General features: G+C 37.8%; 1 protein-coding gene across 7 annotated transcripts; it reads left to right on the top strand.

Annotated features, from left to right (window-relative positions):
* The first annotated feature begins 19,983 nt into the window (after positions 1–19,983).
* LOC129889117 (target of rapamycin complex subunit LST8-1) lies at positions 19,984–31,794 on the top strand. 7 transcript variants are annotated; one of them, XM_055964284.1, is made up of 12 exons: positions 19,984–20,139; positions 20,234–20,277; positions 20,570–20,688; positions 21,689–21,790; positions 21,946–22,058; positions 22,154–22,223; positions 28,173–28,250; positions 28,641–28,757; positions 29,175–29,269; positions 29,439–29,518; positions 29,634–29,693; positions 31,182–31,794. In XM_055964284.1, exons 3-12 carry the CDS (start codon positions 20,581–20,583, stop codon positions 31,304–31,306), a joined length of 948 nt encoding a protein of 315 aa, XP_055820259.1. In that variant the 5' UTR covers positions 19,984–20,139; positions 20,234–20,277; positions 20,570–20,580; the 3' UTR covers positions 31,307–31,794. The 7 variants fall into 7 exon arrangements, with proteins under 7 accessions (XP_055820259.1, XP_055820257.1, XP_055820256.1 ...); XM_055964282.1 differs by having other exon boundaries at positions 20,563–20,688; XM_055964281.1 differs by having other exon boundaries at positions 20,541–20,688.
* The last annotated feature ends 40,295 nt before the right edge of the window (positions 31,795–72,089 follow it).

Below are 72,089 nucleotides of genomic sequence, written 5' to 3'. Positions count from 1 at the left end.
ATGATAGCTTATTTTAATTATTCCATTGAACCTCATAATATATCTAGAAATATGGAAATAATTTCAGAAAGAATATTTTGACATAGACCATCGAGACATCTGAAAGACATGCATTGTGATTATCGCTCAATTTCTCTTATATTACTTGGCATCGGAGTTATGCTATCGAGTCTTTGGAAATGTTTTATATTTTATATTGCATATAGTTTCTCACTACTCCACTCGTGAATGCTTCAATGCTTCCTTCACTGAGCCCGGGTCAGGTTTTGTTATCATGCATACTTCTCTACATTGTTTGTCGTGCCTCAATGTGAGGGGGCAAGTACAAACTGTACATGGGTTATGTGGAGTTATGATGTGTCATGTACATATATGATATGATATGATCTGATATGACCATTTGATATGATATGATCTGTTACAGAGATATTCCCTACTCTGGAGTTATAATGTGTTGTGGCGCCAGTGAAGGGGCGGCAACCATATTTTGTATTTGTTCACCGAGTCCCATAATGGGGCCAGATATGGCATATGTTTTTTTGCATACATTATCTATGGTTATGAAAAGCATTTTGATATTCTGGATATTTTGCTCATTTTTGCACCTTCTGTTCTGATAATGGCTTTACTTGTTACAGTCTGTGCTTTATATACTTAGTACATATATCGTACTACCCCCTTTCTTTGGGGGGGCTATGTTTCATGCCCGCAGGTACAGATGTTCATTTTGAAGATCTGTCAGCTTAGGATTTCCACTCAACTATGTTGGAAGTGCTCCACTATTCCGAAGCCTAACTTTTGGATGCTGGTCATTCGATGTATATATTCATTTATTCAGGTGTATGGCGGGGGCCCTGTCCTTCCATATGATACAGTTAATACTCCTAGAGGTCTATAGACATGTGTATGTGGGTTGTTATGAGTTTGTTAAGTTGTAAATGTTTTTATGATATAGCAGCCTTATCGGCTTGCATGCCCTTTCATGATATAATATGAATGAAAGAGGCTACATGTACATAAAAGTGTTATTACCCACTGGGGTTCTTGTGTATAGTTCTTATATTTGACAATTATGTATATGGGGGTCCAGGTCGGACCCCAGTTGCGGCCTACAGAGTTGGGTCGTGACAGTCCTATAGTTTGCTTTGCCGTCATATCTTTGGCCACTTTTCCACTTCACTTATTTTCATAAAGATCCTCATTATCCTCCACTGTATATCCTATTTGTATTCCACCTCACCATACAATATTGCTTAACCTCTTTCACGGTTCTTACTATGGTTTAATTACACTCGGTGAAATAAGCGTGCTTACCCTTTTTCCCTTCTTAGTCAATTTTATCCTTAATATCTGACAAGTTGTCTTATTGATACTTCATATCCATCACAATTCTCCTCCCCTTGTACTTTTGTCTTACTCACACTGTTACTTCTTTTAACCATAACTCATCACAATTTATCCCTGTGTATCAATTCAGCAATTAACTTATTTCTCGAGGTCATCCATACTCGTAAGTTAGTCCAATCTTATAATTACGGTAGACACGACCTTTCAAGACATATTACAACCCTATATCTCATTCTCTTTTTATTTTCAAAAAAATTTAGGCAGAGTTTCCTCTGTATTTCTTACTATCTCAAAACCTGCACGCAGAAAATATCAACAATGCCTCACAGGGCCAACATATATATTCATATCACAGCCACACAGGGCGCCCAATAACAATAACAGTATGAAATATTGTACTTACCTCGTATGTCCACTCGAACTACACATGTTAAACTTTCCTGTTTACATTTCCTTTCACTTTTCAGCTTTATATGTCAATTATATTTCAACACCTTACCGGACATATGTCTTTCGTGTCTTTGCTTACTGCGTGCTTTGTAACTTCCAATATTGTTAGTCCATTTCTTCCATAAGTATCATTTTTTTGATGCAGTCAGAGGTTAGTATAAGAAATCTCATTGCCTATGAGTGGGCACTACCGCACGATCTTAGATATGAAACAAAGTAACATCTTAAATGTCATGTAGCCTCCTACTTATAGATGTAGTGCACAACACACCAATAAACAAGACTCTACTAGAAATGGTCCATAGACACTCCATGGACAAACTGCTCTAATACCACTTCTATTACGAACCAACCCTGTAGGCCGCGATTGGGGTCCGACCTGGACCCTCGTATATGTAACTATCAAACATAGCCAAATTGAACTATGCATAATTTGATACTACACCCAAAAATCCCAATGGGTCAATACTTTTTCACATACATGTAGCCTCTTTCATTCGTACCATATCATGAAAAGGCACACGAGCCAACAAAGCTTCCATAACATAAAAATATTTACAACATGTCGTATAGGCACAACTCAGCTCCGATACAATGGAGCTTCTTCCAAATTGGATGAGCGGAATCCTAAGCTGTCAGATCCCCAAAATGTACGTCCGTACCTACGGGCATGAAATGCAGCCCCCCGAAGAAAGGGGGGTAAGTATGATATATGTACTAAGTATGTAAAGTACAAAATATCATAACTGAGATAATAGCTGAAATAGGGATGTAGGGGGCAAGTATAACATTTATCCATCTATCGTACCTACATCTTATAAAATAAAGGTATACAGACTATCATCACGTATTGTATTCAGCTCGTTCGGGGACTCGGTGTAACAACTACATCATTTTATCATCATAAGCACATATGTACCATTAGCGTGTGGAATGTATAGCCCGATCCATGTATATAGCAAATACATACCGAGGAATAACGGCCCGATCCACATATCATATAATAATATCGAGGAATGATGGCTCGATCTATATATCATATAGTAATGCCGAGGTACAATGGCCCAATCCGTATATCGTATAATAATGTTGAGGTATGACGTCTCAATCTGTATATTGTATAATAATGCCGAGGAATGATGGCCCGATCTGTATATCATATAATAATGTCGAGGAACGATGGCCCGATCCGAGGGACGTTTGGCCCAATCCTTATATAATATAATGCATATACGTGCACGTAAAACTTGACAACATATCAAACATCTCTCAACATATTATCATAAAGTATGTCCAAGAGCCTCTAGGTATAGGAGCTTACACATCCAATCATTATTCAGTATGTAGAAGGCTCGAGGGTAGTAGCTTAACTACTTTAAGACTTCTAGCATTCAGGAGTGAACACGAGTTATGAGTTATGTTCGGAACTTATGAATGGAACAGCCTCCAAACCCGCATCATATATCAATACTTATATTTAAGACATTCCAAAATAAAAGAGAGGTAGGCTTTACGTATATTACTTTTCATCATATAGGAGCCTCACAAGGTACTAACTCAGTTATCGCAGGAGTTCTAACCTCGGGAAGTGAATAAGATTTATGAACCATACTCGGGGTTCTATGAATGGAATTATCCCCATATTACATATACCATCCACTTATGGCTAAGACATGCCAAGAGAAAAGAAAAGTTAAGCCTTACATACCCTCTACTTTTCATCATCTAGGAGACAGTGAGAGACACTAACTCAATTACCATAGGAGCTCTCACTTCCAGAAGTAGGTAGGAGTCATGGATCATATTCGAAGCTTCATGATTAGATTTGTCCCCACATTTAATATGCACATCATGCTTAATACTAAGACACGCCAAAAGAAAGGAAGGATAGCTTTACATACTCATCACTTTCTAGCGTATGGAAGGCTTGAGGAGCCCTAGTTCACTTACTGTATGAGTTCTTTCATTAAGAAGTAAATGAAGACCATAAATTACGCTTGGCATTTATGATTATATTTACCCTCAAGCTCATATCATTCATTACTTAACTTGAAGACATGCCAAAAGAAAGGAGAGACACGCTTTACATACCTCTTACGGGTTACTCATAACCACATTCGCATCGTCGTCCTCTGAACCTATTTAACACGAAAATAATACTCATATTAATACCTTTAACTTTCCATCTTCTAAATCCATAACCAAGCACCCATAGGCATCAATTCCTTATTTTCCTTTCTCAACTAGTCTCAACTAGTCTATTAGTTAGTTAAGAAGTTAACAGAATTCGGGCAGTATCTCCTATATAACTCGCCCTATTCGAACTTCCAATTACATATTCAATTAGTAAAGCCAACCAACAACAATAATCATCAGCCAATACGCAATTATACCACTTCAACATTACACAAAATAAGTTCCAAACAGCCCGTTCAAAACTACGACTCCAAAATACGGTTTTCAATCTTTATTTCGTAAAATCTTCACCACACAAAATGGGGTGTCATGTGGCTGAAACCAGCAGAAATTATACCCATATTTATACATGTATCCATACCTTCAACACTACCAAACAATTCCAAATACGAAACTACAATAACAATGACACTAGTTACATTTTAAGCCACTAGAATACGTCAAAATAGTCCATATACGACCTGTACCTTCCTTCAGCCGTAACATCCATATTTTCACGTCTCCAACTCATGTTCACACACCCATAACATGATTAAACCTTTACCAAAACGTGTAAGAAGGGAATCAAGCCATACCTTAACAAACGGCTTCCCAAACTTGCTGAAAATTAACTTAGGAAACTCCTTGACGCGGCTGAACATTGGTGGCTGTTTGCAGCCCTACCTTGCTGCCCCAAGTATCAATTTTCATTGTTAAACACCCCAACTTAGTTGAGTAATACCTTATATAATTAATTCACGAAGAAAAATCGGAGGGCTTACCTTAAAGTAGCCATGGTCGACTCCCCTCTTTCTTGCTCCCTAGGTTTTCTCTTCTTTTTTTTCAATTTTGCTGATGTTTAAGGTGTACAGAGCATGTAACACCTATATATGCATCCTTAGGAGGTGCCATGTGGAATCCTCCTAGGGGTTACACGTGGCAGCCCCTAGGGCACCATTTTAATTATGCCTCCAATCCTTGGCTGCCACATGGCAGCATGAGGTCCACCCAAGCTGCTGCATCCCCTACTTGACCCTAAGTAGGTGCATAACCTACTTGTCCAAGTAGGTGCATCACCTACTTTCTTCGAGTAGGCGCGTCGTCTCCTTATTTCTCTTCTGTGGATTCGTAATCTCGTCTCACTCCAAGATCCTATGTATTACTTGCTACTTAAGCTCGACGTGTACTCAAGTAGCTTAGTTATGTAAGACATCCAAGTAGGTAGCTTACACAAGAAAGTCAAGGCCTCCAACTTCTTCCGGATTCTTATAACCCTATTTCCAATCTTCTCTATTATGGGGTATCTCATTCTCCTTTCCTTAGAGTTATTTGATACGTGGTAGAAAATCTAGATCACACGGCACTTTTCAAGAGACTTAAGATAGTGTCCCAAGGTGTGAAAGTATGGGGCATAACAGCATACTCCCTCACACTTATTTGACCTTGTTTGAGATTAATGAACTCCATTACTTTTGCTTCCCTTAGCTCTAATAAAAACAAATGATCAAGAAAAGCAAGATTGTAGACTTCCCAACCAATAGTACATTCATCAACTCTTTCTAACTTCCATTAGGTATACCAAACTTGGGCCATAGTCTTGATTTAGTAGGCCTCCAACTCTGCTTTCTCTTCTGAAGTCACCTTCATAATGCTCACTATCTTGTAGACCTCATCAATGAATTATTGAGGAAACTCTTCCATTTTTGAGCCATGGAATTCGAGATGATTCATTCTTGCAAAGTCCCTCTCTCTAGAAGCCAGAGCAGGAACATTAGAAGGAGCCACAACCCCTTAGTTAGCCATAACTTTAGATAGCATGGTAAAAGCGGTTTGAAACTCTGCATTCTTCACTTCGTCGGGCAAAAGACCATTACCTTGAGGAACCGGAGAAGCTTGGGATTCTTTAACATTGATACCCCTTGGAAAAGGTGGTCTCTTTGGAGGCATTTTTATGCAAATCGCAAAGGACAATCGTTAGGAAAAAGAAGTCTTAGAACATACTCTATCACCCGACATAGATCATGAAAGAAGTAAGGATTTCCTAAAATGTCTTATAGGCTCCTATTCATAGATGTGGCATGCTTCATATCCAGGAATAAAACTCTACTTGATGTGGCATGTTGGACATCCTAGGACATCTTAAACATTGTGCTCTAATACTAAGTTTTTCTCGATCTAACCTAGGGCCTAGTCGTAACATGGCGATTGAAACCCCAAAGGTCTTCAACCAAGCCTCTTGATATATCATAAAGCATGAATAAGGTAAAGTAAAGCCGAACATAGCACAACAAAGAGTCTAACATAAAGCATAAAAGAAAATATTATCTGACTATATAGACTCTACATGTTTTGTCCAACAAATGCCTCTACTAATGAAAATAGGCGGGGGCTAAGACATGTCCCTATCTCACCCTTAAATTGTAACATAACAAAGTTTTTTATGTAAGAAGCAATAAATCAAACTAGTACTCGATAGATGAGGACACACCACAACTCCGAAGATGAGAAAGCTCACTAGCCATGTGTGGAAATATGATCCTCAACCCTTTAATTATGAGACAATGTAGGCAAAAAATATGCATTAGTACATTTGAATGTACTAAGTATGTGGGTATGACATGCAACATAAATCATAAGTTTTGATGATCAAATAATGTTCATAAATTAAAAGATAAGTAAAGTCATGAGAAAACCAAAGTAATCAAAGACTTTAGGGGACATAATTGAAAAATAATAAAATAAAATAATGAGTATATATATATATGGGAGATAATCGTAATCAAAATTAAAACAATGTGAGCTATAACAAAGAATCTGATGATCCCTACATCGAGAAGTGGGGAGGCAGCTTCCAAGGTAAGCTCTGTCCAAATCATTTTCATCATTAAGAGCTATATGTGAATCCACTATCTACGCCATTATGTAACCAACGATGGCAACTTAGTTTAAGGGACTAGAAGTTTCTACTAAGGATTAGGTAGATCCCCTACTTCAAGTCCTCTCGGTGCTAAGTATATCAACTCACGGATTACATATCATAATCATCATCATAGCAAATAATCATACTTGCATAAGTTATAGCTTCTCATAGTCATACTTCATAACATATTCATACGAATAGTTATTAAGGATCTCAAGTCACCTATAAGGATTTTTTCACCTTTTTCAATAGAGTCTTGCGTCACCTTCTAGGTTCTCAAGTCAGTCTTTAACATAACTAGCATGAATATTATAATTTGATTATAATTAAAATCCATAATCATAGAACATACTTGAATTTAGAGTAGAACTCATATACATAATCAATTTGATTAGAAACCATAGAAAACTTTGAAATCATTGAATTTCATAATCATACTTCATGTAATTCCCCATAGAAAATAGCTTCATGCATGGGCATTCTTAATTTAACTTGAAATAATTCTATTGATATAAAATCATACTTATAATGATCCCTAACAGTTATTAAAAATGTAATTGAAACAGCCCAACATAATTCATCAAAATTGGAGTTTGAAAGTAATGAGATTTCGTGATATTTTTGAAGCAAACATTGGACTCCATGAGTGGAAGGGCCCATGAATGAATCCACACATACCTTGATTGAAATCAACTCAAAATTGAAGAATACCCTTAAAGAACTTGTAAGCCCTAGCTTAAATTTGACGAAGGAGCTTGAGAGAGTTTTTTTGTCTTGCCTTAGGGAAATTTTAAAGAATATATAGAATGTGAGGGGAATTTGAAGGATTAGTTATATATAGACTTTGAATTTGGTCATAAAAGTGTCTAGATACATTGAACTGAACCTTGGGAAAAGACACAATTACCATTCATGAAAAGCCAAATTTGATTCCTACGGATGGACTATATGAGTTGTAAGAAAGCTGATGAGTCATCAAGATGACTAGTCCTGCAGGTTAGAGAAAAGGTCCTGAATTTAAGTCTCTGAAGTTTTCGTACAAGTCGTATCTATGACTTATTTTTGAGTTGACGACTCATAATCTCCTTTCATCCTGCAGGACCTTAGAACCTGTATATTCGAGCTTATAAAGTTTTGCAATGAGTCATCCTTACAATTCTTTAATAGGATGATGACTCATCCTACTGAGTTGTAAGACTACTCCTAAGCATTGTCCTGAATAGGCTATTAGGCTCACTCTACGACTCACTCTTACGTGTCATAGAGTGACTCATAAACTTGAAGTTAATCCAAAAATAGAGAATTTCTCCTTAGTTCCAACTTTTCAACTTTTGGGTCTTACATCTAACTATTGGGGTCTTATAGTTATTCAATTCACATCTCAGTTTTGGAGGTCTTTCCAAAAGGGTCTTGGTAGTTTAGTTAAGCTTAGTATGACTTTTCACCCGCAAATAGATGATCAGGCCGAGCGTAGTATTAAAAAATTGGAAGATATGTTTAGAGCTTGTGTAATTGATTTTAAGGGTAATTAGTATGATCATTTGTCAGTGATCGAGTTTTCCTACAATAATAGCTACCATTCGAGTATTCAAAAGGCTCTATTTAAAGATTTATATGGTGGGAGGTGTAAGTTCCTTATTGGTTGGTTTGAAGTTGGAAAAATTGCTTTGATAGGGACTGAGTCAGTGCATGAGGCTATGGAGAAGGTTAGACTCATTAGAGATCGATTGAAGACCACTCAAATTCAACAAAAGTCCTATTCGAATGTAAGAAGAAGTGAACTTAATTTGAAGTTAATGATTGGTTTTATTTAAAAGCTTCAGCCATGAAGGGTGTGATGAGTTTATGAAAGAATGGGAGCTTAGTCCCCATTATGTAGGCCCATATCAAATATTGAAGAGGTTTATCAAGGTGGCATATAAGTTGGATTTACCTATGAAGTTGGCATCGGTGCATCCGGTGTTTCATGTGTGTTTGTTGAAGAAATTTGTTGGTGATCCTAGATAAATTGTGACATTAGATAGTAGAGGTGTGTAGGAGAGTTTATTCTATAAGGATAGTTGAGATTCTAGATCGGCAAGTTCAAAAGTTGAGAAACAAGAAAAGTTGCATTTGTTAAAGTGTTGTAGAGAAACCAAGGGGCTAAAGGTGCAACATGGGAGGCCGAAGTCGATATCATGTCATGATATCCTCATCTCTTTTCATTTCATACCTAGTTGAGGTATTAAGTTCTTTCATGGTCACTCCTTCGAAATCATGTGTATAAGTCATTCTCATATTTTCATATGCATGCATGTTAATGAAATTGATTTTTTGAATCATGTTTTAGATTAGGAATGAAAATTTCATATTTTATGATTTTTACTAAGTTATTGCATTCATGTTTCTCCTTTCAGGCTAGTTGAATCCTATTCGAGGATGAATGTTTCCAAGAGGGAGATATTGTAAGGCTCTAAAGTTAAAAAGTGAAAATTTGAAGGCCATGGATGTACTATAACTACCCAAACCTTTTAAAGTAACCACATTCCCTCTCATTCTCCTAGATTTCATCTAAGGCATCAAAGTTCTCTCCAAAGGTTTCTTCTCCAAGTCAAGGCTAGGGTTTCAAGTCAAGATCAATCACCATTGTTAGAAGCTTTCTTTTAAAGCCTTGATTATCCAGGTATGTGGTAATTCACCAATAGATTATGTTCATCCATTGGGTCCCAAAAGATATCAATTCTTTAAAATTTATTACATCAAATTCAATGAGGGTTCCATGTCAATTCTTCCTGGGTACTCTGTATATTGATTTAATTGATTTTATTACATTATATTATGCAAGAATTTACTAAGATACATGATTTCCAAAAACATGGACCCATGCATTATGTCTATGATTTCCTGTATGAACTATGAAATTATGATCATGAACTTTATGTATGATTTACGAATATTTTACGAAAGCTATGAATTATGTTTCAAGTAGTTTTTCAAGAATGTATCAGTGAATTGTGAAAGGTTTTCTCACAATATGAATGAAATCATAATTTAGATGCTTAGAAAGGTAAGTGTCTATATGAAGTATCTTATGAGTCATGGTTTAAAGGAGCTACTCTTATATGATTTCATGAATTTGGATTGGTATATGCTTGTTGCCTTTCCTAATGTTAATGATTTTATCTATTCCGTTGGGAATGACTAAGCACCGAAAGGGCTTGGGATGGAAGCTTGGTAAGGGAGCTTCTAGTAGCTACCTCTAGTCTCAAACTACATGCCCTCATAGATTATCTTAAATGACTTAGATAGTGTAACCACAAATAGCTCGTGGTTATAAAGACATGAAGTCTATCTTGGCAAGTAGCCTCTCCTTTTCGGGTGTAGGAATTATACTAGAAGCTATGTTTTAGCTCACATGGTTTTATTGTCGATTACAGTGCATATCCCATAAAATGACTATGTTTTGTTACAAGCTCTTAAATGATGTTTTATGATGCATTGACCTTATAGTATGATTTTATAATTTGCTTCACCCTTTTCAAGATATTTTGTTCATGCATCTCATGTTCATGTTTATTATGTTCCTTTACTCATGTTACGCATATTTCTCACACGCTTAGTACATTCCATGTGCTAACACATACTTTACCTATATTGTTTAATAATATAGGTCACAATACTTCTACTCATCCCCATGGCTAGATCGGGATCCTACTTAGAGTTAGTTGTTTTTGTGAGTCCTCATGATTCGAGGACAAACCCAATATGTCTTTCTTTTATATTCAGACTTATGTACCTCTTTATGTTTGGGTGAGCTAGGGTTTGTACTACGCCCCCATCTAGATTAGTAGAGGCATGTTCGGACGAAAGGCGTATGTTTCCGGATGTTATGTTTTGATTTCCCCTTTATTGAGATTTCCTATGTTTTAAGACTTTTCTGGATTTAAAGTTTATTTTCAATTTCTTGCTTTGAATGTCTTCTTATTTATGCTAAGAGGCTTGGTTAGAGTCCCTCATGATTCTAATCATTGTACCACGTCTAGGGTCTAGCTTGGGTAATGACAGAAGAGAACCATCCTTATTTCGAATAAAGAGAATTGGAGCACCCTATGAAGAGATACTTGGTCTTATAAAACCCTTATCCAACAAGTCCTTTAACTAATCCTTCAACTCCTTAAGTTCTGTCGGAGCCATTGTATAAGAAGGGATAGAAATATGTTAGGTATCAAAAAAAAGATCAATACGAAAGTGTATTACCCTTTTGTTAGGAATACCCAGAAGATCATAGGAAAACACTTCCAGAAACTCATTCACCACTGAAACTAATTCAAGAGTAGGGGCTTCGTAATTCATATGCATAACCCTACAAGATGATAGATGCAACCTTTAGAAATCATTTTTCGAGCTTTAAGGAAAGAGATAAATTGACCCTTAAACATGAAATTGCTACCCTTCCATTGTAGGACTGGCTAATTTAGAAACTAAAATGAAATACTCGGGTTCTACAATAGCTGATAACATGCATAAAGTCAATCCATACCAAGAATAACATCAAAATAGTTTATATCAACCTCTACAAGATCAACTGAGTTGATTTTATGAAAAACTGAGACTGGAAAATTTCTATAAACTCATTTAGCCGAGACTGAATCACCGATAAGAGTATAGATTGAAAAAAAGCTCTAACAAGATTTCAGGACTACATCAAATTTCATGGCAAGGTAAGGAGTAGCAAAATAAAGATTTGCTCCCGAATCTAGCAATGCATAAACATCAAACTAAAAGACTCATAACATACCAGTCCTCCAAATCATGTTGAATCAAAGCATAAAATCTGTTCTAACACTGACCACCTCCAGAACCTGATGTAGTACCATTCTGAGTCGGACAGTTGGAAATAGTAGTATAAGTCTGAGTTCAAAAAACTCCACCTTTATTAACACCTGAAGGATAATTTTTCAATCTATGACCCGTCTTTCCACAACCATAACAAGCATCAAAACTTACCAACAATCACCTCGATGGCTCTTCCCACACTTCTTAGATACGGGGATAGTGTGACTACTCGGAGCACTCCCTTGAGGCTTAGGGTTAGGAACATTATTCTTGTTGAACTTCAAAGCCAGATTCCTAGAAGAATGTTGACAAGAGAACGTTTTGCAAAACTAAGAACAACAACTATTATCGGACCTCACATGTGAAAAGTCACCACTATCGATCCTTGCCCTCTTTGACTCTCTAGCCTTTTCCACATCAATCTTCTCAGCATGTTTCATCAACCTTGAAATGTCCATATCCTTGTAAAAATAGTGGTTCTACATTCTTTGACCACCAAGTTTAAAACACCCAAAACAAACTTGCTCATACGAGCTCTAGAGTCGGCAACCATGCATATTTTGACAATTGTTTAAACTTCAAAGCATACTCTCTCATACTAATATTACTTTCTTAAGATTGATGAACTCTTGAATTTTGGCCTCCCTCGACTCAAGGGGAAAGAAATGGTCAAGAAATATATCTTTAAACTCCTTCCAATCTAAAGGGCCCATATTCCTAGCTCTTTTTTCCTTTCATTGACCAAATAAAATTTGGGCTATACCTTTTAATTGATATGCAGTTAATTACATCTTCTCCACCAGTGTCACCCCCATTTTGTCAACAATCTTGTGAATACCCTCTATGAACTCTTATGAATCCTCCTCTACCTTTGAACCGTGAAGCTCGAGAGGGTTCATCCTTGTGAAAACATGCACCCTAGTAGTCGTCGCACCCACATTTGGTTCACATGAGAAACCACCTCATGATTGGCTTATGCCTCCATAGCTTGGGCAAACACTTCGAAAGTCATTCTAAACTAGGCGTGGTAGAATTGTTTGTCAAGGGATCACTGGGACTTGTGCATCTTATTGCTCCGCATTCATATTCCCATTCATTTTCATGTAAACTCTTCGTAGAGGCATAATTCTGTAATTACAAAGAACAAGAGTTAGAAGAAAAACTTAGAAAATTCAACTCTATTGCACGATGTAAGAATTATGAAAGAAGTAAAGATTCCTAAATACCTCGTAGCCTCATATTCATAGATGTGTCATGTACACCCATGAATAAAACTCTACTTGAAGCGACATATAAGACACCTTAAGACTCCTGAACCTTATGCTTAAGTATCGAGTGATACAATCCCAACTACATCCTAGACGTGACATTGTAATTAGAATCCCGAGGGACTCCAATCTAACCTCTTAACATACATAGCATGACATAAATAACATTAAAAAAAATTAAAAAAACTAAATGCAGAAGATAGTCTCAAATATAGAAGTCTCAATATAAGAGAATTCAAAACATAGCATTTGAAATGAATGAAACATACTCTTCTAGTCTGAGAATGCCCCTACTAAATAGAAGAGGATATAGGATAAGCCCTAGCTCACCCAAATAATAAGAAAATGAAATAGTCTGAACACAAAGAAATAACATAGTGGGTTTGCCCTCGAATCATGAGGACTCACCAAAATAGGCAATCTCTAAGGGAACCCAAACTAGCCACGAGGATGGGTAGGAATGTCGTGACCTATATTATAAAACAATATAAGTAAAAGTATGCTTTAGTACATGAAATATAATAAGTATGTGAGAAATATGTATAATCATGAAATAAGGGACATAATAAGCATGAACATGAGGTGCATGACTAAAATATCTTGAAAAGCGTAAATTAAATCATAAAATCACGCTATATGGTCAATGTAATATCTCCGGCATTTGAAGTTGGAATATGATATATGAAGGTTAAGCATTTCAAAAATGGTCTCAGTGGATTTTAGGACACGTAATCGAAAGATTAAATTTTTGAGAAATGGCACAAAATAGTGAGGTGTGCGGCAAGTTCTCGTCGCCCACTTTCTCCCACTTAGTGCAAGTTTTCCCCAAATCAAAATCTGGCTAAAATCTCATTCGCTCAAAATTAGCCTATCCGGGAGCACATCCACGTCGCGAACTTGAGTGAGTTTTTTATCTGAATTCAGTTTTTAAGTAAGGAGACGTTAAACATTTTCCTAATTATTAGTTAATGAATATGGATATTTTTAGGACCAAATTCATCTCTATAAACTATCCTAATCCTGTAATTTCATTCACTCTTCTACAATTCACATATTTAGATATTTCTCTCTCAACAAAAGCTCTCAAGGACTCTATTGAAAACTTCCAAGAAATTCACTCAAGCTCTCTATCAAAACTCTCAAATTCTTTAAAATTCTTTGTTCTTCTCATTCAAGGTATGTGGGTAATTGATCCTATGGTACTTTTACTAATAGAACCCAACAAATCCTTTATCTTTTTAATCAATTAAAGTATATATTTTTATGGGTTTTATGATCTTCATTTCAATTGTATGAATTATGATTCTAATTATGATTATAAGTCTATTTTAATATAAATTGATGGTTATTGCATGGAATTAAAGAGTTTTACTATGAATTTTACTACATTGATCTCTAGGGTTTATAATATGAATTATGAGTATTTTTAATTAAGCATCCAATTGAGATTAATTTTATGAATTATGTATGGGATGATATAAAGTATATGATCATGCATGTTTTCAAGTCAATTTCATTATTTCCAAGGCAATTGATTATGTATTCATGTTTCTACTCTAATTTCAATTATAAGCTATGATCATGAATTTCAAGTATGTAAACAAGCTTTATGAATGAGGGTGACTTAAGACCCTAATGATGTTTTATGGAAAGGATTTCAAATGATGAAAAGGCCTACACCCACATTACATGAATCACATGTTAATAAGTTATTCCTATAAATATGTTTATGAAGTATGATTATGAAAGGCTTATGTATTATGGCAAGTATGATTTATGATTATGATATGATGTGTATTCCGTGAGATGTTGACTTAAAACCAAGAGGACTTTGAGGCGGGGTCTTGACCTAAGCCTTAATAGCAACCTCTATTCACTTAAACTACGTTGCCACCGTAGGTTTGCCAATATGGCCTAGCTAGTAGATCCACATACAGCACATGATAATGATAATATTAGATGGAGTCAAACTTTGTAAGTAGCCCCCCTTCTCAATGTGGGGATCATCGGATTCCATGTAATAGCTCGTATGGTCTCAATTAGGGTTATCTCCCACATATGTATGGTTCTTACAATGCTTTACAATATTACTCTTATACTTTGCATTTATATGATACTCTTATGATTTAAAGTGTTTTTACCTTCTTATGCTTACTTAAGATTTCACTACATCTTTTATCATGATATTTAAAATGGTCATTGCAAAACATGGTCTTATTATTCATTTCATTGACTACACACTTAGTACATTTAAACATACTAACATATACTTTATTGCCTACATTATATCACAAAATAGGGACAGATGCTCCATCTTATTCTTGTGGCTAGTCGGTGATCCATTGTGAAGATTATGTGGTGAGTCCTTATGCTTCAAGGGCAAGCCAAGACATTCTCTCTTTTATAGTCATTCCTAGACTTTTTTGATTTTTATGGACTATTCTAGTCATGTCATTACTTTTTTTGAGGATGAGCTAGAAACATGTCCTAATCCCAGCCTATCTAGTCATGTAGAGGCATGTTAGGGATATTATTTAAGGAGTTTATATTGTCATGATTCTCTCTAGATATGATATATTATTGAACTTTTATGAGCTTCCACTTATTGTTTACCTTTTGTATGCTTATGATATGCTAAGAGTCTTAGTTGGGGGTTCTTTGGGAATCCTAATTATTGTAATACGACTAGGCCCTAATTTGGGTTGTGACAAACTTGGTATCAGAGCCAGGTTTTGAAGTGTCCTAGGGAGTCCAACATGACGCGTCAAGTATAGTTTATTCATGGGTGTGAGGCATTCCACATTTATGAGTATGAGGCTATGAGGAATTTTAGGAAATCGTCACTTCTTTTATGATCTATGTCGTGCGATAGAGTATACTCTAAGTCTTTTCCCTCTAACGATTGTTCTTTGCAATTTTCATAAAATGCCTCCAAGAAGAGCTTTACTTCCAAGAGGGGTTAATGCTAATGAGGGATAAGCCCTCAAGCTCCTAATGATCCTCTAGCTGATCAGGTTACCCATGCTGAGTTCCATACTACTATCTCTATGCTAGCTCAAGCCATGACTACTCAAGTGAACCAAGGTATAGTGGCTCCTCCTAATATGTCTACGCCAGATTAAGGGTTAGGGATTTTATAAGGATGAATCCTCCTCAGTTTTATGGGTCTAAGGTTGATGAGGATCTCCAAGACTTTATTAATGAGGTGCATAAAATTGTTGCTATTATGGGGGTGTCAAATATGAGGATGTCTGCGAAGGAGAAAGTGGATTTGGCGGCCTACCAACTCAATGGTGTTGCTCAAGTATGGTACTATCAATGAAAGCTGAAAGGGTTAAAGAAGGTCCCATAGGTTGGGATAGTTTCAAAGTTGCTTTTCTTGACCGTTTCTTTCCACTTGAGTTGAGGGAGACAAAGTTGTTGGAGTTTATCAACCTCAACCAAGGTAATATGAGTGTGAGAGAATATATCCTTAAGTTTAAAAAATTGTTATCCTTCTTTGGTAGTCGACTCTCATGTCTGAATGAGTAAGTTTTTAAGTGTGTCCAACTTGGTGATAAAAGAGTGTCAAACCACTATGCTTATCAAATAGATGGATATTTCTATGCTCATGACATATGCCAAATAAATTGAAGGGGAAAAGCTTAAGAAGAGGAAGGTGAGGGAGTTCAAGAGAGCTCAATTTGAAGGAGGGTTTTCTCAATCAAATCTAGTGGTGGTAATGGTTGTTTTCGATACGGTCAAAGATTCCAAGGCCTAGGTTTTTCACAAACTTCTAGTCAAGGATATGATAAGGATAATGTGCTCAACCCCAAGGCCCAATGTGGTGGTATTAGTGGGTCTACTCTTACCAAGTGTCCCAAGTGTGGGAGAAACCATGGAGGTAAATATTTGTTTGGTATGGGTGCTTATTTTGGATGTGGTAAAATGGGTTACAAGATCTCTAAATTCTCTAACAAGGGGAGAAAAGGACGTCCTCAAGGGCAAGCTACTCAAGGTGGACAAGCTCAATAAAGTGGTGGCCAATGCCAAAATAGGTTCTATGCACTCCAAGCTAGGCAAGATGTTGAGGAGTCTTTGATGTGGTTACGGGTATGTTGCGGGTCTTTGACTTTGATGTTTATTATTTACTTGATTCAGGTTCCATATTATCTTTTGTTACTTCTTACCTTGTTATAAGATTTGATATAAGTCTCGAAATCTTGCTAGAGGCTTTTTCGGTTTATACTCCCATTGGTGATTCGGTTCTAGCCAAGAAAGTCTAGAGAAATTGCCCCATGTCGTTCTTGCATAAAATAATCCCTTGTGATCTTGTTTAACTTGACATAACTGATTTTGATGTTATTCTTCGTATGAATTGTCTACACGCTTCATATGCATCTATTGATTGTAAAACCCGTATGTTCAAATTCTAATTTCCTAATAAGCTGGTCCTTGACTGGAAGGGTAATGATTCGATGTTTAGGGTTTGATTCATATCATGCCTAAAATCCTAGAAAAAGATTTCTAAGAGGTGTATCTATCATCTAGTGCAGGTTAGGGATACAAATTTGAAGCTCCTTCTATTGAGTAGGTTCCCATTGTGAATGAATTCCCCGATGTGTTTCCTAATGGCTTGCCCAGTATTCCTCCCGAAAGGGAAATCGATTTTGGTATTAATTTCCTTCCCAAAACTCAACCCATATCTATTCTCCCATATCATATGGCCCCAACGGAACTTAAGGAGTTGAAGGAACAATTGAAGGATTTGTTAGATAAGGGTTTCATAAAGCCAAGTATTTCACCAAGGGGTTCTCCTATATTGTCTGTTAGAAAGAATGATAGGCACTTCGCATGTGTATAGACTACCAATAATTTAAATAAGGTCACCATAAAGAATAATTATCCCATTATAAGAATAGATGATTTATTTGATCAACTCCAAGGGGCAAGTCACTTCTCCAAAACTGATCTTTGATCTGGTTATCACCAATTGAGAGTGAGGGAGGGTGACATTCCCAAGACGGTGTTTTGAATAAGAATGACAATTTTGAGTTTTTGGTTATGTCATTTGGGTTGACTATCGCTCCCATTATTTTCATGAACTTGATGAATTGGATTTTCAAACCGTACCTAGATATGTTTTTGGTGGTTTTTATTGATGATATATTGATTTATTCCCGAAATGAAGAAGAGCATATGGGTCACTTGAGAATTGTGTTGCAAACCTTGAGGGACAAGCAATTATTTGCCAAGTTTAGTAAATGTGAATTTTTGTGAAAATTCATGGCATTGCTTGGTCACATTGTTTCCGATGATGGTATCATGGTTGATCCAAAGAAGACAAAGGAGGTAAAGAATTGGCCTAGACCGTTGTCTCCTTCAGATATTTGTAGCTTTTTGGGTTTGGCCAAATATTATAGAAGGTTTATGAAGGTTTTTCATCTATTTCATCGCCTTTGACTAAGTTGACCCAAAAGAAGGTAAAGATCCAATGGTCGGATAAGTGTGAAAGAAGTTTCTAAACATTGAAGCATCTACTTATGTCAGCTTCTATTTTGACATTGTCGGAAGGTTCAAATGGGTTTGTTGTATATTTTGATGCCTCACATGTTGGATTGGGTTGTGTTTTGATGACACATGTTAAGTTTATATCATATGCCTCTAGACAACTAAAGGTGCATGAACAAAACTATCCAACTCATGATCTCAAATTGGCACCAGTTGTTTTTGCATTGAAATTTGGCGTTACTATCTTTTTGGTGTGCATGTTGATATATTTACCAACCACAAAAGCTTACAATATGTGTTTAGCCAAAGGGCCTTGAACCTTAGGCAAAGAAGATGGCTTGAACTATTAAAGGACTATGATATGAGTATGTTGTACCATCCAGGTAAAGCAAATGTTGTTGTTGATGCTCTTAGTTGGTTATCCATGAATAGTACTTCTCATGTTGAAGATAACAAGAAGAAGTTAGTTAAAGACGTGCACCGATTGGACCGTTTGAAAGTAAGATTGAGTGACTCTAATGAGGGTGGTATTCTTGTTCAAAATGGTTCGGAATCATCATTGGTAGCGGATGTAAAGGAAAAGTACGACATGAATCCAACTTTAATTGAATTGAATAAATTGGTGGTTGATAAGATGATTGAGGTTTTCTCATAAGAGGGAGATGGAGTACATCATTACCAAGGTCGGCTATGTGTTCCTAATGTTGCTGGTCTAAGAGAAATAATATTGAGTGAAGCCCATAGCTCTAGATACTCTATACTTCAAGGATCCACCAAAATGTATAGAGATTTGAGGGAAGTGTATTGGTAGGATGGTAGGAAAAGGGACCTAGCAAATTTTGTGGATAAATGTCCAAATTGCCAACAAGTTAAGATTGAACATCAAAGGCGGGAGGTCTAGCCAAAGATATTAAAATTCCTACTTGGAAGTGGGAAGATGTGAACATGGACTTCATAATAGTTTGCCTCGTACCTAAAGGAAACATGATTTGATTTGGCTGGTGGTGAATAAAATGACCAAATCGGCCCACTTCCTACCACTTAAGACTTCTTATAGTGCCGAAGATTATGCCAAGATATACATTCGAGAATTGGTAAAGTTGCATGGTGTTCCTTTGTCCATCATTTCAGATCAAGGTACTCAATTTCGGCATAATCCAATCATATTGAATAATATATTTGAAATATTTGAAAAAAATTAAAAATAATATATTTAAAATATTTGATGAAAATTAAAGTGACAAAAATTTTTAAAAAATTAAAAATATTATTAAACCGGAATGATAGTAATATATATTAAATAATATATTTTTTAAAATATTATATTACATTAAAAAAGAATTACGAATATTAAAGATTTCATTAATGACACTATATGATTTATAATATGTTAATTACAAATATTGTATAATAGAAAATAGAAATATAATATAATAATAAAAAGTATTTAAAAAGTAAAATACAGAGTATGAATAGTAATTCTTGAAATTTGGATAACTATAATTCAACTCTCTGTATTTGGAGCATGGAGAGTAGAATAAAAGATAGTTAAATTGCTTATTCTCTATTTTAGTCTCTAGATATAAAAAATTTAGAGTAAAATTGAGCTGGATTGGAGATGGTGTAAAGAGATTTAGATTCTTACTCGTACTAATTGTTCGATGGGATTGAGAGGTAATGACAACTCTTTATGTAATTTTTTTTGAAGTTACACGATAGGAGTCATTCTTATATGGATAAATACGGCTTGTGCAATTCTCTCTCTTAGATTTTAGCTTTGCTAATTGATTGAGCTGCATCAGTGTTGGAGAGGTATGACATAGCTTTTCTCTAATTTAAATTTTTGAAAATTATTTCACAAGTTTGTGAAAGCAGGTTTGTAGTTTAGGGCGAGTGAAGGGAGCAAAAGCAGGTTATATATATTGGAGAATCTCGTCTCGTTAAAATAAAACGTAGGATTTGTGATGGAATTTATACTTGTGAAGATGTATAAATTGAATCCTTCATTCCCAAGTCCCAATTCATTTCACAAAACCCTAGTTCTCTATCACTCCATGATCTAATTTCATCCTAAGTTTTTTTGTGTGTGAATTTGAGTTGGAAGAGGGAATAGAGATGAGTCAACCATCGGTGGTGCTAGCAACGGCTAGCTATGATCACACTATAAAGTTTTGGGAGGCCAAGAGTGCCCGCTGCTATCGAACTATCCAATACCCAGAATCAGTAAGTTCCCTTAAATTCAATTCTTCATTCCCTTTGTCTCTATTGATCCTTGCACATTCAATTTGATTTTTTAGTTTTTAAACTCATGCTTAATGAATGTATAAGCTATGGATCATGTAAATTATCTGCTTTTCAGTTTATGCTTTCTTTTATCCTTTAATCTTTTATGTGTGTTCGGGTTAGTCAGTTTGTGTGTAACTAAACTTTTCCACCTACAACACATAAGCACAGATGCAGGTGAACCTGCTCAAAAAGGTTGGAGCAGATGGTCTCATATTGATGTAATATGCTCCTGTTCCCTTTCAGGAATACTTTTATTAATTGTCCCTCTATATTTAGTCCCATCTTTTCCAATCTTATAATCTCTAGTTGATACTTGTACGACATGAGATATGTTTGTATTAAGAGTTTTTTTAAAATTTTTTTTGTTTATTTATAACAGTAGTATTTGGAAGGTTTTATGTCTCAATTATGGTTGCTTCAGCAACAGTCTATCGGCACTGTTGTTGCTGCTGCCTCGATATTTCCTGCCAACCCTCGTTTAACCATATTTATATCATCTTTGGAGGTGGATGCCTTACATACATATGCTATATTTTGTTAAAGCAGATGTTTAGAACTTCTATCTTTCAGAGAGAAAATGAAATTAAGAAGAATAAACTTTTACATAAAGTGTTCCTACCAAACTGCATTCTCGCATATATGTGACTAATGTCATTACTGGATAAATTTGATGCCAAGACTGCAAATTCGGAAATGGACTTAAGCTTCACTTTTGAGTGGTGCTATGGTGTGCATTACGTTAAGTATTTGATCTTTCTTTCACCAAATAGTTGAGATGCTATCCATTTGTCCAAACAAACTATATTGGCAGGGAAGGTATGATAGACATTCAAACCATATGGAGAAATGTTTACATTTTAAATCAACTTATTTTTGTTGGAATAGTTATCTGATACGTCTTCCTTTACCATCTTTCCCTTTCTTGAACTGTATACAGCAAGTTAATCGTCTTGAAATTACTCCGGATAAACGCTTCCTGGCTGCTGCTGGAAATCCTCACATTCGATTATTCGACATCAACTCTAACAGTCCTCAGCCGGTAGGTCTTCAGGTTTTCCTTCTTTATTCATTTCTTTTCTTAATTCCGTTTCTTTTTTGTTACATGGTGTTTTCCTCTGTTGTGGCTTTGACATATTAGTTTGTGTTCATTTTGGTTCCCCAAGTTAAAGAAGTTTTTTTAATACTTTTTGGCAGCTGAGGAGCTTTGATTCACACACTAATAATGTGATGGCAGTAGGATTTCAATGTGATGGAAACTGGATGTATTCTGGATCTGAAGATGGCACTGTAAAGATTTGGGATTTGAGGTATTGTAGATATCAAAGTCGGATGTGTTACGATCTTTCCAACTTCTCATTTTTCCTTTAAGTCAGCTGTATCTTTGAATCTTTTGAATGAATAGGGCACCAGGTTGTCAGAGGGAATATGAAAGTCGGGCAGCTGTGAACACTGTAGTTTTGCACCCTAATCAGGTTTTATACTTTGATCTTTGAATTGTGTGAAGGTCAGTCAGTATATATTTAACTTCTTGGCTGAATTGTTGAACTCTCTGAGAACCTCATTAAGACCAGTGTTTTTAGTCACTTTTATCCTGTCTGTTTTTCTCAGCAAATTTTATGGCTTTGTTCAATTTCTTCATTGAATGAATATCCATATCAAATCTATGAGTTTTTAGCGGAACAAGGAAATATTTGAATGAGCTATTCAGACTGGGTTCCATCACAAAAGATGGAACTGTGCTAAAGAAGTAGAGATAGCATTGGCATCAAAGGGATGCTATTTTACATTTTTACTGCTACTTCATAGTTGTGTACCTCATATTCTGATAATTCAGTATAGAACAGGTCTCTCAGCTATGCTTCTGTTGATTATTTGGCAAATTTCAAGAAGTGTTATACTTTGGTATGTTTAAGTAAGAATATACTGTGTAGTTCTTAGAAACTTTATCAACAATCAATCAACTACATCTCAATCTAAACATAGTTGGGTCTGCTATATGGTCTTCAATATCTATTTCTCTCTAAAGGTCTAGTTCAAACCAATAGTAATCAATTTATCTTTATGAAAAATTAGAGTTCTCTAGAACTAGCTTCCTTCGAAATTTTCCCTTTTCCATATACAAATTTCTACTAACTACAAGTTTTATGAGCCTATTTGGCCAATCTTCTAAAAACTGCTGATTTTGAAAACCATTTTTGTCAAAATAACTTTTCAAGAAAGTACTTTTCGAGAGAAGCATTTGGTGTTTGGCAAATCTTTTCAGAAAGTATTTTTTAGTGTTAATTACGGAAAAGACAAGTATCAAGGTTCATTTTACATTCAGATGAGTGTTGTTTCTTATCCTCAAAACATCTCCTATTCCTTTCAAGCCAAATAGCCCACATGATGCAAACATGATCAGTCCTCCAGATCTGCTTCCGCTCATTTCCAACTCTCTGTCCAAGCAAGCACAGCAGCAAATGCTTCACTTCCTTGGGGATCACCCATTGCACTCCAAAGATGTTTTAAAACAGCATCCATAATCTGTCAGGACCATAAGGTCTCTTAGCAATAATAGAAAATTCATTATAAATCCACCAGGCATACATGCAAATTGGTTATCTGTTACCCTTGTAATGTGGGTTGATTTATACTTTTTTCGATTTCTGAATGTTTCATCGCATGACTCAGATTTTAACTATTAATTATTATAATACATTGTTTGAATTGCTTATTAGTAAGAAGCTTTTGGATGATACTTGCATTTAGTTCATTTGATTGTGTGATTTTGAGCATTCTAAGAGTTATCGGGATTTTGGATATTTTAGGTGTATAAATGTTGTGCTATTCGTAGAATGAGAAGGGGGGGGGGGCGACCTGGCTAGACGAGAGATCCATGGAACTTTGGAAGAACTCTGGCAGAGTGGGTTTAGAGTAGTTGACTTAGTTGTTTAATGTCATTTTTAAGAAGACAAAAATACCCAAAGAATGGAGGTGGAGCACAATGATTTTGTTGTGCAAGAACAAGAGTGAAATTCAAAATTGCAACCTAAGTTGCTCGGACTCGGATGCAGGTGTCCGATACGGGTGCGGATCTAGTGGTCGAATCTTCTATGATCTAAATTTTAAGATTCGGTGATACAGATCTATGTATGGATACGGATGCGGAGATTCTGCTTAAAATAATTCAAATATCTAAAAATAGAGTTATAAAACCTAAATTTTGTGATATTATATGGAGAACATGAGGAGAAATATTGATCATGAGGAGACACCTAAAAGGAGATAAAAGGAAAATGAGTGACAATAGAAATTCATATATACAAGGTATTTCATTTTCTTCATTTTCACCTTAGTTTTTGTTTTGACTAATAGAAATCATTTAATTTGTCTAGAATTTCTCCCTTGAATAGGTTAAAGTATCGAAAACTAGTTGACTAGATCGGTTATGGATCCCACACCCACACCCACGCCCATGCCCACGCCGTGTCGACACAGGTGCGGCACCAAAAGTGAAGAGTCCGAGCAACTTAGGCTGCAACAACTATATGGGAATCAAGTTGTTAATCCACACTATAAAAGTTTGGGAGAGTGGTGGAGATGAGGCTGAGGAGGGGTGTGTCTAATTCTGATAACTAGTTTGGTTTTATATCGGGGCGATCAACTATAGAAGTCATTCACCTTGTGAGGAGACTGGTGGAGCAGTATATGGAGTGGGAGAGGGACTTGCATATGGTGTTCATTAACCTAGAAAAGACGTAGGACAGTGTCTCCAAGGAGGTTCTATGGAGATGCTTGGAGGATAGAGGTGTATTAGTGACATACTTTAGGTCGATTAAAGCCATATACAATGGGCCAAGACTTAGATGAGGGCAGTAGGAGGTGAATCAAAGCAGTTCCCAGTTGTGATGGGGTTGCACCAAGATCAACTCTTAGTTCATTTCTATTTGCATTTGTGATGGATGAATTGATGCACCATATTTAAGATGAGGTGCCATGGTGTATGTTATTTGCAGATAACATAATACTGATTGGTGAGACTTGTGATATATTAAACACTAGGCTGAAGGTTTGGAGACAGACTCTAGAGTATAATGGATTCAGGTTTAACAAGGCCAAAATTGAATAATTGGAGTGCAAGTTTAGTGTGTTACGCCAAAGGTTGGCGTGGAAGTGAGTCTTGATTCACAGGTCGCTGCCAAGAGAGGATGTTTCAAGTATCTTGGTCTATTATCCAAGGAAACGAGGAGGTCAATGATGATGTCACAAACCATCTTGGTGCAGGCTGCGAGAAATGGAGGCTCGCCTACAGAGTTTCCTGTGTGATAAAAATGTATCACCAAAGCTTAAAGGTATGTTTAACAAAATGGTCGTTAGGTCGACTATGTTGTATAGGGTGAAGTGTTAGTCATTTAAGGACTCTTTTGTTCAGAAAATGGGAGTAGCAGAAATGAGGATGCTGTAATAGATATGCGGGCATATTAGGAGAGACAAGGTTGAGAAAGAAGATATTCGGGACAAGGTGCAAGTGGCTTCCGTGGTAGACAAAATGAGGGAAGCAAGACTGAGATGGTTCGGACATGTGAACATGAGAGATATAGATGCCCTAATAACAGGGTAACAACAAGGAAGAATATGCATCTCATTGGGACTGCTCATACTCTTCTCATTGAATCTCATTTTCACTGCATTCTTGGCCCGATGCAGTCCTCACATTCTGCTATTTAATTAATAGAATTCCCTCATCTTCCATCCAAAATATGATTTCCTATTCCATATTATTTCCTTATTCAGATCTCTACTCTATCCCCCTCGTGTCTTTGGGAGAACATGATTTGTTCATAACTTAGTAGGAAAAGTTGAATTATCCCCTCGTACTCTCAAATGAGTCTTTCTTGGTTACTCTCGAGTTCAAAAAGGATATTGTTGTTATTCACCTGATCTTCGTCGATACCTTATGTCAATCAATGTCACATTCTTTGAATCTCAACCTTGCTATACGTCTTTTAATCATTCTGATATCTCTGAGGTCTTACTCATATCTCAGGTTTTACCTATATAGACTTTTGAGGAATCTACGATTACTTCTACATCTTCAGCTGCAGTGCCACCACTCCTGACTTATCATCTTCGTTTGCATCCAGCGTTAGGCCCAAATGATTCATGTCATGTGTCGAATCCTGCTCCTACTAGACTTGCCTACTCCTAGTCAACTGATTGCTCTTCAAAAAGGTTTACAATCCACTTGTAATTCATTAACCCTTATTATATTTTCTTGAGTTATCACCGTCTATCATTACCCATTATTCCTTTGTATCATCTTTGTCCTTTATTTCCATCCGTAAGATTAAAGGTGAAACACTTTTTTCATCCAAGATAAAGGCAGGCTATGATTGACGAGATGTCTGCTTTACATACGAGTGGTACTTCGGAGGTTGTTTCCCCTCCTGCAGGTAAATCTACTGTTGGTTGTCGTTGGGTCGATGCAATCTAAGTTGTCCAGATGGTCAGGTTGATAGGCTTAAGGCTCCCCTTGTTGCCAAAGGGGAAAGGGGATTATAATGATACTCTCTCCTGTAGCAAAAGTAACATTTTTCCATCTTTTTTTACCTATGGATGCCATTCGCCATTGGCCTCTTCATTAGTTGGACATTAGGAATGCCTTAGAAGCACATTGATCTTGAGGAAGAAGTCTATATAGAGCAACCACTTGGTTTTGTTGCTTAGGAGAGTCTAGTAGCCTTGTATGTCAATTGCGCAGGTCACTCTATGGTCTGAAATAGTCTCCTCAAGCCTTGTTTGAAGTTCAGCACAATAATTCAGGAGTTTGGCATGACTCATAGTGGAGCTAATCACTCTTGTGTTTTTTATCAGCTTCTGCACCAAATCTGTGTTTATTTGGTGGTTTACGTTGACGATATCATTATCACCAACAATAGTCAAGTTGGTATCACTAATTTGGAACAACATCTCTTTCAGCATTTCTAGTCTAAGACCTTGGTAAATTGAAGTATTTTCTAGGTATTGAAGTTGCTCAATCTAGATCAGGTATTGTTATTTTTCAATGCAATTATGCCTTAGACATTCCTGAGGAAACAAGAATGATGGGATATAGACACATTGACATTTCTATGGATCCAAATGATAAACACCTTGCCAGGACATGGGAGCCACTAAGTGATCCTGGAAGGCGTAGATGATTGGTTGGAAAGTTGAATTATCTCACAGTGACTAGACCTGACATCTCTTTTCTTGTGAGTGTTGTAGATCAGTTTATGACTTCCCCTTGTGATAGTCATTGGGATGCAGTTGTTCGTATTCTAGGTATGTTAAGTTAGCTCCATGTAAAGGACTACTCTTCAAGAATTGAGGCCATGAGCATATCATTGGATATATAGATACTTATTGGGCAAGATCACCATTTGATAGACGTTCTACATTCGGATATTGTGTTTTAGTAGGAGGTAATTTGGTGTCCTGAAAGAGTAAGAAATAGAAGAGTGTGGTTGCTCGAACTAGTGCAGAAACAAAATATTGAGCAAGGGTTGTAGCAACTTGTGAGCTTGTTTGGAACAATCAATTGCCGAGAGAACTAAAATTTGAAGAAATCGGTCAAATGGAACTTGTGTGTGATAATCAAGCAGCACTTCATATCGCATCAAATTCAGTATTTCATGAGAGGACTAAGCACATTGAGATTGACGGTCACTTTGGTAGAGAAAGATAGTCTTAGGAGATATTGTTACAAAATTCGTGAAGTCGAGTGATTAAGTGGAAGATTTCTTCACCAAGTCCCTTGGCGGTCCTGATATCAATTACATCTGTAACAAGCTCTGTACATATGACTTATATGCACCTGCTTGAGGGGGAGTGTTAGAATATGAATAAGAACAAGAATAGTATATAAAAATCTTACTTGAAAAAAGATTATAATATAGTGTTTATAAATAGGGTCTCGGTGTGATAATGTAGATACACAATTTAATAATATTTTTCTCCTATATTTCTCACATATACTTATAACCCTCGTATATTTATGGGGTGATTTACAAGAATGGCCTTGCAAATGGCTAGTCTTAAACTTTTGATCCCTTTCGCCCCATAGGTAAAACTTCAAGTTCTAACAAGTTTTGACTTTTGATCTTGGAGATTTGCCCATGGGGAAAATAGGGTCAAAAGTTCAAGACCATCCACGTACATGATAATTGGGTTTAATTTCCTTATTTTTTTTGGCATTCTTTATTTCAGCAGACCTAATTCTTGTAAATCTCTATAGGAAAGTAAAAAAACTTTTCTTTCTTGACTTCTATATTTCCAATTTATGTGTGTATGCCTCACCAGAATATGCTTTTGATTGATCCATCCTCTCCTTTCAATGAGACGGGCTTGAGCTTTTCTGTTTGTTCTATTTCATAAATCTCATTCTTCTATATGTTTTGCAGACTGAGTTGATATCTGGAGACCAAAATGGCAATATACGTGTGTGGGATTTGAGAGCAAATTCATGTAGCTGTGAGTTGGTATGTAGTTTAGTTTTCATTAGTTCGTATAGTTTGTGGTCTTTTGGATTATGGTCACTTGGAATTGAAATGATGGTTGGAGGATTGATTCATGAGTGAATTTCAGGTTAATTCTGAGAGCTACACCATTAGCATTATAAGAGAAATGAATTCTTTTTTATTGATTCAATTATTTCAATTAGATGGTGAGCTTGTTAAACATAAACTGATCGTGCCTCATATATCTGTTGGTGTTGATTAGCAATTTCTTTCAAAAGGAAATGCTTTTTCTTTTAATAATGTAATACATAGGGCACAATAAAGGGTATTTAGTGGTCAATATCTCTTGGCGTGTGGATGTTTAGTGTGAAGTACACAAGTTGGTATTTATCAGTATATTTGAAAACTTAGGTACCGGAGGTGGATACAGCTGTTCGGTCTTTGACTATAATGTGGGATGGAAGCTTAATTGTTGCTGCCAACAATCGTGGAACGTGTTATGTTTGGCGTTTACTACGTGGCACTGAGGTAACCAATGGTCCAATTCTACAATTCTAAACTGTGCATGTCATATTACATATTGGAAAAAAAAAACTGCACGTGATCTTTTCCCTGAGCCCCAAATTCTTTCACTAATTTTGTGGGGGGGGGGGGGGGGAGAAAAGAATAAGGAAACAGCAATTAATCGACACAAGTTTATTTTAGTTTTTTCATGTTTCTGTTCTGTTAAATATAGTAAATGTAAAACCTTTCACTGAGCCGTCTTATCAGTTTTTCCTTTAACCATCTTTCTTCCTTTGAACTGGATTTTCAGTCTGATTGAACTCGAACCAATTTTCATCCCTTCTCATGTGCCAACATCCTCATGTATTCGGATTGTTTCTGCAAGCATTTTGCTACAGCTGTGACTGAATATTACTAAAACTGACTTCACATAAAATGCAGACAATGACCAACTTTGAGCCTCTGCATAAGTTACAGGCTCATGATGGTTATATCCTCAAATGTCTTCTTTCACCTGAATTATGCGAACCTCACAGGTGAGAGTTTTTCATTATTGCTCATGTTAGCTTCTATGTTTCTAGTCTCTTATCTTTAGTTAGTTACTTGTTCCAGTAAATACTATTTTTTCTACCTAATGTGCTTGGGACACTTCCCAATTTAATATGCTTTAACAATTCTTGATCCTTCCAAAATTGTAATTTATAGGTATCTGGCGACTGCATCTTCTGATCATACTGTCAAGATTTGGAATGTGGATGGCTTTACCTTGGAGAAAACTCTGATAGGTATCAAATTCCATATAATTGCCAGTTGGCATTTTTGCTTATCTTCCCCCTTTCCTGACAGCTACTTTCAAATTCATCACATGTAATATTCATTAAATTTTGGTGTATTTTCCAGGACATGAACGCTGGGTTTGGGACTGTGTATTCTCTGTAGATGGTGCTTTTCTCATCACGGGTACATACTGAACTTGTTGTGAACTGTTAGAGTATTTCTTATATTTCCTCCTAGCTATAGTTCATGAGCAAGTATTTTTGGTGCATTGAGAGTACTTGTGTCATTTGAATTGTAGTTTTGGTTTTTTCCAGTGGGTAGAAAATAGGTGTTGAAGAGAGATTTACTGTTCATCAACATTCCCCAAGTGAAGGAACATAAATGAGGTTTTTCATTAGAGGGAGTGAAATGCTATGGAGCTGGTCAAGGATTTTTTTGTTCCTTCTGTGTGCCGGGTGAATTGCATGGTGGACTAGGGGCTGATTCAACATTTGAAGCTTGAAAACAATAAACGTGGTGTAGGATGGCAGAGTGACTCCAATATAGTATTTATTTGGGAAAAGATCATAATTGACTGGGAATAGATTTGGGTTGGATTTTATATCTGACATCTGAAGTTAGAGAATCTGATGATTTAAAACCTTTTAGATCTGTTGTTTATGCCCAAAGACCATTTCAGATTAGACACAAATGTTTCTCTGCTTTTCAATGAAGTATTTGAGAAGTCTGAGGTATCAGGTTCAAAACTCAGTGGAGACGAAAAAAACACTAGGTGATTCTTCCATCTATCCTAGCCTTGGTGGACAGAGTTACCTGAAACCTGTTGCTGGTAGGAGGTGGAAGGTATCCCGTGGAATTAATCGAGGTGCGTGAAAGCTGGTCCGGACACCACGATCATAAAAAAAAGCCTTATTAGGTGCTTTATGCCTCATTTGTTTTTATCACATCTCAATATTTAGATGTATTAAAATCTGAATACTAATTAATAAAATTGTTCTTCTCACAACTGAATATATAAACTTATTTTTATCTAAAAATTAATAAATATTAAATTCAATATCAACAAAATATTCTTAGAACATTATATGGCGGTTAACTTGGTTGTGGTGATGGCTCGCGATGGTGGTTGTGGTTGCCGATTGCGGATGAGGTTGGCTAATGATGGTGTTGTGGTTAGTAGCTTAATGGTGATGGGGGATGATAATAGTAGTTGATGGTGGCAGTTGATTTTAGTGATTGATAGCGATGGTGGTTGGGGCGCCGAGTCGTGTAGTTGATAATGGTAGGCAGCGACAGTAGTTTATGATGGTTGGCGATGATGGTAGTTGTGAATGGATGGAATTAGTGAATTGCCTTTTTCATAGAAATCATTAAATAGACATCTCAATGATATTAAGACTTTGTTATATATGTTAATCACTCAAATCTATTTAGACCCATTAAGTGGTTGTGGGAAAACAAATCACTTATTGCTTAAGATTCATACCTAAAAACAAATAAACTTAAAGAATAAGATTTGAGTGATCGAAGATTATAACCTTCATCAAGTTCAAACAAATGAGGCCTTAGACTTTTGTTGTCCATTTCAGCTTCAAGTTTTAGTAGTTGGTCTCTGAAGTATTTGGCTTTTCAATTTTGCTCTAACATGAAGCAAAAACACTACCCTTGCAGCATCTTCTGATACAACAGCAAGATTGTGGTCCACATCTACAGGCAAAGATATCAAAGTATACCAAGGGCATCATAAAGCAACAGTATGTTGTGCTCTACATGACGGGCCTGAACCTTCTAGCTGAACTTGGATCATGCATTGTTCATCTTACATTCAGACAAATTGTTTGATGGACATCATAGATTGCCCCCGAGGGCACTAGTTTAGTGGTAATACCCTGCAGTGTGTGATGTGTTGGTCGGATGAGGTACATGCGTTTGAGCATTGCCGCATACAAAAGCTTGGTATTTAAGTGAAAAAGGGTAGATGATCCACTGAAATCATGCCAGTTGGCCCCCAAGGATTTCGTGGTTATCAAATATATTTTAGATGTAATTTGGACGATTGACGTGGTGTTTTACAGGATGTTCAGTTTATCCTGTTCTCTAGGCATGTGTAGAGAAGTGGCATTCTACCATTAGCTTACTTCCATGGTTTCATGGCATCCGTTGAAATTGTGTGCTTCTACATATCCTGATCTGTTTGGTAAAAAATTCCAGCACTGAACAAAATCATGATGCAACACTCAGTTTTTGGTATGAGCTTTTAGCATAAATAATACATTTTACTTGATCTCGAGGTTTTAAATTTGCTCTTTATTTGAGTTTAACCATCTAAGATCTCAACAACAACAACCCAGTAGAATTGCACAAGTGGGGTTTAGGGAGGGTAAGATGCACGCAGACCTTACCACTACTTCATGGAGATAGAGAGGTTGTTTCTGTAAGACCCTCGGGTCAAAAGTCACAGCTCCAAGTGGGAGAGAAAAAATAATAATATATATAGCATAAAGAAAAAATAAAAAAAATAAAAAATAAAAAATAAAATAAAAATAAAATGCAATGCAAAATTTACAAGACAAGAACAATAACTATAGCAAAGTACTACAATAATTAAAGGCAATAGCAACACAACTATAAAGGCACGCTTAGACTTACGACCACCCTAAATTGATACACGGTAAGACACCATTTTATCCTTACTTGCCTTCTACCTTAATCAACGACCTCTACTCTTTTTTATCTAAGGTCATGTTCTCGGTGATATGGAGTACCGCCATATCTTATCTAATCACCTATACTTTTTCGGTCTACCCTTACCCCTCCGCATAGCTCCCAAATTCAACCGCTCGCACCTCTTAACTGGGGCGTCGACACCCCTCCTCTGCACATGTCCAAATCATCTCAATTTTGCTTCTCTCATCTTGTCGACCACGGATGCAACTCTCACCTTCTCTTGAATAACCTCATTCCTGATCTCGAGATTTTAAATTTGCTTTTTATTCGAGTTTAACTATCTAATATCTATCGCTGAATCACAACTAATTTAAATTTGTGCCTAGTAGACCCGCTAAGGGGTAACGCCTCCCGGTCTTGGACAGTCTCCATTTTAGGCTCAAAACACAAACTATGATTAAAGGGTTAATCGGATGTCGGTCATTCTACTACACCTTTCGGTTGTCAAGGTCCACCAAATACAAAATCATGGTGAGTTTTTTGCAACACCCCAATTTTCTCAATCCTTCTTTCAAAGTTTCTGTAGTTTCAAATATTCCCCTTAATTCAAAAGCCTTACAAAAAGACACAATATATGGTGTGAATTGGCACATTTATAAACCAACCCAAGTTTATTTGCTGCAGATAACAGTTACTCCAACACCCGCATCTTGTCCTCACTATATTGATCGTAGGTGTGTACGTGGATCGAGTTGTTTGGTTTTTATAATACCTAATTTAATTATTTGTTTTGGGATTTTAAATTTATAAATCAAATCAAATTAATTAAAGTCGGGGTTGTCAAATTTGGGTTTCTTGGTAAAGTCTTCATACAAATATATAATTAAATTGTACTTCAAACATTTATTTAGTTCTATTAAGATACAATTATCTAAGGTGTTTTATGAGAAAATAACAAAAAAAATTGAGCATGACACTAAAATATTCAACAAAAAATAATAATGAAATCATATAAAATAATGCAAATTAATAAGTCATAAGCCTAGTGGTTTGGTCTTGGGACTTCCATGTTAGAGATCTCAAGTTTGAAACCCCATGTAAGTGAAAGCAAGGAGTTTGTCTTCTGGGTCAAACTTGTCGCACCGGGCTTGTCTAGTGTGGGTTAATCTCCCATCTGATTTGCGAGCTATTGCATAAGAGTGGGAGTTTTACCTTGTGTGCACCCAAAAGGTAGCGGTTGCGGGTCTCCCTTGTCATCAATTTTTTTAAATTATAACTTAAAAGTACTAAATCATGCTAAAAAAGTCTAATAAGTATTAAATACCTGACTAAATATTAAAGGAAAAATAAACTTAGGTTATGTATTTTAGTTGTCTAAACCAATATAAAACTGAAGAACATATATCCAACATTATTGTCATTCTTAGCATTGAATTGATTTTTTTTTGTTAGCATTAGTATAAATTTGATTTTGATTTGGACTTTATTTGAGTTACTAATATTTATGGGCTATAACCCTTATTGGACCATTCAAAACTCTAAGTTTCAAACTTGAAATAATATGTTAAAAGATTAAAACTTTGAAAAAGTTTAAGAAATATTAAAAACTTATATCACAGTAAATACTTATATATATATACACACACGTTTGAAAATTGTATACATGTAATGTTAGATTGGTTTGGTTTCATTTGACTTTTTTTTAGTTATGATTGTTTTTTAATATCAAATTAAGTCAAATCAAATCGTTAAACAAATTATTATTTTTGATTTGACTCAAATTATCAATTTGATGCGATTTGACTCAAACCCTAATTAATGGCATCAACTTTACTTTCACCTATGATATTGAAAGATACTATTGCCCTTCATTTGAAGTATCTTCATTTTCTTCTTGGAGAATAATTGATGACAAACTTTTTTTCCCATTAAAATAAAATAAGAAAAGGTATTTTGAAATTAATTCGAAGTTAAGAGACTACAATGTGCACCGTCTATTTGACTCTTTATATCTAAATTGATTATTTTGAATTTGTGAAGCAAATATAATGTAAATTTAGAAAGGAAAGAAGTAAAGCATATTAGGTCGATCAGCAAATTATTTTTACCAAGTCACAATGATATTAAATATCATGTGAACCTTAAATTAATTGTATATCATTCATACAAATACAATGACACACCCAGGCTTGTTATGGAAGGAATAGTAAGACATGTATTAAGGCATTTGGTACTTATAACTTGGTTTTTCATATTATCCTCCTGAAAGTAATTTCTCTTTATTCTTTCTTCAGTTTAACATGCAAAAACTATCCGTTATTTGCAATATTTATATTTCACCAATTTGTTTTGGTTGAATATTTCAGATAGAGGATAAACATACGTTCTGAACAATTTAACAAAGGAGTTATCTTGTCTACTTTTTATTTAAGTTGGTCTTTGTTTCGTTTTCGAAGGTACTTAGAAATTAGTTTTTATTTTTTTAAGAAATATTATATTAAATAGGCATAATACATAAGCATGTCTTTGAACTTGGCTTCAATTAACATCTATACTCTTCAACTTTGGGCGTGCACAAGTAGGCACTTGAACTTACATAAAATTGAACAAATAGACACACGTCCTATGTGGCATCCCTACATGAAAATTTGTGTCCTACGTGTATTATGTCACGTAGGGCACATGTGTCTACTTGTTCAATTTTATACAAGTTTAAGTGTTTACTTGTGCACACCCAAAGTTGAGGGGCGTAGATGTCAGCTGAAGTCAAGGTGAAGTACATATTTATGTATTATGCGTACTAAATATAGAAAAGTACAACTACCATGGAAGTATGTGTCTGAAACACTATATTATACATTAAAATTACATAAGTAATTCGATTAGTTACTACATATGCCCTATGAGTACATATGTAATGTTGTTTGAGACAGTCGTTGAGGTCCTATGTGGCTGATAGAACCGCCTCTCTGTTTGTCCAGTGAAATTACTTTGGTCTACCAAACATTGATGAAGTTTTCCCACTCCATTATCATCCAAAACATCCAAATAATGTGGCGGAGGATTCCTGCCAACATTTGTTGGAGCTACTTGAGTTGCTAATTCATTGGCTATTTGATTTTTATCCCTGTAAATATGCATCTAATTAACCAACTACTATTAAGTATCTGCAAACATTCAATAAAGGTAAGTTTGTGGTATTCAAATTATTAAGAAGCTCAACCCTCGTTTTTTCATCAATATTAATTTGCAGAGCTTGAGTATTGTGTGTTAACGCCAAAGACAATCTTTAACAAAGCATAAATTCAGTTAAAAGTAGTGTCACATATATATATATGATATTGTAGCCCAAAATCCAAGCACCTAGCCTCCTTTCGCATCTTTGAAGAATCCACTAATGCCTCCAAATGTTGAGCTTGTCTTTCTTGAATTGTTTGATCATGCAATACTTATTTAATGCCCATCATATTCAACATGAAATAGTTATTGTTTGGGGGGTGGGGGGTGGGGGTTCATTTAACATAACTTAGATACACATGTTCTATCTTTTTATGCCCCAATACTAGTATTAAAATTTTATGGCATGCTGAAATATTGCTAATAGATGATTTTCATATTAACTGTAAAAGGCTTATCTTCAAAAATGAATTGGTTTCTAGCTTTCCAGATTAGCCAGATACATAGGAGACTATGATATATTTTTTTATAAGATTATTTACTTGGATGGAGTTTGGTGATCTTACTATTGAGCATTCTAGGAAATCATACTCGATGTTTATGGACAGACTAATTTAGAACAGTAATTAAAAAAGAGATGTCTAAGTGAGTCCATATATGTCATGTCCCAAGTCTACACTTTAGGCATGGTCGGCACTCGAAAGCCATTGCTGGTCCCAAGCGAACCCTTAGCCTGGCTAACTACTCAGCGAAAGACTCAACTCAATAGAAGAATATCAAAATGGGTGAGCATTTAAAGTATATTAAAAGTAAACTCAAGCATATCTAAAATTAATTCTTTAAATATGATAACCCATTGTTCAAAACATAAGTAATGAAATACTGGACTGACTCTCGACTCTGTCTGTGAAGTTTCAAAAACTGTAGATAGGTACTAGGACAGGCCTACGGCTACCTCAAGAACTAATAATAAAAACTGAATAACTAAAAGGAGTTCCTCTGAATACAAATGAGGTCTCACCAAGAGCTGGATGAATGTGATCTTCAACAATGCACCTGTTGAGGATCTCTAACACCTATATCTACATCATGAAATGATGTAGCGTTGAAAAACCTTGGTACATGGAATGTATGGTATATAAAATAGCTGAAAGGAAACATACACACTGAACACTAAAATGGAAAGAATACTGAAGTACTCAACTCAATAAAACATGCAAATATGAAACAGAGTCAATGCTTTACAAAACATAAGCAAGTGAATGCAACTCAATATAGAAGTAATGTTTACTCTTTGGAGAGTTTCTATAATCGACAACCATCACTATGAGAATTGTGATGATACAATGAACTTCTTAGTTACCAAAGATGTCCAATACCTTGCCACAGTAAGGGATGCAAACTCAACTCATGGATCCATATAAAGTCCGTATCAAGGACTGAAGTGTGCCGAACCAACGATTCGATTCTATCCTACGCTAGCTACATAGTTTATGGAGTTTGAGTTATCTAAAATCTTACCCAAATCGATGCTCAATACTACTCCCAAAAATCACGCAATAACGCTCATATACTCAAGTGAGTGAAAATACTCAAAATAATATTTTATTTAGTCTCATTGGACTTTACTAAATTTAACTCAACTCTTCTCAACTCACTACATTCTCTTTAAAATAGTTATACTTCTCAATCTCAGTAAATGCATAAATATATAGCTTTTGTTTCTCAACTCAATCCCAAGATAAATAAATGCATAATTCTCTAACTCGTTTAGACTTGATAAAAATCGTGCATAAACTCAGTAATCTAAAGTTTTATAACTCAAGTGATATAATATGTTCAAAGCTCATTTCTCAATTAAGACATGAAAATATATCATACTTTAACTCAATAATGCATAGTAAAAGCAATTGTAAATACTAAACAAGGTTCATGTGAATGTAAGTATGAACAATAATTCAAGAACTCGAAGTATGGCAATAATCGAAATAGAATTGAATATGCAGAGAACTCAGTAGGAAATAATCATAACTAGATTAGTCCAATGATATGATTAGCCTTACATACATGAAAGAACGTTATTCTTAGTGAACTCGAAGAACTTGATTAATGCGCTTGAACCCTAGCTTTTGTTCTCCTCTCCGATCCTCGCTCTAAATCTTCTAAGTGTTAATGAGAGAAAAGGCACATAGGGTACTAATAAGGGGTCTAATTTAGTCCAAAACATCATGATTTTGATTTAGAAAGAATGGAAAAAGACCAAACTATCCCTCATTAAAAATTGATTTGGGCCATCTACGAGTCGTTCTATGGACCGTAGGGACTCATACGGGTCGTAGAAGACCCCTCATGGAAACTACGAGTCTAAAATTGGACATTTTGGAATCTGTGAGGTTGGGTCTATGGATCCCTCCTACAGATCATAGGCCCCTCAGCAAGTCGTAGAAGTCGCTCGTAGTGTCGAACTTATGAACTTTGGGCCTTGTTCTATGGACCCTTCTACGGTTTGTAGACTCTGGCCGTTGAACTTAGTGCATAATTTGGTAGCTACTAAAATTTGTAAGGTGGGTTTACAGACCTCTTTTCTCGGGTTGTAGACCCTTCGACGGGTCGTGAAAGAGGGCTCGTAGGATAGTTTGAGACTGGACTTAGGACATCCTCTACAGATGCTTTCTACAGTCTGTAGAAACTTCTATGGACCATAGAAGTCATCTGTAGAAGTACCTCAGTAACTTAAATTTTTTACTAAGTCTGGATGGGGTCTACGAACTCCCCATGATCGTAGATCCTTCTACGGGCCATAGGTGACACTTGTGGCCCACTGGAAGGGATTTTTCTTACCTTTCTTAGGTCTCTTCGTGAATGATATAAGTTAGGATATTTTTTGGTGCTACTCCTTCTGATCATTCTTTCTCGAATGATGACCTAGTTAAGAATTTACTCAAGGAACAAATGAAATGCAAGAATCAAAATACTCAAACACACGAAAAGGTACTAAATCTCAGATAGAGAAAAGAAATATTCTCTTCAACATTAACACTGGGTGGAAGGAATAAATGAGGGTACTTAGATTTCATATCCTCTTCTGCTTCCCTTGTAACCTCCTCAACAAACTGATTCCTTCACAAAAATTTGACTGAAGCAACCTCCTTGGTCCTTCATTTGCGAACTTAACGATCAATATTTGAACTGAAATCTCCTCATAAGACAAACTATCCTTCATGCCAATGTTTTCTGTAGGGATAATGAGCAAAGGATCTCTCAAACATTTCTTAAGCATAGAAATGTGGAACACAGGAAGCAAAACTGCTAATTCTAATGGTAGCTCTGACTCATAAGCTACATTATCAACTCTCTTAATAATCTGGTAAAATATAACGGGGACTAAGCTTCCCCTTTTTCCTAAATCTTATAACACCCTTCGTGGGTGAAACTTTCAAATATACTCAATCATTCACCTCAAACTCTAAGTCTCTTCTCCTAACATCAGTGTAGGACTTTTGAGGACTTTGCATGGTTCTCAGTGTTTCTTGAATGGTTTTCACCTTCTCTATATCTTGATGAACAAAGTCTGGCCCTATCGACTCAAATTCACCAACCTCAAACCAACCAATCGGTGATCTACATCTCCTCCTATAAAAAGCCTCATAAGGAGCCATTTGAATACTTGAAATGGTAATTGTTGTTGTACGCAAACGCTATAAGAGGCAAGCAATCATCCCAATTAACTTTAAAGTCAACGAAGCAAGCTCGCTCTCAACATGTTTTCAAGAGTCTGAATCATATGCTTTTCTGGACCATCTATCTGAAGATGGAAAGTGGTACTAAAATTCACCTTCGAGTCTAAATCTTTTTGAAACGACTTCCAAAACTGAGTAGTGAATTAAGCACCTCTGTCTGAGATGATAGAAAAGGGAACTCCATGAAGTCATACTATCTCATGAATGTACATTCTAGCATAGTCCTCTATTGAATTTGTGTCTTAACTAGCAAGAAGTGGGCTAGTTTAGTAATGCGGTCTACAATCACCTAAATCAAAACATGAACGAAACACAAAGTGGCTTATTCATAAGCTTCGCATTGACTGAATTAAATAAGCCTGACTATGACCTACTCTAGGTAAATGTAAGTTATGCTTCGCAATGTATATTCCAACATATTTTAAAAAAAAAATGGTATTTAACATATATTTCTCAATTTTGAGAATAGATCTGTGAGATCGAGGTAAGCCTATAAGAAAATTCATATTCATCATCTCCCATTTCCACTCTGAAAGCTCTATATCCTGTGCTACTCCACAAGGCCTTTGATGCTCAACTTTGACTTGTTGACTATTTGTCTTACACCCCACACTTTTAAACTCAAAATGTCTCTTAAAGTTCCTTAGAAGTTAGCATGTGAGCCAGATTATATACGACACTATCAAACGACTCTAAGGAAGGAAAAATATGATATCCCATAGTAGAAAAGGTTGGAAATAGAGTCGTAAGAATCCGGAAGGAATTGGGGCCAAGTAATGAGTCTTAGGACTCAATTTACCTATGTAAGATGTTAATGTAAAAGTCTTATATACTTGAGCTACTGGAGGACATACCAAACCTGCGTAGCACGGATTACATAGGCTCTTAAAATAAGGTGAGGTGACGAGCCTACGAGAGGGAGTAAAAACTAGTTTCCAAACTTTCGAAAATGAAGCAAACATGTGACAAGCAAGCAGATGAAAAGAAAGCACCTCAAGCAAGTAGGTGACTCACCTACCTTCTTGGGGGGGGGGGGTGGACCCCGCTGCCATGTGGTGGCGTGTGATAGGCCGCATGAGCCTAGGTGGCGTCCTAGGGGGCTGCCACGTGTCACCCCTAAGGGGCTGCCACGTGACACCTTCTAAAGAGGGGTATATATGTGTATTTGGAAGACTATTAAGTCATTCTTATTCCATTTGGAGCTGAAACTCCAGCAACCAAAATAAGAGAGAAACATGAGAGAAAGGCAGCCATGGGTTTGGAAGATTAAAGGTAAGTTTTCCAATTTTTCTCCGTGAATTAATTATCTACGGTGTTCCTCAACCATGTGGAGGTGTATATATGTATCTTACGATGTCTACGGAATTAATTCTTTAGTTTGGAACTTGAGAGAAAGTTGAAAGAACAAAGAGGGAAAACGTTAAAAACTAGTTAACAAACCCGTTTTTGGAAGGGACAGTTGTTAGTAATATTGGTATAACTTCTTGTGTATAGCTTCATTTCGGGTGATTCAATATATTTTGGAAAGATATTTCATATGTCTATAACTTTCATTTCGATTTTAAAATCCAGTTTTGCTTTTATCTGCTAGAAAAAGGGTGATGAAATATAGAGGAGGTACTGCCCAGATTTTGGTTTTGGAAATCTTACACGGACTGCTGTTGGTGTTTTGGGCATATCGTTTTGTACAGAATTGATGTAGGGGTGATTCAAAATTTTATGCGACCCTAAGACAAATGTCTATAACTTTCATGGAGGACGTAAATCATGTTTACCTCAATTACCCCTTCGAAACGAAGCGACAAGGTAAAACAATAAGCTTTCCAGAATTCATGTTTTGATAGTTTTGAGTGAGTTGTTTGGGGTTTGTATTGTGTAATGTTGGTGTGAATTGCTTGTATATATGTTGCAGGTTGTTGTTGTTGGTTGGCTGTAGTTATTAAGGGTGTGATTGGAAATTCGGATAAAGCACATTATAGGGGAGGTGCTGCCCAATTTTCGTTAACGCCTTACCTAATTAAAGAACTAGTCGAAGAGACGGACAAGGAAATAGATTCTAGGAATGCTAAGGTGCAACCTAAGATGCTGGAAAGCTAAGAGTGGTTGATATTCGTATTACTTTTATATTGAATAGGTTCAAAGGACGACGAGGCGAACGGGATAAAGAGTAACTCACAAGAGGTATGTGAAGCTTCTCTTGGTATGTTTTTCGTATAGGTATGTAAAGCCTATCTTTTCTCTTTTGGCATGTCTTAGCTGTAAGCCGGATATGATATGAGCTTTGGGGGTAATTCCATTCCCAAGTTCTGAATATGACTTCAGGACCCTCACTCACTTTTGAATGATTAAACTTTAAAGTAGTAAGCTGCTATCCTCGAGTCTTCTATATGACTGTATAACAATTGATTCGACTAAGCTCTTGTTTGTAAAAAAGAAAGGCTCTGAGATAACCAATGCTCGGACTTCTATAAGATATTTCACGTTGGTATATGTCTAAGATTTCCAAAAACTCCTTTTTACATATTCCTTAGTGACAGTTAGAGAGTATACATCAGATACCTTCTGCCCTGATCCCCAGGTGATGGTTCACTTGATGACTTCATTGAGTCTCAGATAATGATTTAAACTATGTTTTGTTTCTCACTACTCTACTTGTGTATACTGTAATATTTCTTCTCCGAGTCCCGGGCTGGTTATCAGATTCATGCAATTCACTACATTATTCACCAAGTCCATCGCTAGAGGGCCGACATTCGTATGTATATATATGATAATGATGTGTTGTAAGAAGGTGACGATGGCATGGGGCCTGATATTGATACTATGATGATGTGTTGTAATAAGGTGACGATGGCACGGGGCCTGATACTGATACTACAAATATGATTCACCGGATCCCTAATAGGGCCGACTATATTGAAAGTTTGAGCATGCATGATTTTACGTTTCCAAGTACCGGTTTCTAATTTGACATTTTATCCCCTGCTTCTCTACTTCAGATATGCTTCCAGTTGTATCATGTTATGTTTTACATACTTAGTACATATGTCGTACTGACCCCCTTTCTCGGGGGGCTGCGTTCATGCCCGCAGGTACAGATATAGGTTTTGAGAGTCCGTCAGCTTAGGATTCTATGCAGATCAGCTGGAAGAGGTTCCATTGTATCGGGGCCTAGGTTTTGATACTGTCCACTGATATATAAAATTGTTTTGTCCATTCAGGGGTACAGCGGGGGCGCTGTCCCGCCATATGTTGTCATTTATATTTTTAGAGGTCTGCAGACATGTATATGTGGGTTGTGTATATCAGTTTGATTTAGCTGGGTCCACATGATATATGATATATGTTATTATGTTATGGCAGCCTTGTCGGCTTGCGTGCCCTGTCATGTTGTGATACAAACGAAAAAGGCTACAGGTTTATGAAAATGTTATCACCCAATAGGGCTTTTTTATATGATATTGTTTTATTTACAGTTCAATTTGACCACAGTTGATAGCTAGGTACACGGGGGTTTTAGGTCGGACCCCAGTCACGGCCTACGGGGTTGGGTCATGACAGAAGTGCTATCAGATCAGTTCGTCCTCGGATTGTCTGCAGACCGTGTCTAGTAGAGTCTTGATTATCGATGTGTTGCACGCCACATCTATAAATAGGAAGCTACAGGATATTTAGGGTGTTACCTTTCTTCTATATCTAAGATCGTGCTATACATTCGAGTCATAGGAAAATTCCTTATACTAACCTTGGATCTTAACAGAAGGACGACATTAATCGAAGGAAGTAATTGACGATATGGGATATTACGAAGCACACAGGTAAGTAAAGTAAAGGCATAGAAGATATCCGACGGGTAAGGTATTGAAGTAATATTGAAATGTAAAGTTGAAACCATAAAGGAAAGCAGACAGGAAGTGCAACAGATGCAGTTTGAAGTTGGATATACGAGGTAAGTCCAGTATTTTTGTATTATTATTGACATTGAAAGCCCTGTATGGCTGCGATATGAGATGCTATTGAAAGCCCTGTATGGCTGTGATAGGATATGAATATATATATGTGTTGGCCCTGTGAGGCATTGTTGGTATTTTCTGCGTGCAGGTTGTGGGATAGTAAGAAGTGTAGAGGAAACCCTACCAAATGTTTTCTAGGACAAGAAAAGGAAATGAAGCATAGACTTTTAGTATGCCTTAAAAATTGATACCAAGTACCCCTACTGTGTTTAACTAAAGCTGTAAGAGGTATCCTTCAGGTTGCCGATAAGGGGCACCCTTTTCACTTGAAGAATTTTATTTTGGAGGAACAAAAGCTTATTTAAGTAAAAAGTTTGGACTACGGTATCTCCAGCCGTATTTGTACTGTAGGAATATAAACAGAGGTCTCAGGATGAAGGATAAGATGTCTCGCGAATGAGTTTCACTCTTTTTGAAAAAAATACCAAACCCTCAACTCCTAATTGTAAATTAGATGAATTGTTCATAGCTCGAGGATAAACTCAGAAGGAGACCAGGTAGGTCAAGTACTAAGAGAAGTATTGTGATGTTTAAGAGGTTTTGATTTCTTCCAACAATGGTTGGAAAATGATTTATGATAACCATTTATAGTTCTCCACTGACTAATTGGGGAAAGAAATTCTAACAGAAGCACCTCAAAGAGATGTCAGGAACCGAATATATGTACGAACTAAAAGGGGGATATTTAAATATGAATTGAACAGTGTGATACGAAGATGCAGGGATAAAGTGGGACTACTAGTAAGGCACACTTAGTATGCGTTGACTAAGTTAAAAGCCTGCGGTGAGAACACAGTGAGAGCATGGAGCTTAAGATACAAAAAATGATGCGTGTGCACAACGTTGCCCCGAGAATAGTGGAACCTGTCAAGGACGAGGACAATTTAGGAAATAGATGGTGCAACCCACCTTCACTCCAATAAACAAAAGATACAGGTTGGGACAAAGCTACTACTTCGAGAAAACCTGGAATAGTTATCTTCACAATACTAGCACTGCCTAATTGAAATTGGAATGACTATAAGTATAAACAGAGGAAAGTACGAGTACCCTCTAAAGGGGGAAAGTTAATGAGAAAATGGAAAAAGTAGGAGGAGGAAATTGATATGGCAATATATTTGAGATGGACGTCTAAACTTCAATAAGATATCTTGCTGGACCAAGTTAGAAAGGTTCGGAAGCTGCCAATAATTGAATGGAAGCCAGAACGCTACATAAAGCAGCGTTAAGAAGTTTGTGGCGAGACCCTAAACAACATAACACTAGAAGGCGGCTGCGTATAAAAACAGAAGAGTGTAACCATGAAAGGATATCAACCAACTTAAGAGACATTACGAAGGATAATGACAGCAGGCTAGACCAAAAGCCAAAACATTGGTTATAGAGTTAGTCGCAAATGATGTTGCGATAGATAAATAACCAAAGAAAAAGGAATAGAAAGCCTCTTGTGGTATAAAATGAGGAGAACAAAAAGTGAATAGAGGATAGTGGAGCTAAAGGTCTATGCCGATACTGGATGCAAGATAACAGATGAAAGGACAGGGCAAAACATAAAGACTCGCGAGACAATGCTAAGGTAAATCTGGAGCTAAAATTGAGTGCCCCACACATTATGGCAAGGATTACAATGAAACACAACTCGAAGACTTCCCAGGGAGGTCACCCATCCCAGTATTACTCTCGCCCCAGCACACCTAACCTCGAAATTCTGATGGAACTTAATGTGTTAGTGCTGGTATGATCACGCGAGATGGAAGAATCAGAACTAGTGGCGGAGGAACGATATGAGATTATGTTCTTGGAATACTATACATTACATTAAGGGTATTGTAAAAAGGATTAAGCAAGACAAGAAGGATTAGCTAACTGCTAACTGATGACGCACTCAAATGCCACAACTCTTCAACATAGAATCAGTTAATGAGAGAAAAACCGAAGAATGATTATATGGGCTAGTGGGCGAGGGAATTTCGACACCACTTGGTAGCCAACTCTGAGGGCGAAAAAGTAGAACCCATAAGGTAAGGGTACCAGCTGATGTAATTTACGAATGACAGGAAGCAATGCCCAAGGTCAAAAATTTCACAATATGATCAGGACTACAAGACTCATTTCGCACTCCGGCGCCAGATGAATCTGGAGGGAATGTTACTTATGGATTAACGATGTTAGTCCCTTCTTCTTCGATCAAAGGTTACCTACTCCACCAAGAAGGTGTAAAATTGTAGAGTAATAGAGTGGTAGGACCTTACGGAGTCCCCACAGCTATTGTCCTGGGCAAGGGAGCCCAAGTTGTAATTGACTATCGAGAGACACAAAGATAGGTTAAGCCAAATTACCAAAATGGAATTAGTGCTACGGGTGGAGTAAGACGTGGCCATGAGTGGACCAAAGATCTACCCTGACATCGAGTGTAGGATAAGGGGAAAAAGGCAGGGTAAAACATGAGGACTAGCGAGGTAACACTAGGATGCTTCTTGTACCCTATCATATTCTTGTAAAGGTAAAGAATGACACAAGATAATGTGTCTAGAGGATTACAAGCGGGGGTAAGGGAAATTGTGAAAAGGTTTAAGTAAAACTGACTGAACTAGCTGGTTACTACAGGATAACGAGCTTCTATGCCAAAACTCTTTTGGAATTATATCAGATCATGCTGGACAAAGCAAAGGATGACTACGAGAGCCATTATATGAGGGAACTGCAGCATTATTGGGTAGCCAACCCTAAGGATTGGAAAAAAAGGGTAGAAGGACCCAAAAGATCGAATGCCAGTTAAAGTTCTGAAAAGAGTCGAGAAGGACTATACGAGGCTAATGGTTCCCAAATTATCAATATCGTTATGAACCTATTTTGTACTCTGTAAGAGTAGGGTGCTATATGAGTTATTGTGAGTAGGCTAATAAATCAGCCTATTTGCTTCCAATCAAAGAGCACCTATGCAGCTAATATTAGGTGGAGTTATACAACATGGAGGTAGTAAGGTTCCGTGAGGTTTCACCAGCTAATATCTTAGATGGAAGAACTTCAATTAAGATTAACATTAGGACATCAGTCCAAGAAAAGATCAAGAACACAGGTAGGTCTTAGTACCCCAGTTTTTCCCTCGACTGCTGAATAGACTGAGCATACTATCAGACGTTAGAAGATATATTGCGGACTAATATGGTTGGCTTTAAGAGTAACAGAGACGATCGCCCACCACTTATTGAATTTTCCTACGAGAAGGGCTACTATTCTAGCATTCAGATGACCCCCTACAATATATTGTAAGGAAAAGTGTATAAGTCCCCTTGTTGGGGAAAAAGACTAACTTGGTAGGCCAAACAGGATTAAGCAAACTATTGACTAACAACCCAGAGTTGGCCGAAGTGATGTACAGTTAATCAATCTCACCATTCAGAGTTCAAATTGATGGTTGAATGTTCATAATGGAGTCCCCCCCAAAAGGAAACTTGACCCAAATTATATTAGATGGTATCAAGTTGCTCGTAAGGTGGGCAAAGTGGCCGGTAAGTTGAGCTTACCACCTTATTTGAAAACTATACACCCAGTCCATCAGATAGAGATGCTTCGCAAAGGTACTGACGAGCCACCCAGGGTATGCTCCATAGATGATGTCCAGGAAATAGAATCTTGTGAGGGATAACCTATCATCATCTTAAATCGGCAAACTAGAAGATTATAGACTAAAGACGTGCCTTCCATCAAGATACTGTGGCAGCACCAAAACCAGAAAGAGGATGACCGGGGAAGCTGAAGAGAATATGAAACATAAATATTCGCACCTATTCCCGATGTCTGCAGGTAACCCCAACTCCTGAAACTCCTGAAACTCATATATTAAGTACTTGGATGGAAGTATGTGTTGGGGAAACAATAAAAAATCTCCCTACAATTTGTATAAGGTGCTAAGAGAAGTTTTGTTTAACATTCGGGGACGAATGTTCTAAAGGGGGGAAGGATCTTACACCCCACACTATTAAACTCAGAATGTCTCTTAAAGTTCCTTAGAAGTTAGCATGTGAGACGGGTAATCTACGACACTATCAAACGACTCTAAGGAAGGGAAAATATGATACCCCATAGTAGGAAAGGTTGGAAATAGAGTCGTAAGAATCTGAAAGGAATTGGAGGCCAAGTAATGAGTCTTAGGACTCGATTTACCTATGTAAGATATTAATATAAAAGTCTTATATACTTGAGCTACTGGAGGACATACCAAATCTGCGTAGCACGGATTACATAGGCTCTTAAAATAAGGTGAGGTGACGAGCCTACGAGAGGGAGCAAAAACTAGTTTCCAAACTTATGAAAGTGAAGCAAGCAGGTGACAAGCAAGAAGATGACAAGCAAGTACCTCAAGCAAGCAGGTGACTCACCTACCTGCTTGGGGGGGTGGACCCCGCTGCTATGTGGTGGCGTGTGATAGGCTGCATGAGCCTAGGTGGCATCCTAGGGGGCTGCCATATGTCACCCCTAAGGGGCTGCTATGTGGCACCTTCTAAAGAGGGGTATATATGTGTATTTGGATGACTATTAAGTCATTCTTATTCCATTTGGATCTGAAACTCCAGCAACCAAAATAAGAGAGAAACATGAGAGAAAGGCAGCCATGGGTTTGGAAGATTAAAGGTAAGTTTTCTAATTTTCCTCCGTGAATTAATTATCTATGGTATTCCTCAACCACATGGAGGTGTATATATGTATCTTACGATGTCTACGGAATTAAAAACTAGGTAACAAACCCGTTTTTAGAAGGGACAGTTGTTAGTAATATTGGTATAACATTTTGTGTACAGCTTCGTTTCGGGTGATTTAATATATTTTGGAAAGGTATTTCATATGTCTATAACTTTAATTTATATTTTAAAATCCAGTTTTTCTTTGATCTTTTCGAAAAAGGGTGATGAAATGTAGAGGAGGTACTGTCCAAATTTTGGTTTTGGAAATCTTACACGGACTGCTGTTGGTGTTTTGGGCATATCGTTTTGTACAGAATTGATGTAGGGGTGATTCAAAATTTTATGCGACCCTAAGACAAATGTCTATAACTTTCATGGAGGACGTAAATCCTGTTTCCCTCAATTACCCCTTCGAAACAAAGCGACAAGGTAAAATAGTAAGCTGTCCAGAATTCACGTTTTGATAGTTTTGAGTGAGTTGTTTGGGGTTTGTATTGTGTAATGTTGGTGTGAATTGCTTGTATATATGTTACAGGTTGTTGTTGTTGGTTGGCTGTAGTTATTAAGGGTGTGATTGGAAATTCGAATAGGGCACATTATAGGGGAGGTGCTGCCCAATTTTCGTTAATGCCTTACCTAATTAAAGAACTAGTCGAAGAGACGGACAAGGAAATAGATTCTAGGAATGCTAAGGTGCAACCTAAGATGCTGGAAAGCTAAGAGTGGTTGATATTCGTATTACTCTCATGTTGAATAGGTTCAAAGGACGATGAGGCGAACGGGATAAAGAGTAACTCACAAGAGATATGTGAAGCTTCTCTTGGTATGTTTTTGGTATAGGTATGTAAAGCCTATCTTTTCTCTTTTGGCATGTCTTAGCTGTAAGCCGGATATGATATGAGCTTTGGGGGTAATTCCATTCCTAGGTTCTGAATATGACTTTAGGACCCGCACTCACTTTTGAATGATTAAACTTTAAAGTAGTAAGCTGCTATCCTCGAGTTTTCTATATGACTGTATAATAATTGATTCGACTAAGCTCTTGTTTGTAAAAAAGAAAGGCTCTAAGATAACCAATGCTCGGACTGCTATAAGATATTTCACATTGGTATATGTCTAAGATTTCCAAAAACTCCTTTTTACATTGTCCTTAGTGACAGTTAGAGAGTATACATCAGATACCTTCTGCACTGATCCCCAAGTGATGATTCACTTGATGACCTCATTGAGTCTCAGATAATGATTTAAACTTTTTTTTGTTTCTCACTACTCTACTTGTGTATACTATAACATTTCTTCTCTGAGTCCCGGGCTGGTTATCAGATTCGTGCAATTCACTGCATTGTTCACCGAGTCCCTCGCTAGAGGGCCGACATTTGTATGTATATATATGATGATGATGTATTGTAATAAGGTGATAATAGCACGGGGCCTGATACTGATACTATGATGATGTGTTGTAATAAGGTGACGATGGCACGGGGCCTGATACTGATACTACAAATATGATTCACCAGATCCCTAATAGGGCCGGCTATATTAAAAGTTTGAGCATGCATGATTTTACTTTTCCAAGTACCGGTTTCTAATTTGACATTTTATCCCCTACTTCTCTACTTCAGATATGCTTCCAGTTGTATCATGTTATGTTTTACATACTGAATACATATGTCGTACTGACCCCTTTTCTCGGGGGGCTGCGTTTATGCCCGCAGGTACAGATATAGGTTTTGGGAGTCCATCAGCTTAGAATTCCACACAGCTCAGCTGGAAGAGGCTCCATTATATCGGGGCCTAGTTTTTGATACTGTCCACAGATGTATAAAATTGTTTTGTCCATTCGGGTGTACGGCGGGGGTCCTATCCCGCCATATGTTGTCATTTATATTTTTAGAGGTCTGCAGACATGTATATGTGGGTTGTGTATGTCAGTTTGATTCAGCTGGGTCCATATGATATATGATATATGATATATGTTATTATGTTATGGCAGCCTTGTCGGCTTACGTGCCTTATCATGTTGTGATACAAACTAAAATGGCTACAGGTTTATGAAAATGTTATCGCCAGTGGGGCTCTGTTATATGATATTGTTTTATTTACAGTTCAATTTGACCACAGTTGATAGCTAGGTACACGGGGGGTCCAGGTCAGACCCCAGTCACGGCCTACGGGGTTAGGTCATGACAATTTCGGCAGTTAGAGATAAAGTCTCCAATATCTCTCTTCATGCCACTCCAGCATTAGACTTCTCTTAAGTTATGAGATATATTTGTGGAACCTATATGAATTGAATATTTTAAGCTATGGGCCTCTGGCATGATTCTATCTCGAAGACCATCAACATCCAGAACACACAATCTACTGTTACACCTCGTACTTTTGTACTTTGGAACACATTCTTAAGTCTCTTGAAAGGCTCTTAAGTTCTTGGAAGGATCGTAAGCCTCCTAAATTTCTTAAGGTTTCCTAAAGTTTCCTAAAGTTTCTTAAAGCTTCTTAAGCCTTCTTAAGAACTCTTAAGCTTCTTAAGAGTTACCATGTGAGCCAGGTAATCTATAACTCTATCAAACAACTCTAAGGAAAGGAGAATACGATACCCCATAGTAGAGAAGATTGGAGATAGAGTTATAAGAATCCGGAAGAAGTTGGAGACCGAATAATAAGTCATAGGACTCGACTTATTTATGTAAGCTACCAATTTGGAAATCTTACATACTTAATCTACTTGAGTGCATACCAAGCTTACATAGCAAGGATTACATAGGTTCGTAAAGTAAGATGAGATTACGAACCTACAAGGAGGAAAAGAGAGTGACACGTGGAGCATGAGAGAGTGCCACACGATAGTAAGGGAGAGTACCATGTGTCAGCATTTAGAGCAAGGAGGTGGACCCCACCTTCCATGTGGCAGCCCTTGGTTGGAAGGCATGGTACGTTGGGCCAATAAGGGCTTGACATGTGTCACCACTTAGGGGTTGACATGTGTCACTCCCCCATAAGGTGGCATATATGTATATATATTATAAGTCATCCTTATCTCCAAAAAAAAATTCATTCTTCCACAAAAATATCTAGGTAAAGGAAAAGAGAAGAAAAGTCTAGAAAGAAAAAGAGAGAAGAGGAACCTTAAACTTGAGAAAGAGAGCCACAGATTTGGAGCCAAAAAGGTAAGTTCTCCGATTTCGTTCCATGAATTAATTATCTAGGGTATACCAAGATGTTATGAAGGTGTTATTAATGAAAATTTATGGTTTGGAGCAGCCCCAAAACGTTAGCAAACAGCCCCAAAGTTCTAGCCACGCTAGGAGAGCTTCCGAGGTGAGTTTTGGCAAGTTTTGGCGAATTTTGGGTAAGGTAAGGTTTTCCCTTTAAAATTGGAGTTTATGATGTTTTTAGGTGGTATATTAAATGTCTTAAACAAGGTTGGAGGTGGAAAAATTGCATAAGGATGGTTGACGTTAGGAACAAACTAAATTGAAGTCGTCGTAGTTAAATCAAAGTCGAGTAGTGTGTTGCGATTGTGGTGCTGCGGTTGCTGCTTGTTGGATGGAGTGTTGCAGGGATGGAAAGTGTTCTAAAAGGGGTGTGGGTACTGCTTTTTTCAGCCACATGACCCTCCGTTTTGTATTGTTAAAGATTTCGCGAAATAAAGATTAAAAACTCTATTTTGATATCGTAGCTTCGGGTGAGTTATTTGGAGTTTGTATTGTGTAATGTTGAAGTAATTTACTTATGTATATGCTTCTGGTTGTTGTTGTTGGTATGGTTGTTGATACGGTGGCCGAGTTGAAATCTCAGAGAGTTAATGTTATAGGGGAAATGCTGCCCAATTTTTGGTAACTTCGGAACTAGTAACAAACTAGTCGAGGGTATTGGATAAGGAAACGATTCCTATGGGTACTTGGTTGTAGAGTTGGAAATTTAAAAGTGAAAGGTTATTAACCTTAGTATTACTCTCATGTTAATAGGTCAAGGAGATAACGAGGCGAGCTGGGTTACAGTTAATCCACAAAAGGTATGTGAAGCTTACCCTTTCTTTCTTTTGGCATGTCTTAGCCTTAAGTTATATCTATACGAAACTTGGGAGTCATTCCATTCATAAAGCTCTGAGTATGAGTCAAGAACCTTGTTCACTTTTGGATGTTAGAACTCCTGCACTAAGTGGACTCATCGCCTTTTAAGTCTTTTGTAGGATGAAGAGTAGTACATATAAGGCCTATCTCCTTCTTTCGTTGAAATCACTTAAGGTAAGTGAAATGATGTCTGATATGAGTTTAGAGGTAGTTCCATTTATAGGTTTCGGATATAATTCATGACTTGTAGTTACTTCTGAATACTAAGGGTCCTAAAGTAGTTAAATTACTACTCTTGAGCCATCTATATGTTGAATAGTAAGTGGAGATATAAGCTCTTATTTTGAAAAGCTCTGAGAGGATAAATGTCTCTAATTGCATAAGCTGTATCTCTGATTGCATAAGCTATGTGTCTGATTGCATAAGTTGTGTCTTTGATTGCATAAACTGTGTGGCATTATCTTGGTACACGCCTATGGTCCTAAGGCCCTAATTGATGTAATCCCTAATAACATCTAAAGGGTACCTTAGAGAATTACTTCTCTGGTCTTCAAGTGACGGTTTACTTGACTGTTTTATTGAGTCTCAAGAGATGGCCTAGTTGCATATGGTTTCTCACTACTCTACTCGTGCATACGGTAACCCTTCTTTCACCGAGTCCTATGATGGACCGGGAATATTATCGTGCACAGCTTTATCACTCCTTCACCAAGTCCCCGACTGGCTATATATATGTATGTATGAAGTATACGATCATGAAATATCATATACGATGAAGTTGAAGCATACGATGATGCCGTATGTGATGAAGTTATTCACTGAGTCCTGGGCCGGATATGTATATATGATGATATGATGAAAATGTGGATTGAGCCGTACATTCCTCGGTATTATTTTAAATTATGGATTGGGCCAAATGATCCTCAGTATATTTTACTATGTGATAATGGCACTGAGTCATATAAAGGGGCCGAGTGCGGTACGTTATGTACACTACTCTTTCACCGGGTCCCTCACTTAAGGGATGAATACTTACGTAGGCATGCATATGAAAATATAGGGATACACTTGTAACCCCGAGCCCCATAGTGGACTGAATGTACTATGATGACATATACGATAAGATTATGCCGTATAAGATAACACGATGAAGTGATATATATGATGAAAAGAGATGGTGATATGATATTATGATGAAAGTGATTTTACTGTATAAGATGCAAGCACGGTAATGGGTTAATTGTTATACTTGTCCCCTACATCCCTGTTCCAACTGTAATCTCGTTATGGTGTTTTATGCTTACATACTCAGTAGATATTTCGTACTGACCCTCCCTCTCTTCAGAGGGATGCATTTCATGCCCGCAAGTGTCACAACCCAACTCTGTAGGCCGTGACTGGTGCTCAAGTTGGGCACCCATACGTACCCTTAGCCCCACTTAGTGTGTTTGCAGAATAAACAAAAGTAGAAATCAAAAAGGGGTCGCTAGAGAGCACATGAAAATAGATTTAGCACTAGAGGGACATTAAGGCCATCATGGAACACAAAGCCCAAAACATATATGCATAACCCACATCAGAAGTCTACAAACCTCTATAGAATGATAGCCTATTCATATGACGGGATAGGGCCCCATCGTACCCTTAACCAACATGTACAAATGTACAATAGAAGAGTTAGTACCAAAATAGAGCTCAAGACAAAGGAGCAATGCCAACCAATAGGGTGGATATCCTAAGCGAGCGGATCAGCAAGCTGAGCATCTATACTTGCGGACATGTAACATAGCCCCCGAAGAAAGGGGGTTAGTACGGGCAATGTACCGAGTATGTAAAGCATGGACTGCAATAAGTAAAGCCATTACCAGAACAGAAGGTGCAAAAATGAGTAAAATATCGAGAATATAAAAATGCTTTTCATAACCACAGATAATATATGCAGAAAACATATGCCATATCTGGCCCCATTATTGGACTCGATGAACAAATCGTGGTCGCCGCCCCATTACTGGCGCCACAACATATCATAACTCCAGAATAGGGAATATCTCCATAACATATCATATCACATCAGATGGTCATATTAGATCATATCATATCATATCATTTGTGTACATGGCACATCATAACTCCACAAAACCCATGTACAAGTCATACCTACCCCCTTACGTCGGGGCACGACGAACAATGCAGAAAAGTACGCATGATAACAAAACCTGACCCGGGCTTGGCAAAAGAAGCATTGAGGCATCCACGAGTGGAGTAGTAAGAAAATAAATATACTTTAAATCATTTTTGAGACTCGATGGAGTTAACAAACTGAGCTATTATTTAAAAATCAAGATAAAAGTCATATCAAGTACCTTTTGAAGATCACTATGATTTATATCCAAATAGAACTTTTGGAATCATATACACGTATCTAGGCACAATAAAATATCCTTTGGAAAGTCAAGAAGTTGGCCATCCTAGCGGCTCTACGAATAGGAACTTCCTTAGAATCATATAAAAGTCATATACTGATTTCATAAAACTATGCCAAAAAGGAAGATTAGCTTTATATACTTATGTCAAAACATGCGAAGAGAAATAATAAGCTTTACATACTTGTGCCAAAGACATGCTAAAAGAAGGAGCGGTTAGCTTTACATACCTGCAGTAGCTCATTTGTAACCCAGCTTGCTTTGTACCCCTTCAACCTATTTAACACGAGAGTAACACTATGATTAATTACCTTTGACTTTCCAGATCCCAAATTCATATTCAAGTATCCATAGGATTAATTTCCTTATCCATTTCCCCCGACTAGTTTATTACTTGTTCCGAAGTTAGCGAAAATCGGGCAGCATCTCCCCTATAACTTGCCCTATCCAACCTTCCAATTTTAATTTCTAACCTTAGCAGCCATATTCACAACAACAAGAAGCAACCATATATAAGAAAACTAATCAACATTATTCAAAATAAGTCCCAAACAGCCCGCTCAAAACTACGACTCCAAAATACAATTTTTAATCTCTATTCCGACTTGTTATTTTGGCCCCAACTCATTTCAAATCCTTATAGCCCTATTTCCAACCTTCACTCTTATGGGGCATCACATCCTCCCTTCTTTAGAGTTATTTTATAACATTATAAATAATCTTGGTCATGTGGCAACTTTTAAGAAGTTTAAGAAAGCTTTTCGAAGTACAAAAGTACGGGGCATAACATAACCCACATAACAAGTCTACAAACGTCTACAGAATGATAGCCTAGTCATATGATAGGACAGGGCCCCGTCATACCCTTAACCAATATGTACAAATGTACAACAAAAAAATTAGTACCAAAATAGGGCTCCGGACAAAGAAGCACTGCCAACCAATAGGGTGGATGTCCTAGGCGAGCGGATTAGCAAACCGAGCGTCTGTACCTGCGGGCATGTAATGAATCCCCCAAAGAAAGGGGGTCAGTATGGACAATGTACTGAGTATGTAAAGCATGGACTATAATAAGTAAAGCCATTACCAGAGCAGAAGGTGCAAAAATGAACAAAATATCCATAATACCAAAATGCTTTTCATAACCATAGATAATGTATGCAGAAAACATATGCCATACCTTGCCCATTATGGGACTCGGTGAACAAATCGTGGTTGCCGCCCCATCACTGGTACCACAACACATCATAACTCAAGAGTAGGAAATATCTCTGTAACAGATCATATCATATCAGATGGTCATATCATATCATATCATATGTGTACATGGCACATCATAACTCCATGAATCCCATGTATAGGTCATACCTTCCCCCTCATATTAGGGCACGACAAACAATGTAAAGAAGTACGCATGATAACAAATCGTGGCCCAAGCTCAGTGAAAGAATCATTGAGGCATCCACGAGTGGAGTAGTGAGAAACTAAATACAATATAAAATACAAAGACTCGATAGCGTAATTCTGATGCCAAGTCATATAGGAGAAATTGAGCGATAATCATAGTGCATGTCTTTCAGATGTCACGATGGTGTATGTCAAAATAATCTTTCTGAAATCATTTCCATATTTCAAAATATATTATGGGGCTCAATGAAATAATTAAAATAAACTATTGTTCAAAATCAAGACAAGAATCATATCAAGTACCTCTTGAAAGTCACTATGGATTAAATCAAAATAGAACTTCTGTAATTATATACTCGCATCAAAGTATAATAAAATGTCCTTTGGAAATCAAGAAATTGGCCATCCTAGTGGCTCTAGAAATAGGAACTTCCTTGGAACCATAGAAAAATTCATATATTTGTTTCATAAAGACCATGTCAAAAGAAAGATTAGCTTTTCATACTTATGTCAAAACATGCCAGAGAAAGAATAAGCTTTACATACTTATGCAAAAAACATGCCAAGAGGAGGAAACGTTAGCTTTACATACCTCTTACGGATTACTCTTAACATATTCGCCTCGTTATCTCTTGAGCTTATTTAACATGAAAGTAATTCTAAGGTTAGTGACCTTCGACTTTCCAGCTTGTAATTCTACCACCAATTACCTATAGCAACCAATCCCTTATCCATTCCCTTAGACTAGTTCATTACTAGTTCCGAAGTTAGCGAAAATCGGGCAGCATCTCCCCTATAACTTGCCCTATCCAAACTTCCATTTTAACCTCCAAACCTTAGAATCCAACCAACAACAACAATCATCAGCATATATAGAAGTAAACCACTTCAAAATTACACAACACAAACTCCAAACAACTCGCTTAAAACTACGATACCAAAATAGGGTTTTTAATCTCTATTTCGTAAAATCTTTAACCACACAAACTTGGATGTCATGTGGATGAAACCAGCAGCATATACAATCATTTTTAGTCATGCTCCAGTCCTGCAATACTACAAAACAATGCCCAACACAACACCTTAATAACAATGACTCTAGCCAAACTTTAACCCGTTAAATCGCGTCAAACCAGCCCCTACATGACCTACAACATTCTTTAGTCATAACATGTATATTTTCATATTTACAATCCGTGTTTATACCTTCATAACATGTCCAAACCCTTAACAAAATGTGGGAGAAGAGAGCCAAGCCATACCTTGCTAGAACTCGCTAAAACTTGCCTCAGAAGTTCTTTTAACATGATGAAAATTGATGGGTTGTTCGCGTCCCTTCTTTGCTGTGCCAAATAGTAATTTTACACTATTAAACACCATCATGTAGGTATGGTATACCTTAAATAATTAATTCATAGAATGAAAATCGGAGGCTTACCTCAAATTGGCCAAATCCATGGCTGCCTTCTTCCTCTCTCATGTTTTTTCTCTTTTTTTTTTGGCTAAGAAAGCTGAAAATGAGATATTCTTTAGTATAACATACATATATACACCTCCTTAGGAGGTGACACATAGAATCCCCCTAGGGCGCCACCTCATCCATGCGGCCACTCATATGCTGCCACGTGGCAGTATGGGGTCCACCCTAAGCAGGTGAGTCACCTACTTGGTCCAAGTAGGTGCATCACCTACTTGCTTCCAAGTAGGTGCTACGCCTTCTTCTGCCTCTTCTGTGGGTTCGTAATCTCATCTTACTTTAAGAACCTATGTAATACTTTCTACGTAAGCTCAATACGCCCTCCAATAGCTTAAGTATGTAAGATATCCAAGTTGGTAGCTTATGCAAGCAAGTCGAGTCCCATGACTTGTTATTTTGGCCCCCAACTCATTTTAAATTCTTATAGTCCTATTTTCAACCTTCACTCTTATGGGGCATCCGTCCTCCCTTCGTTAGAGTTATTTGATAACATTATAAATAATCTAGGTCACGTGGAAACTTTTAAGAAGTTTAAGAAAGCTTTTCGAAGTACAAAAGTAGAGGGCATAACATCCTTCTCTTCTTTAGAACATTCATCCTCGAATGTTAACTAGTCTCATAAGGTCGCACGAGGACCTTAGAAATTCTCCATACTGGTTGTCATCCATAGAACTTTTATTCATCGATTCAACTAACCCAGGAGTTTAGACTCCCTGTAAAGATAAGGAGCACGTATGGATATTTCTTTCCCATCGCTTCTTCGGCCTCCTAGGTCAACTTTTTTTAATTCTTATTTCATCACAAGACTTTGACTGATGCCACGTCCCTAGTTCGCAACCTTCTATCCTTCTTTTCTCTTTATCTCTTACCTCCTTCGGTTGATTTGAGGACTCACTATGGATTTTGCCCACTATACTAGTCATGTCTCAATAGTTTTGCCTCAAGCCATCTTATACTTCCCTTTGATGTATCCGAAAAAATTGCAATCACCCCTGTTGTTATTGAATTCTTATTGTTTTTATCAAGTAACCACTTGATCTCACCCTTAGCATACCAACATTCGTAGGTTGCATACTATTCTTGTACAATTTGTACCAAGTGTGTTCCATCCTAATCATAGTCTTTCTGTTTCTTAGCTTATTCTGCTTTACACATTTCATTTTCGTTACCACTTGACCTTTTATTCTGAACTTTCTCTATAAATCTGTGTAAGTCTTTCTCCTTCATTTTATATTTTCTTTCGTGTTCTCCACAAACCTCATCATATCCTTTAGTTACTTTCTTACTAGGCTTTACTTATTTTCATAACAATCCTCGTTATATTCATGTGATATCTTATTCGCATTAAGTTCCATAGTATATGTCACGATCCAACCCCGTAGGCTGTGACGGGTGCCTAACTGGATACCCCTGTCTACCCTGGCCAACTATACATAGTCTGTCCCCTGGTTATATAAAAATACATCAACAAATAAGAAAACTCATAAGCCGACAAGGCTATTGTAACACATGAGGTCGTCTCGTGACACATATATACACGGGCCGACAAGGCCGCCACAACATAGGGAACGCCCTAAATCATAAGTTATATCAGCACAGCCGTACATACCCGTATATACAACCCATATACTACTCAGGCACAACTCATACACAACCCATACACAACTTATATATAGCTCATATACAGCTTAGATACAGTCTATATACAACGTATATACAACTTATACACACATACGCTCTACACACATACAACCCACATCTGTATCCACAGACCTCTAAGAGTCAAAAGAACAGTAACATAAGGTGGGATAGGGCCCCCGTCGTACTCGTGAACAAAACTTATATACATGCATCAAGTTTTAGTACCCAAAATCAGGCTCCAGCACAATGGAGCGTTCTTAGACCGCTGAGTGGGACTCCTATGCTGGCGGATCCCCAACCTATGTACTTGCACCTGCGGGCATGAAATGCAGCCCCCCAAAGATAGGGGGTCAGTACGATATATGTACTGAGTATGTAAAGTGTAATGTAACCAAACCAGAAGTACATCCGAAACAGAAGAGCAGGAGAATAATTTATCAAATTAGAAATATGTACATGTACTCTATGAAGCATAAAATACCATGCATGCTCAAATTTTCAATATAGCCGGCCCCGTCAGGGGTCTGGTGAATCATATATGTAGTTTCAGTATCAGCCCTATTCCATCGTCGCCTTATTACAATACATCATCATAGTATTAGTATCAGGCCCCAGGCCATCGTCACCTTATTACAATACATCATTATAGTATTAGTATCAGGCCCCAGGCCATTATCACCTTATTACAACACATCATCATAGTATCAGTATTAGGCCCCAAGCCATCGTCACCTTATTACAACACATTATCATAGTATCAGCATCAGGCCCCAGACCATCATATATATATATATATAGATGCCGGGCCTCTAGCGAGGGACTCAGTGAATAATGCAGTGAATTACACGAATCTGATAACCGGCCCGGGACTCGGAAAAGAAGTGTTACAGTATACATGAGTAGAGTAGTGAGAAACAAAACACAGTATAAGTCATTATCTGAGGCTCAGCTCTATAAGAGGACTAGGTTATTGTCTAAGAATTCGAGTAACAGTATAGTTATACTAGCTGCCCTCTAAATGCCATTAGGGGCTACATTAATTACATCTCGAGGTTCCTAGACATATACCAAAGTAAGACTATTCACTTAAGAATTCCAGAGTATTTGTCTTTGAATAGTGTTATGACTAGGAGTCTGTATATTCATTAAGTCCTCAGTGTATAAAAGATTCAAGGAAATTAGCCTAACTATAACAAAAGCTTTAACATTCAAAACTGAATAAGGAGCATTCAAGAATGGAATTACTTTAGATGTTATGTCACTGTTTACTTAGCTTTACGACATGCCAAAAGAAAAGAAGGGATAGGCTTCACATACCTCTTATGGACTCCCCTTAATCGTGTTTATGTCGTTGTCCTCGCAACCTATTTAACACGGAAGTAAGGCGAGTATTAATAACCCTTAGACTTTTCAGCAACTTAGGCTACCCACCAATATTCATAGCATTCATCTCCTTGCTCGCCCTCTCGACTAGTTCCTTAACTAGTTAAGGTGTTAACGGAAATCAGACAGCACCTCCCCTATAATGTGCCCTATACGAATTTCCCAACCATGTACTTAACACATGCAGCCAAAAAAAAATACAACCAGCAGCTCATATATATATAACATGGCAACATTACACAATATAAACTCCAAATGACTCGCCCGAAGTTACGATACCCAAAGAGGGTTTCTAGTTTCTATTTTGTGAAACCTTTAACCGTACGAAGCGGGGGGTCATGCGGCTGTAACAAGCAGATACACCAACTCATTTAGAGCACTTTTAGATCCTGAAACACGCCACAACACAACCAGCAGCAGCCCCCACGCGCACAACACCATATTTCGACAACAATTTAACTATAGCGATTCCAAATTCGTTTATTTCGAACACCGAACTTTTCAAACCTTTTACACAACTTCCAGCAGACCCTAAGGTGTTTAATACACTCTAATTTAACATCATAAACTTTAAATTAGAGGGGAAGAACTTACCTTTTCCGAAATTGGCTAGAAATCACCAAAATCGCGCTTCAGAATTTTTTTAGCGTGCTGAATCGTCGTGGCAGCTTGCTGTCCTTTTTTTGGCTGCACCGAACTCTAATTTTATTCTACTAATACTTCCATATCATTGTGGTATACTCTATATAATTAATTTACGGAATGAAATCGGGACTTACCTTAGTTTTCTCCCAAGCCGTCGCAATTTTCTCTCTAGATTAGGGTTTGTTCATCTATTTTTGTTTGCTAGAAATTTGATGAAGGAAGCTGGAGTATATGATACATATCCATACATATATGTGGCACTAGGGTGTGACACATGTCATCCCCAAGAGGTGACACGTGTCCAGCCCCTATTGGGCCACCGCATCTATATGTTGAAGGAGGGGCTGCCACGTGGCAGTGGGGCCCACCTCCCCCAAGCAGGTGGGTCACCTACTTGACCCTAAGCAGGTGGGTCACCTTAGATCTTAGGTGCTTCCATGTGTCACCCTCCCATTGGCTGCCCCGCACAATTTTTTTTCCTTCTCGTGGGTTCGTAATCTCGTTCGTAATCTCGTCTCACTTTAAGATCCTATGAAACCCTTGCTGCGCAAGCTTGGTATGTAATCAAGTAACTCACATATGTAAGACTTCTAAATTAGTAGTTTACGTAGATAAGTCGAGTCCTACGACTCGTTACTTGGCCTCCAACTCCTTCCGACTTATCTTAACCCTATTTCCCACCTTCCCTACCATGGGGTGTCACATTCTCCCTTCTTAGAGTTGTTCAATAGGTTCGTAACTTAAATGGCTCACATACTAGCTTCTAAGTAACTTAAGGAACCTTGCGAGTTGAAAGATGTGAGGTGTAACATCCTTCCCCTCTTTAGAACATTCGTCCCCGAATGTTAAATGCAACTTCCTTTAAGACCTTATATAAATTATAGAGGGGTTCCTTTCCTTTATGCTATCACATACATTTCCATCTATATTATTAGCATACGAGTGCTTAAAAGTTGGAGTTACTTGTAGATATCCGGAATAGGTATGGATACCTGTGCTTCATGTCCTCTTCGGCCTCCCAGGTCATTTCCTCCCGATTTCTATTCTGCCACAGCACCTTAATTGAGGCTACGTCCTTAGTTCGCAATCTCCTAATCTACAGATCTAGGATGGCGATTGGCTGTTCTTTGTAGGCTAGTTATTCAGTGACCTAGATGTCATCCACGGAATGCACTCGGGATGGGTCACCTACACATTTGTGAAGCATTGATACATGGAAAACTGGATGTACTACTTCCAGGTCGGCTGGCATGTCTAATTCGTAGGCAACTTTACCTATTCGGCGCAGGATCAAGTAACAACCAATGTATCAAGGACTCAACTTCCCTTTCTTGCCGAATCTCATTACTTCTTTCATGGGAAACACTTTCAAGAACACCCATTCACCCATTTAAAACTCTAATGGTCAACATCGACTGTCTGCGTATGACTTCTGTTGACTTTGGGCAGTTAATAATCTTTCCCGAATAAGCTTTACCTTTTCCACCGCCTGTTGGACTATGTTTGGACCCATTAGTTTCATTTCACCAACATCGAACCAATCGATAGGGGACCTGCACTTCCTGTCATATAAAGCCTCATACGGTGCCATCTGAATACTGGAGTGATAAATGTTATTATAGGCAAACTCAATAAGTGGTATATGATCATCCCAGCTGTCTTTAAAGTCAATTATGCATGCTCATAACATATCCTCTAGCGTCTGAATAGTGCGCTCGGCTTGTCCATCAGTCTGGGGATGAAATGCTGTGCTAAGGCTTACCTGTGTCCCCAAGCCTTCTTGGAATGACCACTAAAAGTGGGCTGTGACTTGGGATCCCCCATCTGAGATAATAGAGGTGGGAACTCCATGAAGTCACACTATCTCTTTGATGTACAATTTTGCATAGTCTTCTGCCGAGTATGTGGTCCTGACTGGGAGGAAGTGGGCTGATTTTGTCAGCCTATCCATAATAACCCATATGGAATCCTGCTTCCGAAGAGTGTGAGGTAAGCCGATAATGAAATCCATATTAATTGCTTCCCATTTCCAGGTTGGAACTTCTATCTCCTATAGTATCCCACCTGGTTTCTGTTATTCCACTTTAACTTATTGGCAATTCGGGCACTGGGCTACAAACTCGGCTATATCTTTCTTCATACCCTTCCACCAATATAAATCCTTGAGGTCATGATACATCTTGGTTGACCCCGGATGAATAGAATAACAGGCATGGTGTGCCTTTCCCAGTACTTGCTGTCGTAAACCTGCAACTTTTGGTACATAGACTCTGCCTTGATATCATAGTATCCCACCGGCCATGATTTCAAATAGAGTCTTTCCCTTTTGGCGACTTTCATCCCTATACCGTGCTAGAATAGGGTTCTGGTATTGACATCGTTTTACTTACTCCATGAGGGAGGATTCAATAATTTCTCAAACAGAAAGCCCATCACTCGAATCAACTAAGCAGACTCCAAGGCTGGCAAGCTGGCAGATCTCACGGATCATCTCTTTCCATTCCGGTTGTACCTCTGCCAAGCTACCTATTGACTTACGGCTGAGCGCATCCGCCACCACATTTTCCTTCCCTGGGTGGTATAAAATGTCGACATCATAGTCCTTCAGTAGTTCCAGCCACCTTCTCTGTCATAGGTTTAGCTCCTTCTACTTAAAGATATATTGGAGGCTTTTGTGGTCCGTATAAATGTCAACATGTACACCATACAGGTCGTGTCTCTATATTTTTAAAGCATGGATCACCACTGCCAATTCCAAAGCGTGCGTTGGGTAGTTCTTTTTGTGCTTTCTGAGCTGTTGGGAGGCGTAAGCTATAACTCTACCATGCTGCATCAGAACGCACCCTAATCCAATACCGGAAGCATCACAATAGACAACAAAGCCGTCTGGTCCTTCTGGAAGAGTGAGGATAGGAGCCGTAGTCAATTTTTCTTTTAACAGTTGGAAGCTTCGTTCACAACCGTCAGTCCATTGGAACTTAGCCTCTTTTTGTGTCAGTCTTGTTAAGGGCGCCGAAATGGAAGCAAACCTTTCCATGAACCTCCTATAGTATCCTGCTAATCCCAAGAAGCTACATACCTCCGTAGGGGTTGTAGGTCTTGGCCAAGCCTTTACGGCCTCAATCTTCTGTGTATCCACTCGAATACCGTCAGTTCCAATAATGTGTCCAACAAAAGCCACTGATGTTAACCAAAATTCGCATTTAGAGAACTTAGCGTATAATTTCTGATGTCAAAGTACCCCTAGTACCGCCCACAAGTGATCCGTGTGTTCCATCTCCGATCGTGAATAGACCAGAATATCATTAATAAATATGATCACGAACAAATCTAGAAATGGTTTGAACACTCGGTTCATTAAATCCATAAATACTACTGGAGCGTTTGTCAGCCTAAAAGACATCACCTTAAACTCATAATGCCCATACCGGGTCTTGAATACGGTCTTTCGTATATCCGCTTCCCTTACCCGCATCTGATGATAGCCTGACCGCAGGTCTGTCTTCGAAAAGCATTGGGCACCCTGCAATTGGTCAAACAAATCATCAATCCTGGGGAGGGGATATCTATTCTTAACTGTTACCTTATTCAGCTGCCTGTAGTTAACCAGAATTTTCCAACCATGTACTTAACACCTGCAGCCAAGCAACAATACAACCAGAATCTCATATATATATAACATGGCAACATTACACAATATAAACTCCAAACGACTCGCCTGAAGTTACGATACCAAAAGAGGGTTTCTAGTTTCTATTTTGCGAAACCTTTAACCGTACGAAGTGGGGGGTTGTGTGGATGTAACTCGAAGATCCCCCACCTAATTTAGAGCACTTTTAGACCCAGAAACACGCCACAACACAACCAGCATCAGCCCCCACGCGCACAACACCTTATTTCGACAATAATTTAACTATAGCGATTCCAAATTTGTTTATTTTGAACGCCGAACTTTTCAAACCTTTTAACCAACTTACAGCAGCCCCTAAGGTGTGTAATAAACCCTAATGTAACATCATAAACTTCAAATTAGAGGGGAAGAACTTACCTTTTCCAAAATTGGCTAGAAATCGATGAAATCGCGCCTCAGAATTTTTTTAGCGTGCTGAATCATCGTGGCAGCTTGCTGTCCGTTTTTTTGCTGCACCGAACTCTAATTTTATTCTACTAATACTTCCATATCATCGTGGTATATACTATATAATTAATTTACGGAATGAAATTAGGACTTACCTTATTTTTCTCCCAAGCCATCGCAATTTTCTCTCTAGATTAGGGTTTGTTCATCTATTTTTGTTTGCTAGAAATTTGATGAAGGAAGCTGGAGTATATGATACATATACATACATATATGTGGCCCTAGGGTGTGACATGTGTCATCCCCAAGAGGTGACACGTGTCCAACCCCTATTGGCCCACCGCATCTACATGCTGAAGGAGGGGCTGCCACGTGGCAGTGGGGCCCACCTCCCGCAAGTAGGTGGGTCACCTACTTGACCCCAATCAGGTGGGTCACCTGCTTTCTTAGGTGCTGCCACATGTTACCCTCCCATTGGCTGCCCCTGCGTAATTTTTTTCCTCCTCGTGGGTTCGTAATCTCATTCGTAATCTCGTCTCACTTTAAGAGCCTATGAAACCCTTGCTACGCAAGCTTGGTATGTAATCAAGTAACTCACGTATGTAAGACTTCTAAATTAGTAGTTTACGTGGATAAGTCGAGTCCTATGACTCGTTACTTGGCCTCCAACTCCTTCCTACTTCTCTTAACCCTATTTCCCACCTTCCCTACCATGGGGTGTCACATTCTCCCTTCTTAGAGTTGTTCAATAGGGTCGTAACTTAAGTGGCTCACATACTAGCTTCTAAGTAACTTAAGGAACCTTTCGAGTTCAAAGATATGGGATGTAACAGTATAACATCTCTTAACCTTTTTCACAATTCCGATTATGGGTTAATTAGGCTCGGTGAGGTAAACACACTTAACCTTTGTCTAAATCATCCTTTAGTCCCACCAGTCTTTTCCAAATTATTTTTTCATACCAATATTGACCTCCTCATTACTATTACCATCACTTCAATCATTAACTTATTTTTCAAGGTCAGCCATACTCATAGTTTAGTCACATCTCATTCTTATTATAGGCACGACCTTTCAAAATATACTACAACCCTGTATCTCATTCTCTTTATTTCTAGGAAAATTTGGGCAGAGTTTCCTTTGTATTTCTCCTTATCTCAACACTGCACGCAGAAAATATCAACAATGCTTCACCAGGCATGCATGTATATATTCAGATCATATCATATCGCAGCCACACAGGGCGCCCAATATCAATAGTATGAAAAGGGACTTACTTCATATGTCCACTCGAACTGCACCTATTGCACTTTCCTGTCTATTTTTCCTTTCTATTTTAACTTTCCATGTCAATCGTACTTCAATACCTTACCTTCCATATATCTCTTGTGCCTTTGGTTACCTGCGTGCTCTGTAACTTCCAATACCGTCAGTTACTTCTTCTATCGATGTTGTCCTTTTACTGAAAGCACAGGTTAGTAAGAGGAATTTTATTCCATATGACTTAGTTCTATCGCACGATCTTAGATATGAATGAAAGGTAACATCCTAAATGTTATATAGCCTCCTGTTTATAGATGTGGTGCACACCACACCAATAAACAAGACTCTACTAGACACAGTTTGTAGACACTCCAAGGACGAAATGCTCTAATACCATTTTTGTCACGACCCAACTCCGTAGGCCATGACTGGTGCTTGAGTTGGGCGCCCATACGTACCCTTAGCCCCACTTAGCGTGTTAGCAGTATAGATAAAAGTAGGAGTCAAAAAGGGGTCGCTAAAGAGCGCATGAGAACAAATATAGCACAAGAGGGCCGTTAAGTTATTTGATAATGTTATGGATAATATGGGTCACAAGATAACTTTTCAGAAGCTTAAGAAGATATTCCGAAGCATAAGGGTACGGGGTATAATAGGTACAAACACGCGACTTGAGGATCCACCAGCTTAGGATTCTACTCAGTGGATTTAAGAAGAGCTCCATCGTGTCGGGGCCTAGCTTTTGGTATTGACCATTGATGTATATATTTGTGTGTTCTAGGGTACGGCAGGGGCCCTATCCCGCCTTATTTTTCTGATTCTCTTTACTCTTAGAGGTATGTAGACATGTATGTGGGTTGTATATATATGTGTGAAGAGTTGTGCCTATATGTTACAATAGCCTCATCGGCTTATATATATATTGTCTTTCCGGTTGGCATGCTATGACTCAAATAGGAGACAGGTTTCCTTATAATTAGCAAGGGTATACGCGAGTGTCCAGTTCGGGCACCCTTCACTGCCTACAGGGTTGGGTCATGACAAAAGTGGTATTAGAGTGGTTTGGTCCTCGGAATGTCTACAGACTGTGTCTAGTAGAGTCTTGTTTATTGGTGTGTTATGTACCACATCTATAAATATGAGGCTACAGGATATTTAGGGTGTTACCTTTCTCTTTTATCTTACATCGTGCGATAGAGCTATGATATTAGGATGATCCCTAACTGACATACTATTGTATTTACAGCAATGCCTCCAAAGAAAGCAAAAGCTTCCCAAAAGTGCAAGTTAGTAGCGGATGGAACAAGTCAGACTTCAGGAGTTATTAGGGCTCGTGCCCAGTCTATACCGGGAATCATTCTCCAATCAGCGAGCTCCACTACGCTGCCACCTTCGGAGGAGCTTAAAGAAGCAGTAGCTGTGGGGCCCGAGACCCTAGTGCATAAGCCTCTAGTCCCATAGCTAGGGCCAGAAGATAGGGCGATGAGGGATGTAGTTCAACTATTGACTAGGTTAATGGCAGAACAAGTTCAAATACATGGGCTAGGGATTAGGAGGCGGTACAATGAGGGACAACCCAATAAATATTATGGCAGAGGCCAGTATAAGAAGGCTAGAATGGCTGGTGATTCGGGGGAGTTTCAAGGCAGACAGCCTTACCAGTGTAGTATATACCCTTCCTAACCAGCCTGGAGGGTACCCCCTCAGTTCTCAGGTGGAATATTTGATAACACAGGATGTCTAGGAGTCGGTCTGAGCTCTAGGGTTTCAGGTGCACCAATAAGCAAATGGTCGCGTCATTCAAAGCCACCTTTATCTTAATGTCCTGGCTGTGGTAAGGCATATTTTGGGAAATACCGTCTTTCTACAGTTGCTTGTTTCACCTGTGACCATCAAGGCCATTTTATGAGAGAGTGTCCATTTAAGAGTAGATGGAAGGGTGCAGCTCAACCTACTGGATCAGTTGTTGGAGTTTCTTCTTTGTTGGCTATGCGCCCTATGAAGCAGGGTATGCATACCTCAGCAGACCATAGTGGAGACCGTAGCAGACTTCTTTCAGATCAGGAGGCGTCATCAAACATGGTTATAGGTATACTATTAATCTTCTCCAGGATATGTATGCATTGATAGATTTAGGCCCCACTCTATTATGTATATATCTCCGTTTGTTGCCGATATTTGACGCCCTGTGTGGCTGTGATAGACTATGATATGCATATATGTGTTGGCCCTATGAGGCATTGTTGGTATTTCCTGAGTGCAGGTTTGGGATAGTAAGGAATATAGAGAAAACTCTGCCGATTCTTTTTGGAGATAGAAAGAGAATGAGATATACGGTTGTAACATATCTCTAGAGATCGTATCCATGGTAACGATAAGGATGAAAGATCATGAAGTAGAGAAGGGTATTGTGTATATATACCTCCACTTTGGAAAATAGTGGGTTCCCTCAAAGATAGGAAATAGAAATTGCAAAACAACTGAGGTATTGTGAAATTATCAAAGGAACAAGTGGTATCTATTGGAAAAAAAGTGATAAACAAAACGTGAGACACGTGTCATCAGAGTATAAGTGTCTTAAATGGAGAATCGGACATGATTATAAGCACTAGTGACATACTGATTGGGATGAATGAAATATGGCTTCGGCTAAACTACTACATTAGTTATATAACTCGAGTTTCAGTACTTGGACTAGATTGGGTACTAGTTATTGAGAATTCTGAGCACCCCATGATTATATTAAGGTTTCTTACAGGGGAAACCTAAAGTATAGATGAGTTAACAGAAGGTGTAGACATGGGGCAATATGTCAAATGTGTTGGAATAGAATCATATATGTATGAATAGTTGAAAATAAACAGAGGATGACATGGGTACACCCTAAAGGGGGGAAGTGGACAAGAGAAACACAAACGTGAGAGGAAATCAATTGACACCATCACAGGTTGACAGGACCGTTAAATTTCAAGTGAGATCCCATACTGGAATGAGTTTGCAAGAGCTCAAGGCCAACAATAAATAGATAGAAGACACAGTATGTGAGACCGTGCGAAGAATCATGGGTGCTTACAAAAAGGGGTGAATACAATAAGAGAGTAAGACTGAGCAAACTAAGGGCCGCGAAAAGGGTAGTAGGGTCGTGTTTGAGTAAAGATTAAGATATGGAAACAACATTATTTGTCGCTGATATCGGGACATACAACTAGCAAGGAGAATAGAAAATCTCCTACTGTAGGACATGAGGAGACCAAGGAGTACGTAAAGGAAGAAAACAAAGAAGTAGGACAAAATAGCGTTAGCATGAGCAAGTCCTAGTGTGAAGTTGATATGTAAATCAAGATGGGCTAGGAGACAAAAAGACTACATTTACCTTATACCAGTGGTATAAGAGTAGTTGTGCAACCTATGAATAGTTATATATAGCATAAGACCAAGCGAAGGAGTACATGATGAAAAGGGGGTTATGATATTTTGGATACATTACAGAGAAATGCAAAGAGAAGTTAAATCAAATGACCAAAAAAGACATGGTCATGGTTGAACTAAAGATCTACCCTAATACCGGTTGTAAGATAAAAGAGGAGAGGGCAAGGTGGAACCTGAAGACTAGCGAGACAATGCTAAGGTAAGTCTTGGGCTAAGTTGAGTGCCTTCGCACATTATTGCAAGAATTGCAATGTAACGTGTGACCAAAAAATCGAAGCTAAATCTGAGGAAAAGGACCATGGAAGAATCTAAACTAACGATGAAGCAACGACACGAGATTATATACCTAGAGTATTATAAGTAGGGTTAAGGGAGTTGTAAAGGGGCTTAAGCAAAACGAGCAGGAGTAGCTGGTTACTAACAAATGGTGCACTGGTATGCAAAATTTCTACAACACTATACCAGTAACGATAGATAAAACATAGAATGGCTATGAAGGTTATTGTGTGAGGGAACTTCAGCAATACTTGATAGCCAACTCTGATGGGCAAAAAGCAAAACCCAAAAGGTAAAGGTACTAGTTGATGTCATCTAAAGAAGACAAGAAGTAATACACGAGGTCGAAGATTCTACAACATGACCTTGGCTCTAAGACTCATTTTCCACTCCATGGACGAATGATTTTATATGGAACATCATCCGCAGATTAATAATATTAGCTCGTGTTCCTTTAATTAAGGACTACCTGTTCAGCCGAGATTATGTGAAATTATAGATCAAGAGAGTGGTGAGACTTTATGGATTTCCCATAACTATTATCTCAGACGAAGGAGCCCGAGTTACAGTTAACTACTGAAGATCAGCCCACAAAGAGATTGGGAAGACAGATAGGTCTTCGTACACCATTGCACCCTTAAACCGAAAGACAGACTAAGCTTACTAGCTAAATGCTAGAAGAGGTATTGCGAGCCTATACGGTTGACTCCAAAGGTAGCTTGGATAATTGCCTACTACCTGTCAAGAGTATTTACTACATCAACTATCATTCTAGTCTCCATATGGCCCTAGAAGAGACTTGGTATGGCAAAAAGAGTAGGTCATCATGGTTCAATAAGCCATGAGAAGGTGAAGCTTATTCATAAGAGAGTGTTAGCAGCTCAGAGTCGACAAAAGTCATACGTAAATGTCGACTTCTAGAGTTTCAAGTTAATGATTGGGCATTTCCGAAGGTACCCCCCATAACGAAAGTAATGAGATTTAGTAGGAAAGGGAACCTTAGTCCCAGATACATTGACCTTATCAGATCCTTCACCGAATAGGCAAGGTTGCCTACGAGCTGGACTTACCAGCAAATCTGGAAGCGGTACATCTAGTCTTCCATGTATCAATGCTTTGAAAGTATATTGGTAATCCAACCCGGGTATATCCCGTAGAGGGTATCCAGGTCACAAAGGAGTTATCCTACGAGAAGCAACTTATCGCAATCCTGGGTTGGCGAAGTAGAAGATTATGAACTAAGGACGTAGCTTCCGTCAAGGTATTGTGGCAAAATAAAAATTGTGAAGATATGACCTGAGAAGCGGAGGAGAAAATGAAACACAATTATCCTTACTTACTCCTTACGCTACAGGTAATCCCAACCTTTGATACTCTGATAGTGATAGCTTGATGAAAGTATGTGTTATTGCAATAGACAGGAATTTTCATATAATCTGTATAAGATCTTAAGGAAGGTTTTGGTTCACATTCGAGGACGAATGTTCTAAAGGGGAAAGGATATTACACCCCGTACTTTTGTACTTTGGAACGCGTTCTTAAGTCTCTTGAAAGGATCTTAAGTTCTTGGAAGGATCGTAAGCCTCCTAAGTTTCTTAAGATTTCCTAAAGTTTCTTAAAGCTTCTTAAAGCTTCTTAAGCCTTCTTAAGAACTCTTAAGCTTCTTAAGAGTGACCATGTGAGCCGGGTAATCTATAACGATATCAAACAACTCTAAGTAAAGGAGAATGCGATACCCCATAGTAGAGAAGATTGGAAATAGAGTTATAAGAATTTGGAAGAAGTTGGAGACCGAATAATGAGTCATAGGACTCAACTTATTTACGTAAGCTACCAACTTGGAAATCTTACATACTTAAACTACTTGAGTGCATACCAAGCTTACGTAGCAAGGATTATATAGGTTCATAAAGTAAGATAAGATTATGAACCCATGAGGGGAAAAAGAGAGTGCCACGTGGCAGCAGCTGGAGCAAGAGTGGTGGACCCCACCTCCCATGTGGAAGCCCGTGGTTGGAAGGGAATATATTTTAATACCCCAAAAATCCTAACTCAAATCAGTTAGAAAATCCCTAAAAAAAGTTAAGTTTATGCAAAAGTCATACAAGCATCTACAAACCGTAGGTGGGCTCATGACGTCAAACTTCAGGAACTAGTAGAAGAGGTTAAGTTCTACGAAAAGAGTTGGTATTAGAACTT

This window comes from Solanum dulcamara, chromosome 5, assembly GCF_947179165.1.
Source record: "Solanum dulcamara chromosome 5, daSolDulc1.2, whole genome shotgun sequence".
Lineage (NCBI taxonomy): Eukaryota > Viridiplantae > Streptophyta > Magnoliopsida > Solanales > Solanaceae > Solanum > Solanum dulcamara.
Note: the sequence above shows the minus strand (reverse complement) of the source record. Positions and strands in the feature narration are given on the sequence as shown.

Bases quoted from the DNA above. Each gene is read 5' to 3' on its own strand.
- LOC129889117 (XM_055964279.1), top strand. The intron at 28,758-29,174 runs GTAACCAATGGT...CATAAAATGCAG, and splicing joins GTTTACTACGTGGCACTGAG to ACAATGACCAACTTTGAGCC. The intron at 29,270-29,438 runs GTGAGAGTTTTT...TGTAATTTATAG, and splicing joins GAATTATGCGAACCTCACAG to GTATCTGGCGACTGCATCTT.